The 72089-nt window shown below is 24.2% G+C and overlaps 2 protein-coding genes across 3 annotated transcripts; both read left to right on the forward strand.

Moving 5' to 3' along the window:
• The first annotated feature begins 40212 nt into the window (after window positions 1-40212).
• LOC129606154 (protein shuttle craft) lies at window positions 40213-50543 on the forward strand. Of its 2 annotated transcripts, none has more exons than XM_055516289.1 (9): window positions 40213-40349; window positions 40586-41442; window positions 41496-41647; window positions 41710-43109; window positions 43176-43241; window positions 43296-43674; window positions 49121-49603; window positions 49674-50025; window positions 50089-50543. In XM_055516289.1, exons 2-9 carry the CDS (start codon window positions 41158-41160, stop codon window positions 50188-50190), a joined length of 3219 nt encoding a protein of 1072 aa, XP_055372264.1. In that variant the 5' UTR covers window positions 40213-40349; window positions 40586-41157; the 3' UTR covers window positions 50191-50543. The 2 variants fall into 2 exon arrangements, with proteins under 2 accessions (XP_055372264.1, XP_055372263.1); XM_055516288.1 differs by having other exon boundaries at window positions 40237-40261.
• On the forward strand, window positions 44845-49074 carry LOC129606155 (ionotropic receptor 25a). The gene is made up of 2 exons (XM_055516290.1): window positions 44845-45778; window positions 46675-49074. The coding sequence occupies exons 1-2, from the start codon at window positions 44949-44951 to the stop codon at window positions 48656-48658; spliced, it is 2814 nt and encodes a 937-aa protein (XP_055372265.1). The 5' UTR covers window positions 44845-44948; the 3' UTR covers window positions 48659-49074.
• Window positions 50544-72089: the final 21546 nt, after the last annotated feature.

The following is a 72089-nucleotide window of genomic DNA, read 5'->3' on the forward strand; positions in this document are numbered from 1 at the left end:
GTTATGTATTCTCTTCAAATTTCCAAACCAAAAATCTCCCAATGAAAAAAATTGCCCAAGAAATGTCACTCTCACTCATTTTTTTCAAAATTGTAATAAAACTTTCATATATTTTTGGTCCTGTTAACATATCAATACATTGCACGTGATAATTGAAATTTCTCGTGATAATTCAGGATACATAAAATAATACACGTCATATTTCCAATAAATTTTTACAATTTAAAATTTTTATTTTAACAAACAATAACGTTTTTAAAAATTTTTTCATAGAAATAAAAATTAATTCTTTTTTCAATCACATTCTCATTTGCTTTTGACAATCGCGAAAAGTTATAAATAGAGGTGAAATTTTTAATTATTTAATTTAAAAGAAAATATAGAAGAGAGAAGACCATTTTTATTTTATCTAGAGAAAAGTTGAAGAAATCGAAGGACGAAAAATATAGGGAAAATATTTTATATCTTTAAATACAATTCTTTTTAGATTTCAATTGAATAACATTAAAATATTTTTGAAATTCTTAGGGAATTTAAATAGAAACTAAAAATGGATCAAGCACAATTAATAATTGTATTCGGAATTTTAATTTTCTTGTTTGGATTAGTTATTTTGTATTATTGTTTTTGTAAATACAAAACATATTGGAAAAATCGAAATCAATATTATAAGTTGAGGAATGTTGAAATTGATTTGTGTGATTCTATAAACGAATGTAGTTCACGAACAAATGTTTCGGTTCAAAATTCTTGTAAAACATATTCAATTATTAGCTTGAAATCTCATAACAGTCAGGAGAGTAATAAAAGTCTAGATAGCGATAAAAAAATTGTTTTTTTGTATAAATATGAGAAGGATTTTGTTTCAACTGATTCGGAAAATGAAGGTTTTTATGAAAACAATTTTATTTCTCGAAATTCTAATGAAACATTTGTAGTATCGGGAAAATCAAATGAAACATTTGTAATATCGGGAAAATCAAATGAAACATTTGTAATATCGGGAAAATCAAATGAAACATTTGTTGTGTCGGGAAATTCAAATGAAACTTTTATAATTGATGATTAATTTCCAGAAGTAAATTTTGAAAATTCGGTTAGTTATTTGTGTTATTTTGAAAGAAGAAAAAAATATTTGAATAGTTTCCGTAGTTTACCAGGAAAATTTAATGTTTAAATACAAATGAATTAAATTTTGTAGTAGCAAAGTCAAATTTTGATTGAAATTCATTGTGCAGCAGATATTGATTTTAATTTCTATTTTTTTACTTTTTAAAATATATCAGTGTGTTTATTAAATTTATTATTAGTTGAAATTATATTCTTAAATATCTTTTATTAATTTAGAATAACTATGAAATTTATTAATTTTTTTCTTTTTGGATTATATCGAAAAAATCATACTTTTTAATTAAATTCTAACTTTTATTTGTTGATACTATGTTCGATAATTGTTTTGCAATTTTTTTTGCGTAAACAATGAGAGATATTGCAAGATCGGCAAAAGTTAAACCTCAGGTTTACCTTTTGTTGTCGGTGCAGAATACGAACAAAATTGTTATCACATTTAAAGTTAGAATTTCGATAAAAAGTATGATTTTTTTTTGGTATAGTTTAAAAGAGAAAAATTAAGTAAAATTTTAAGAAAGTTATTTATTAATAAAATTGAGGGTTAAAAGGTATTAAGGAATATAATTTTGGTTGATAATTTTAAAAATCCATTGACATATTTCGAAAAGTGAAAAAGTGGAAGCAAAAATCAATATCTGCTGCGCACACAATTTTATTTGAAGCACGAAACATAGATATAGAAAATTGTTGATCATTTAATCCATTTTTTAAAATATTTCCAGTTTATTAGTAAAAATTTTTTGTATACCTGAGTCTCGTCAATGTTTTTATCCTGGATTTAATCATTCTTAAGATAATTATGAAGAATTTATTTTAATTTTCTTCTTCTTCCACTATTTGATAAAAAAAATTGAGTATTAGAATGATCCTAGTTTAGTACCCAAAAAAGTTTTTAGCATTTTTTTCCTGCATGACTCTTTAAATTTTTGTTTTGAACATTTTGAAATACACGGCACATTTTGTATAGGTTTAAGGATGTTTTAAAATATTGTACATAAATATTTTTGCTGATTTTTCTTGAATTGAGCTGGCTTTTTTTTGTGTTATGTAATTACGATAAAGAATTTGTTCCACAATTCGAGTCAGGATTTGTATTATATTGTTAAAATTCTCAAATTTTTTCCATTATGATGATCTTCATTCTAAAAATAGTAAAAGAAAAGCGATTTTTTATTTGTATAACTTCATCCTAGATCTCAGCTTACTCATCTATTGATGACTATGTGCATGCGTACTAATTTATATTCGGTTTTCTTAAATCATCTTATCATCTTAAAAAATGTCTTACAATTTGGTATGAAAAAAAAATTTAAAAGAAAATTTTGAAAATGAAAAAGAAAATTTTGAAAATTTTGTGAAATGAAAAACAAAAAGCCTATGTTGATTAAAAAAAATATTTTATATTTTTTAAAAAGTCCGTTTAAGTATGATTATTTTGGCAAAACGATTGAAGTAAACGACTGCAATGTCTAGTCAAATATAATACGCCATTTGGTATGAAAAGTTTTTATAAACATATAGTCTGACATAATACTTTTTGAGTGAAAATTATGATGTCATCGTCAAAATTATGTTTAAAGTTTTATCAATTTTTCTAAAGTAAAATTTAGAGTTTTGAAAACTTTTAAACTGTTATGTATGTATGTACTCTTTAGGTTTAATAAATATTTTGAAATTTGACGTTTATTACATATTTGATAAAGTTTTTAAAAGTTTTTTCTTAATTTTCCGTCTGGTTTATTTTTGTTTTCATATCAGAATTTTTTCTTCATTGCGAGTAATGATGTCATTGTTTTCTTTTAAAGTTTTTACAAGTTTTATACAAAACAGATTTTTGTTGTTTTAAAATTACTCAGCACTTGAACGATTCCAAAATTTTGTACTATAAAAGAACTGTTTTTAATCACATTTTTTGACAACGGCAAAGAATTTGTTAAAATTAGTAACTTGTCAAAATATTAAAAGAATAATTTTTTGTGAAAAAAACACGCTCACCTGACGAAGCTTGTATTTTTTAAGTAAGTTAACTGGAACTGAGTTGAAATTTAATTCAGTCTTGTGAAGGCACCTTTTTTGCAAATGATTTTTTTTTTGAGCCAAAAGAAATATTGAAAGAATTTTTTTTCAGATATTTAACTTTGAAAAACTAAATTGAAAATGTTAATTTTGTTAAATTTTAAAATAATTTTAATAAATAGCAAAAAAAATGGAAGCTGAAAATATTTTAATGTAATGTTAACCCGATTTTCTACAAAATGTCGAGTAGGAAAACATGTCATTCTCCTGTAATGTGAACATATTCAGAAAGTGAGGAGTCAAATTTTATTGTGAATTTTCAAAGTTATGTATTCTCTTCAAATTTCCAAACCAAAAATCTCCCAATGAAAAAAATTGCCCAAGAAATGTCACTCTCACTCATTTTTTTCAAAATTGTAATAAAACTTTCATATATTTTTGGTCCTGTTAACATATCAATACATTGCACGTGATAATCCAGGATACATAAAATAATACACGTCATATTTCCAATAAATTTTTACAATTTAAAATTTTTATTTTAACAAACAATAACGTTTTTAAAAATTTTTTCATAGAAATAAAAATTAATTCTTTTTTCAATCACATTCTCATTTGCTTTTGACAATCGCGAAAAGTTATAAATAGAGGTGAAATTTTTAATTATTTAATTTAAAAGAAAATATAGAAGAGAGAAGACCATTTTTATTTTATCTAGAGAAAAGTTGAAGAAATCGAAGGACGAAAAATATAGGGAAAATATTTTATATCTTTAAATACAATTCTTTTTAGATTTCAATTGAATAACATTAAAATATTTTTGAAATTCTTAGGGAATTTAAATAGAAACTAAAAATGGATCAAGAACAATTAATAATTGTATTCGGAATTTTAATTTTCTTGTTTGGATTAGTTATTTTGTATTATTGTTTTTGTAAATACAAAACATATTGGAAAAATCGAAATCAATATTATAAGTTGAGGAATGTTGAAATTGATTTGTGTGATTCTATAAACGAATGTAGTTCACGAACAAATGTTTCGGTTCAAAATTCTTGTAAAACATATTCAATTATTAGCTTGAAATCTCATAACAGTCAGGAGAGTAATAAAAGTCTAGATAGCGATAAAAAAATTGTTTTTTTGTATAAATATGAGAAGGATTTTGTTTCAACTGATTCGGAAAATGAAGGTTTTTATGAAAACAATTTTACTTCTCGAAATTCTAATGAAACATTTGTAGTATCGGGAAAATCAAATGAAACATTTGTAATATCGGGAAAATCAAATGAAACATTTGTAATATCGGGAAAATCAAATGAAACATTTGTTGTGTCGGGAAATTCAAATGAAACTTTTATAATTGATGATTAATTTCCAGAAGTAAATTTTGAAAATTCGGTTAGTTATTTGTGTTATTTTGAAAGAAGAAAAAAATATTTGAATAGTTTCCGTAGTTTACCAGGAAAATTTAATGTTTAAATACAAATGAATTAAATTTTGTAGTAGCAAAGTCAAATTTTGATTGAAATTCATTGTGCAGCAGATATTGATTTTAATTTCTATTTTTTTACTTTTTAAAATATATCAGTGTGTTTATTAAATTTATTATTAGTTGAAATTATATTCTTAAATATCTTTTATTAATTTAGAATAACTATGAAATTTATTAATTTTTTTCTTTTTGGATTATATCGAAAAAATCATACTTTTTAATTAAATTCTAACTTTTATTTGTTGATATTATGTTCGATAATTGTTTTGCAATTTTTTTTGCGTAAACAATGAGAGATATTGCAAGATCGGCAAAAGTTAAACCTCAGGTTTACCTTTTGTTGTCGGTGCAGAATACGAACAAAATTGTTATCACATTTAAAGTTAGAATTTCGATAAAAAGTATGATTTTTTTTTGGTATAGTTTAAAAGAGAAAAATTAAGTAAAATTTTAAGAAAGTTATTTATTAATAAAATTGAGGGTTAAAAGGTATTAAGGAATATAATTTTGGTTGATAATTTTAAAAATCCATTGACATATTTCGAAAAGTGAAAAAGTGGAAGCAAAAATCAATATCTGCTGCGCACACAATTTTATTTGAAGCACGAAACATAGATACAGAAAATTGTTGATCATTTAATCCATTTTTTAAAATATTTCCAGTTTATTAGTAAAAAATTTTGTTAAATTTTAAAATAATTTTAATAAATAGCAAAAAAAATGGAAGCTGAAAATATTTTAATGTAATGTTAACCCGATTTTCTACAAAATGTCGAGTAGGAAAACATGTCATTCTCCTGTAATGTGAACATATTCAGAAAGTGAGGAGTCAAATTTTATTGTGAATTTTCAAAGTTATGTATTCTCTTCAAATTTCCAAACCAAAAATCTCCCAATGAAAAAAATTGCCCAAGAAATGTCACTCTCACTCATTTTTTTCAAAATTGTAATAAAACTTTCATATATTTTTGGTCCTGTTAACATATCAATACATTGCACGTGATAATCCAGGATACATAAAATAATACACGTCATATTTCCAATAAATTTTTACAATTTAAAATTTTTATTTTAACAAACAATAACGTTTTTAAAAATTTTTTCATAGAAATAAAAATTAATTCTTTTTTCAATCACATTCTCATTTGCTTTTGACAATCGCGAAAAGTTATAAATAGAGGTGAAATTTTTAATTATTTAATTTAAAAGAAAATATAGAAGAGAGAAGACCATTTTTATTTTATCTAGAGAAAAGTTGAAGAAATCGAAGGACGAAAAATATAGGGAAAATATTTTATATCTTTAAATACAATTCTTTTTAGATTTCAATTGAATAACATTAAAATATTTTTGAAATTCTTAGGGAATTTAAATAGAAACTAAAAATGGATCAAGAACAATTAATAATTGTATTCGGAATTTTAATTTTCTTGTTTGGATTAGTTATTTTGTATTATTGTTTTTGTAAATACAAAACATATTGGAAAAATCGAAATCAATATTATAAGTTGAGGAATGTTGAAATTGATTTGTGTGATTCTATAAGCGAATGTAGTTTACGAACAAATGTTTCGGTTCAAAATTCTTGTAAAACATATTCAATTAGTAGCTTGAAATCTCATAACAGTCAGGAGAGTAATAAAAGTCTAGATAGCGATAAAAAAATTGTTTTTTTGTATAAATATGAGAAGGATTTTGTTTCAACTGATTCGGAAAATGAAGGTTTTTATGAAAACAATTTTACTTCTCGAAATTCTAATGAAACATTTGTAGTATCGGGAAAATCAAATGAAACATTTGAAATATCGGGAAAATCAAATGAAACATTTGTAATATCGGGAAAATCAAATGAAACATTTGTAATATCGGGAAAATCAAATGAAACATTTGTTGTGTCGGGAAATTCAAATGAAACTTTTATAATTGATGATTAATTTCCAGAAGTAAATTTTGAAAATTCGGTTAGTTATTTGTGTTATTTTGAAAGAAGAAAAAAATATTTGAATAGTTTCCGTAGTTTACCAGGAAAATTTAATGTTTAAATACAAATGAATTAAATTTTGTAGTAGCAAAGTCAAATTTTGATTGAAATTCATTGTGCAGCAGATATTGATTTTAATTTCTATTTTTTTACTTTTTAAAATATATCAGTGTGTTAATAAATTTATTATTAGTTGAAATTATATTCTTAAATATCTTTTATTAATTTAGAATAACTATGAAATTTATTAATTTTTTTCTTTTTGGATTATATCGAAAAAATCATACTTTTTAATTAAATTCTAACTTTTATTTGTTGATACTATGTTCGATAATTGTTTTGCAATTTTTTTTGCGTAAACAATGAGAGATATTGCGAGATCGGCAAAAGTTAAACCTCAGGTTTACCTTTTGTTGTCGGTGCAGAATACGAACAAAATTGTTATCACATTTAAAGTTAGAATTTCGATAAAAAGTATGATTTTTTTTTGGTATAGTTTAAAAGAGAAAAATTAAGTAAAATTTTAAGAAAGTTATTTATTAATAAAATTGAGGGTTAAAAGGTATTAAGGAATATAATTTTGGTTGATAATTTTAAAAATCCATTGACATATTTCGAAAAGTGAAAAAGTGGAAGCAAAAATCAATATCTGCTGCGCACACAATTTTATTTGAAGCACGAAACATAGATATAGAAAATTGTTGATCATTTAATCCATTTTTTAAAATATTTCCAGTTTATTAGTAAAAATTTTTTGTATACCTGAGTCTCGTCAATGTTTTTATCCTGGATTTAATCATTCTTAAGATAATTATGAAGAATTTATTTTAATTTTCTTCTTCTTCCACTATTTGATAAAAAAAATTGAGTATTAGAATGATCCTAGTTTAGTACCCAAAAAAGTTTTTAGCATTTTTTTCCTGCATGACTCTTTAAATTTTTGTTTTGAACATTTTGAAATACACGGCACATTTTGTATAGTTTTAAGGATGTTTTAAAATATTGTACATAAATATTTTTGCTGATTTTTCTTGAATTGAGCTGGTTTTTTTTTGTGTTATGTAATTACGATAAAGAATTTGTTCCACAATTCGAGTCAGGATTTGTATTATATTGTTAAAATTCTCAAATTTTTTCCATTATGATGATCTTCATTCTAAAAATAGTAAAAGAAAAGCGATTTTTTATTTGTATAACTTCATCCTAGATCTCAGCTTACTCATCTATTGATGACTATGTGCATGCGTACTAATTTATATTCGGTTTTCTTAAATCATCTTATCATCTTAAAAAATGTCTTACAATTTGGTATGAAAAAAAAATTTAAAGGAAAATTTTGAAAATGAAAAAGAAAATTTTGAAAATTTTGTGAAATGAAAAACAAAAAGCCTATGTTGATTAAAAAAAATATTTTTATATTTTTTAAAAAGTCCGTTTAAATATGATTATTTTGGCAAAACGATTGAAGTAAACGACTGCAATGTCTAGTCAAATATAATACGCCATCTGGTATGAAAAGTTTTTATAAACATATAGTCTGACATAATAATTTTTGAGTGAAAATTATGATGTCATCGTCAAAATTATGTTTAAAGTTTTATCAATTTTTCTAAAGTAAAATTTAGAGTTTTGAAAACTGTTATGTATGTATGTACTCTTTAGGTTTAATAAATATTTTGAAATTTGACGTTTATTACATATTTGATAAAGTTTTTAAAAGTTTTTTCTTAATTTTCCGTCTGGTTTATTTTTGTTTTCATATCAGAATTTTTTCTTCATTGCGAGTAATGATCTCATTGTTTTCTTTTAAAGTTTTTACAAGTTTTATACAAAACAGATTTTTGTTGTTTTAAAATTACTCAGCACTTAAGTCATTCCGAAATTTTGTACTATAAAAGAACTGTTTTTAATCACATTTTTTGACAACGTCAAAGAATTTGTTAAAATTAGTAACTTGTCAAAATATTATAATAATTTTTTGTAAAAACACGCTCACCTGACAAAGCTTGTAATTTTTAAGTAAGTTAACTGGAACTGAGTTGAAATTTAATTCAGTCTTGTGAAGGCACCTTTTTTGCAAATGATTTTTTTTTTGAGCCAAAAGAAATATTGAAAGAATTTTTTTTTCAGATATTTAACTTTGAAAAACTAAATTGAAAATGTTCATTTTGTTAAATTTTAAAATAATTTTAATAAATAGCAAAAAAAATGGAAGCTGAAAATATTTTAATGTAATGTTAACCCGATTTTCTACAAAATGTCGAGTAGGAAAACATGTCATTCTCCTGTAATGTGAACATATTCAGAAAGTGAGGAGTCAAATTTTATTGTGAATTTTCAAAGTTATGTATTCTCTTCAAATTTCCAAACCAAAAATCTCCCAATGAAAAAAATTGCCCAAGAAATGTCACTCTCACTCATTTTTTTCAAAATTGTAATAAAACTTTCATATATTTTTGGGCCTATTAACATATCAATACATTGCACGTGATAATTGAAATTTCTCGTGATAATTCAGGATACATAAAATAATACACGTCATATTTCCAATAAATTTTTACAATTTAAAATTTTTATTTTAACAAACAATAACGTTTTTAAAAATTTTTTCATAGAAATAAAAATTAATTCTTTTTTCAATCACATTCTCATTTGCTTTTGACAATCGCGAAAAGTTATAAATAGAGGTGAAATTTTTAATTATTTAATTTAAAAGAAAATATAGAAGAGAGAAGACCATTTTTATTTTATCTACAGAAAAGTTGAAGAATTCGAAGGACGAAAAATATAGGGAAAATATTTTATATCTATAAATACAATTCTTTTTAGATTTCAATTGAATAACATTAAAATATTTTTGAAATTCTTAGGGAATTTAAATAGAAACTAAAAATGGATCAAGAACAATTAATAATTGTATTCGGAATTTTAATTTTCTTGTTTGGATTAGTTATTTTGTATTATTGTTTTTGTAAATACAAAACATATTGGAAAAACCGAAATCAATATTATAAGTTGAGGAATGTTGAAATTGATTTGTGTGATTCTATAAGCGAATGTAGTTTACGAACAAATGTTTCGGTTCAAAATTCTTGTAAAACATATTCAATTAGTAGCTTGAAATCTCATAACAGTCAGGAGAGTAATAAAAGTCTAGATAGCGATAAAAAAATTGTTTTTTTGTATAAATATGAGAAGGATTTTGTTTCAACTGATTCGGAAAATGAAGGTTTTTATGAAAACAATTTTACTTCTCGAAATTCTAATGAAACATTTGTAGTATCGGGAAAATCAAATGAAACATTTGTAATATCGGGAAAATCAAATGAAACATTTGTAATATCGGGAAAATCAAATTAAACATTTGTTGTGTCGGGAAATTCAAATGAAACTTTTATAATTGATGATTAATTTCCAGAAGTAAATTTTGAAAATTCGGTTAGTTATTTGTGTTATTTTGAAAGAAGAAAAAAATATTTGAATAGTTTCCGTAGTTTACCAGGAAAATTTAATGTTTAAATACAAATGAATTAAATTTTGTAGTAGCAAAGTCAAATTTTGATTGAAATTCATTGTGCAGCAGATATTGATTTTAATTTCTATTTTTTTACTTTTTAAAATATATCAGTGTGTTTATTAAATTTATTATTAGTTGAAATTATATTCTTAAATATCTTTTATTAATTTAGAATAACTATGAAATTTATTAATTTTTTTCTTTTTGGATTATATCGAAAAAATCATACTTTTTAATTAAATTCTAACTTTTATTTGTTGATATTATGTTCGATAATTGTTTTGCAATTTTTTTTGCGTAAACAATGAGAGATATTGCAAGATCGGCAAAAGTTAAACCTCAGGTTTACCTTTTGTTGTCGGTGCAGAATACGAACAAAATTGTTATCACATTTAAAGTTAGAATTTCGATAAAAAGTATGATTTTTTTTTGGTATAGTTTAAAAGAGAAAAATTAAGTAAAATTTTAAGAAAGTTATTTATTAATAAAATTGAGGGTTAAAAGGTATTAAGGAATATAATTTTGGTTGATAATTTTAAAAATCCATTGACATATTTCGAAAAGTGAAAAAGTGGAAGCAAAAATCAATATCTGCTGCGCACACAATTTTATTTGAAGCACGAAACATATGTAGATATAGAAAATTGTTGATCATTTAATCCATTTTTTAAAATATTTCCAGTTTATTAGTAAAAATTTTTTGTATACCTGAGTCTCGTCAATGTTTTTATCCTGGATTTAATCATTCTTAAGATAATTATGAAGAATTTATTTTAATTTTCTTCTTCTTCCACTATTTGATAAAAAAAATTGAGTATTAGAATGATCCTAGTTTAGTACCCAAAAAAGTTTTTAGCATTTTTTTCCTGCATGACTCTTTAAATTTTTGTTTTGAACATTTTGAAATACACGGCACATTTTGTATAGTTTTAAGGATGTTTCAAAATATTGAAAATATTTTTGCTGATTTTTCTTGAATTGAGCTGGCTTTTTTTTGTGTTATGTAATTACGATAAAGAATTTGTTCCACAATTCGAGTCAGGATTTGTATTATATTGTTAAAATTCTCAAATTTTTTTCCATTATGATGATCTTCATTCTAAAAATAGTAAAAGAAAAGCGATTTTTTATTTGTATAACTTCATCCTAGATCTCAGCTTACTTATCTATTGATGACTATGTGCATGCGTACTAATTTATATTCGGTTTTCTTAAATCATCTTATCATCTTAAAAAATGTCTTACAATTTGGTATGAAAAAAAAATTTAAAGGAAAATTTTGAAAATGAAAAAGAAAATTTTGTGAAATGAAAAACAAAAAGCCTATGTTGATTAAAAAAAATATTTTTATATTTTTTAAAAAGTCCGTTTAAATATGATTATTTTGGCAAAACGATTGAAGTAAACGACTGCAATGTCTAGTCAAATATAATACGCCATCTGGTATGAAAAGTTTTTATAAACATATAGTCTGACATAATACTTTTTGAGTGAAAATTATGATGTCATCGTCAAAATTATGTTTAAAGTTTTATCAATTTTTCTAAAGTAAAATTTAGAGTTTTGAAAACTTTTAAACTGTTATGTATGTATGTACTCTTTAGGTTTAATAAATATTTTGAAATTTGACGTTTATTACATATTTGATAAAGTTTTTAAAAGTTTTTTCTTAATTTTCCGTCTGGTTTATTTTTGTTTTCATATCAGAATTTTTTCTTCATTGCGAGTAATGATGTCATTGTTTTCTTTTAAAGTTTTTTCAAGTTTTATACAAAACAGATTTTTGTTGTTTTAAAATTACTCAGCACTTAAACGATTCCAAAATTTTGTACTATAAAAGAACTGTTTTTAATCACATTTTTTGACAACGTCAAAGAATTTGTTAAAATTAGTAACTTGTCAAAATATTAAAATAATAATTTTTTGTGAAAAAAACACGCTCACCTGATGAAGCTTGTAATTTTTAAGTAAGTTAACTGGAACTGAGTTGAAATTTAATTCAGTATTGTGAAGGCACCTTTTTTGCAAATGATTTTTTTTTTGAGCCAAAAGAAATATTGAAAGAATTTTTTTTTTCAGATATTTAACTTTGAAAAACTAAATTGAAAATGTTCATTTTGTTAAATTTTAAAATAATTTTAATAAATAGCAAAAAAAATGGAAGCTGAAAATATTTTAATGTAATGTTAACCCGATTTTCTACAAAATGTCGAGTAGGAAAACATGTCATTCTCCTGTAATGTGAACATATTCAGAAAGTGAGGAGTCAAATTTTATTGTGAATTTTCAAAGTTATGTATTCTCTTCAAATTTCCAAACCAAAAATCTCCCAATGAAAAAAATTGCCCAAGAAATGTCACTCTCACTCATTTTTTTCAAAATTGTAATAAAACTTTCATATATTTTTGGTCCTGTTAACATATCAATACATTGCACGTGATAATTGAAATTTCTCGTGATAATTCAGGATACATAAAATAATACACGTCATATTTCCAATAAATTTTTACAATTTAAAATTTTTATTTTAACAAACAATAACGTTTTTAAAAATTTTTTCATAGAAATAAAAATTAATTCTTTTTTCAATCACATTCTCATTTGCTTTTGACAATCGCGAAAAGTTATAAATAGAGGTGAAATTTTTAATTATTTAATTTAAAAGAAAATATAGAAGAGAGAAGACCATTTTTATTTTATCTAGAGAAAAGTTGAAGAAATCGAAGGACGAAAAATATAGGGAAAATATTTTATATCTTTAAATACAATTCTTTTTAGATTTCAATTGAATAACATTAAAATATTTTTGAAATTCTTAGGGAATTTAAATAGAAACTAAAAATGGATCAAGAACAATTAATAATTGTATTCGGAATTTTAATTTTCTTGTTTGGATTAGTTATTTTGTATTATTGTTTTTGTAAATACAAAACATATTGGAAAAACCGAAATCAATATTATAAGTTGAGGAATGTTGAAATTGATTTGTGTGATTCTATAAGCGAATGTAGTTTACGAACAAATGTTTCGGTTCAAAATTCTTGTAAAACATATTCAATTAGTAGCTTGAAATCTCATAACAGTCAGGAGAGTAATAAAAGTCTAGATAGCGATAAAAAAATTGTTTTTTTGTATAAATATGAGAAGGATTTTGTTTCAACTGATTCGGAAAATGAAGGTTTTTATGAAAACAATTTTACTTCTCGAAATTCTAATGAAACATTTGTAGTATCGGGAAAATCAAATGAAACATTTGTAATATCGGGAAAATCAAATGAAACATTTGTAATATCGGGAAAATCAAATGAAACATTTGTAATATCGGGAAAATCAAATGAAACATTTGTTGTGTCGGGAAATTCAAATGAAACTTTTATAATTGATGATTAATTTCCAGAAGTAAATTTTGAAAATTCGGTTAGTTATTTGTGTTATTTTGAAAGAAGAAAAAAATATTTGAATAGTTTCCGTAGTTTACCAGGAAAATTTAATGTTTAAATACAAATGAATTAAATTTTGTAGTAGCAAAGTCAAATTTTGATTGAAATTCATTCTGCAGCAGATATTGATTTTAATTTCTATTTTTTTACTTTTTAAAATATATCAGTGTGTTAATAAATTTATTATTAGTTGAAATTATATTCTTAAATATCTTTTATTAATTTAGAATAACTATGAAATTTATTAATTTTTTTCTTTTTGGATTATATCGAAAAAATCATACTTTTTAATTAAATTCTAACTTTTATTTGTTGATATTATGTCCGATAATTGTTTTGCAATTTTTTTTGCGTAAACAATGAGAGATATTGCAAGATCGGCAAAAGTTAAACCTCAGGTTTACCTTTTGTTGTCGGTGCAGAATACGAACAAAATTGTTATCACATTTAAAGTTAGAATTTCGATAAAAAGTATGATTTTTTTTTGGTATAGTTTAAAAGAGAAAAATTAAGTAAAATTTTAAGAAAGTTATTTATTAATAAAATTGAGGGTTAAAAGGTATTAAGGAATATAATTTTGGTTGATAATTTTAAAAATCCATTGACATATTTCGAAAAGTGAAAAAGTGGAAGCAAAAATCAATATCTGCTGCGCACACAATTTTATTTGAAGCACGAAACATAGATATAGAAAATTGTTGATCATTTAATCCATTTTTTAAAATATTTCCAGTTTATTAGTAAAAATTTTTTGTATACCTGAGTCTCGTCAATGTTTTTATCCTGGATTTAATCATTCTTAAGATAATTATGAAGAATTTATTTTAATTTTCTTCTTCTTCCACTATTTGATAAAAAAAATTGAGTATTAGAATGATCCTAGTTTAGTACCCAAAAAAGTTTTTAGCATTTTTTTCCTGCATGACTCTTTAAATTTTTGTTTTGAACATTTTGAAATACACGGCACATTTTGTATAGTTTTCAGGATGTTTCAAAATATTGTAAATATTTTTGCTGATTTTTCTTGAATTGAGCTGGCTTTTTTTTGTGTTATGTAATTACGATAAAGAATTTTTTCCACAATTCGAGTCAGGATTTGTATTATATTGTTAAAATTCTCAAATTTTTTCCATTATGATGATCTTCATTCTAAAAATAGTAAAAGAAAAGCGATTTTTTATTTGTATAACTTCATCCTAGATCTCAGCTTACTTATCTATTGATGACTATGTGCATGCGTACTAATTTATATTCGGTTTTCTTAAATCATCTTATCATCTTAAAAAATGTCTTACAATTTGGTATGAAAAAAAAATTTAAAGGAAAATTTTGAAAATGAAAAAGAAAATTTTGAAAATTTTGTGAAATGAAAAACAAAAAGCCTATGTTGATTAAAAAAAATATTTTTATATTTTTTAAAAAGTCCGTTTAAATATGATTATTTTGGCAAAACGATTGAAGTAAACGACTGCAATGTCTAGTCAAATATAATACGCCATCTGGTATGAAAAGTTTTTATAAACATATAGTCTGACATAATAATTTTTGAGTGAAAATTATGATGTCATCGTCAAAATTATGTTTAAAGTTTTATCAATTTTTCTAAAGTAAAATTTAGAGTTTTGAAAACTTTTAAACTGTTATGTATGTATGTACTCTTTAGGTTTAATAAATATTTTGAAATTTGACGTTTATTACATATTTGATAAAGTTTTTAAAAGTTTTTTCTTAATTTTCCGTCTGGTTTATTTTTGTTTTCATATCAGAATATTTTCTTCATTGCGAGTAATGATGTCATTGTTTTCTTTTAAAGTTTTTACAAGTTTTATACAAAACAGATTTTTGTTGTTTTAAAATTACTCAGCACTTAAGTCATTCCAAAATTTTGTACTATAAAAGAACTGTTTTTAATCACATTTTTTGACAACGGCAAAGAATTTGTTAAAATTAGTAACTTGTCAAAATATTAAAATAATAATTTTTTGTAAAAACACGCTCACCTGACAAAGCTTGTAATTTTTAAGTAAGTTAACTGGAACTGAGTTGAAATTTAATTCAGTCTTGTGAAGGCACCTTTTTTGCAAATGATTTTTTTTTTGAGCCAAAAGAAATATTGAAAGAATTTTTTTTTCAGATATTTAACTTTGAAAAACTAAATTGAAAATGTTCATTTTGTTAAATTTTAAAATAATTTTAATAAATAGCAAAAAAAATGGAAGCTGAAAATATTTTAATGTAATGTTAACCCGATTTTCTACAAAATGTCGAGTAGGAAAACATGTCATTCTCCTGTAATGTGAACATATTCAGAAAGTGAGGAGTCAAATTTTATTGTGAATTTTCAAAGTTATGTATTCTCTTCAAATTTCCAAACCAAAAATCTCCCAATGAAAAAAATTGCCCAAGAAATGTCACTCTCACTCATTTTTTTCAAAATTGTAATAAAACTTTCATATATTTTTGGTCCTGTTAACATATCAATACATTGCACGTGATAATTGAAATTTCTCGTGATAATTCAGGATACATAAAATAATACACGTCATATTTCCAATAAATTTTTACAATTTAAAATTTTTATTTTAACAAACAATAACGTTTTTAAAAATTTTTTCATAGAAATAAAAATTAATTCTTTTTTCAATCACATTCTCATTTGCTTTTGACAATCGCGAAAAGTTATAAATAGAGGTGAAATTTTTAATTATTTAATTTAAAAGAAAATATAGAAGAGAGAAGACCATTTTTATTTTATCTAGAGAAAAGTTGAAGAAATCGAAGGACGAAAAATATAGGGAAAATATTTTATATCTTTAAATACAATTCTTTTTAGATTTCAATTGAATAACATTAAAATATTTTGGAAATTCTTAGGGAATTTAAATAGAAACTAAAAATGGATCAAGAACAATTAATAATTGTATTCGGAATTTTAATTTTCTTGTTTGGATTAGTTATTTTGTATTATTGTTTTTGTAAATACAAAACATATTGGAAAAACCGAAATCAATATTATAAGTTGAGGAATGTTGAAATTGATTTGTGTGATTCTATAAGCGAATGTAGTTTACGAACAAATGTTTCGGTTCAAAATTCTTGTAAAACATATTCAATTAGTAGCTTGAAATCTCATAACAGTCAGGAGAGTAATAAAAGTCTAGATAGCGATAAAAAAATTGTTTTTTTGTATAAATATGAGAAGGATTTTGTTTCAACTGATTCGGAAAATGAAGGTTTTTATGAAAACAATTTTACTTCTCGAAATTCTAATGAAACATTTGTAGTATCGGGAAAATCAAATGAAACATTTGTAATATCGGGAAAATCAAATGAAACATTTGTAATATCGGGAAAATCAAATGAAACATTTGTTGTGTCGGGAAATTCAAATGAAACTTTTATAATTGATGATTAATTTCCAGAAGTAAATTTTGAAAATTCGGTTAGTTATTTGTGTTATTTTGAAAGAAGAAAAAAATATTTGAATAGTTTCCGTAGTTTACCAGGAAAATTTAATGTTTAAATACAAATGAATTAAATTTTGTAGTAGCAAAGTCAAATTTTGATTGAAATTCATTGTGCAGCAGATATTGATTTTAATTTCTATTTTTTTACTTTTTAAAATATATCAGTGTGTTTATTAAATTTATTATTAGTTGAAATTATATTCTTAAATATCTTTTATTAATTTAGAATAACTATGAAATTTATTAATTTTTTTCTTTTTGGATTATATCGAAAAAATCATACTTTTTAATTAAATTCTAACTTTTATTTGTTGATATTATGTTCGATAATTGTTTTGCAATTTTTTTTGCGTAAACAATGAGAGATATTGTGAGATCGGCAAAAGTTAAACCTCAGGTTTACCTTTTGTTGTCGGTGCAGAATACGAACAAAATTGTTATCACATTTAAAGTTAGAATTTCGATAAAAAGTATGATTTTTTTTTGGTATAGTTTAAAAGAGAAAAATTAAGTAAAATTTTAAGAAAGTTATTTATTAATAAAATTGAGGGTTAAAAGGTATTAAGGAATATAATTTTGGTTGATAATTTTAAAAATCCATTGACATATTTCGAAAAGTGAAAAAGTGGAAGCAAAAATCAATATCTGCTGCGCACACAATTTTATTTGAAGCACGAAACATAGATACAGAAAATTGTTGATCATTTAATCCATTTTTTAAAATATTTCCAGTTTATTAGTAAAAATTTTTTGTATACCTGAGTCTCGTCAATGTTTTTATCCTGGATTTAATCATTCTTAAGATAATTATGAAGAATTTATTTTAATTTTCTTCTTCTTCCACTATTTGATAAAAAAAATTGAGTATTAGAATGATCCTAGTTTAGTACTCAAAAAAGTTTTTAGCATTTTTTTCCTGCATGACTCTTTAAATTTTTGTTTTGAACATTTTGAAATACACGGCACATTTTGTATAGTTTTAAGGATGTTTCAAAATATTGTAAATATTTTTGCTGATTTTTCTTGAATTGAGCTGGCTTTTTTTTGTGTTATGTAATTACGATAAAGAATTTGTTCCACAATTCGAGGCAGGATTTGTATTATATTGTTAAAATTCTCAAATTTTTTCCATTATGATGATCTTCATTCTAAAAATAGTAAAAGAAAAGCGATTTTTTATTTGTATAACTTCATCCTAGATCTCAGCTTACTCATCTATTGATGACTATGTGCATGCGTACTAATTTATATTCGGTTTTCTTAAATCATCTTATCATCTTAAAAAATGTCTTACAATTTGGTATGAAAAAAAAATTTAAAGGAAAATTTTGAAAATGAAAAACAAAAAGCCTATGTTGATTAAAAAAAATATTTTTATATTTTTTAAAAAGTCCGTTTAAATATGATTATTTTGGCAAAACGATTGAAGTAAACGACTGCAATGTCTAGTCAAATATAATACGCCATCTGGTATGAAAAGTTTTTATAAACATATAGTCTGACATAATACTTTTTGAGTGAAAATTATGATGTCATCGTCAAAATTATGTTTAAAGTTTTATCAATTTTTCTAAAGTAAAATTTAGAGTTTTGAAAACTTTTAAACTGTTATGTATGTATGTACTCTTTAGGTTTAATAAATATTTTGAAATTTGACGTTTATTACATATTTGATAAAGTTTTTAAAAGTTTTTTCTTAATTTTCCGTCTGGTTTATTTTTGTTTTCATATCAGAATTTTTTCTTCATTGCGAGTAATGATGTCATTGTTTTCTTTTAAAGTTTTTACAAGTTTTATACAAAACAGATTTTTGTTGTTTTAAAATTACTCAGCACTTAAACGATTCCAAAATTTTGTACTATAAAAGAACTGTTTTTAATCACATTTTTTGATAACGGCAAAGAATTTGTTAAAATTAGTAACTTGTCAAAATATTAAAATAATAATTTTTTGTGAAAAAAACACGCTCACCTGACGAAGCTTGTAATTTTTAAGTAAGTTAACTGGAACTGAGTTGAAATTTAATTCAGTCTTGTGAAGGCACCTTTTTTGCAAATGATTTTTTTTTTGAGCCAAAAGAAATATTGAAAGAATTTTTTTTTCAGATATTTAACTTTGAAAAACTAAATTGAAAATGTTCATTTTGTTAAATTTTAAAATAATTTTAATAAATAGCAAAAAAAATGGAAGCTGAAAATATTTTAATGTAATGTTAACCCGATTTTCTACAAAATGTCGAGTAGGGAAACATGTCATTCTCCTGTAATGTGAACATATTCAGAAAGTGAGGAGTCAAATTTTATTGTGAATTTTCAAAGTTATGTATTCTCTTCAAATTTCCAAACCAAAAATCTCCCAATGAAAAAAATTGCCCAAGAAATGTCACTCTCACTAATTTTTTTCAAAATTGTAATAAAACTTTCATATATTTTTGGTCCTGTTAACATATCAATACATTGCACGTGATAATTGAAATTTCTCGTGATAATTCAGGATACATAAAATAATACACGTCATATTTCCAATAAATTTTTACAATTTAAAATTTTTATTTTAACAAACAATAACGTTTTTAAAAATTTTTTCATAGAAATAAAAATTAATTCTTTTTTCAATCACATTCTCATTTGCTTTTGACAATCGCGAAAAGTTATAAATAGAGGTGAAATTTTTAATTATTTAATTTAAAAGAAAATATAGAGGAGAGAAGACCATTTTTATTTTATCTAGAGAAAAGTTGAAGAAATCGAAGGACGAAAAATATAGGGAAAATATTTTATATCTTTAAATACAATTCTTTTTAGATTTCAATTGAATAACATTAAAATATTTTTGAAATTCTTAGGGAATTTAAATAGAAACTAAAAATGGATCAAGAACAATTAATAATTGTATTCGGAATTTTAATTTTCTTGTTTGGATTAGTTATTTTGTATTATTGTTTTTGTAAATACAAAACATATTGGAAAAATCGAAATCAATATTATAAGTTGAGGAATGTTGAAATTGATTTGTGTGATTCTATAAGCGAATGTAGTTTACGAACAAATGTTTCGGTTCAAAATTCTTGTAAAACATATTCAATTAGTAGCTTGAAATCTCATAACAGTCAGGAGAGTAATAAAAGTCTAGATAGCGATAAAAAAATTGTTTTTTTGTATAAATATGAGAAGGATTTTGTTTCAACTGATTCGGAAAATGAAGGTTTTTATGAAAACAATTTTACTTCTCGAAATTCTAATGAAACATTTGTAGTATCGGGAAAATCAAATGAAACATTTGTAATATCGGGAAAATCAAATGAAACATTTGTAATATCGGGAAAATCAAATGAAACATTTGTAATATCGGGAAATTCAAATGAAACTTTTATAATTGATGATTAATTTCCAGAAGTAAATTTTGAAAATTCGGTTAGTTATTTGTGTTATTTTGAAAGAAGAAAAAAATATTTGAATAGTTTCCGTAGTTTACCAGGAAAATTTAATGTTTAAATACAAATGAATTAAATTTTGTAGTAGCAAAGTCAAATTTTGATTGAAATTCATTGTGCAGCAGATATTGATTTTAATTTCTATTTTTTTACTTTTTAAAATATATCAGTGTGTTTATTAAATTTATTATTAGTTGAAATTATATTCTTAAATATCTTTTATTAATTTAGAATAACTATGAAATTTATTAATTTTTTTCTTTTTGGATTATATCGAAAAAATCATACTTTTTAATTAAATTCTAACTTTTATTTGTTGATATTATGTTCGATAATTGTTTTGCAATTTTTTTTGCGTAAACAATGAGAGATATTGCAAGATCGGCAAAAGTTAAACCTCAGGTTTACCTTTTGTTGTCGGTGCAGAATACGAACAAAATTGTTATCACATTTAAAGTTAGAATTTCGATAAAAAGTATGATTTTTTTTTGGTATAGTTTAAAAGAGAAAAATTAAGTAAAATTTTAAGAAAGTTATTTATTAATAAAATTGAGGGTTAAAAGGTATTAAGGAATATAATTTTGGTTGATAATTTTAAAAATCCATTGACATATTTCGAAAAGTGAAAAAGTGGAAGCAAAAATCAATATCTGCTGCGCACACAATTTTATTTGAAGCACGAAACATAGATACAGAAAATTGTTGATCATTTAATCCATTTTTTAAAATATTTCCAGTTTATTAGTAAAAATTTTTTGTATACCTGAGTCTCGTCAATGTTTTTATCCTGGATTTAATCATTCTTAAGATAATTATGAAGAATTTATTTTAATTTTCTTCTTCTTCCACTATTTGATAAAAAAAATTGAGTATTAGAATGATCCTAGTTTAGTACTCAAAAAAGTTTTTAGCATTTTTTTCCTGCATGACTCTTTAAATTTTTGTTTTGAACATTTTGAAATACACGGCACATTTTGTATAGTTTTAAGGATGTTTCAAAATATTGTAAATATTTTTGCTGATTTTTCTTGAATTGAGCTGGCTTTTTTTTGTGTTATGTAATTACGATAAAGAATTTGTTCCACAATTCGAGTCAGGATTTGTATTATATTGTTAAAATTCTCAAATTTTTTCCATTATGATGATCTTCATTCTAAAAATAGTAAAAGAAAAGCGATTTTTTATTTGTATAACTTCATCCTAGATCTCAGCTTACTCATCTATTGATGACTATGTGCATGCGTACTAATTTATATTCAGTTTTCTTAAATCATCTTATCATCTTAAAAAATGTCTTACAATTTGGTATGAAAAAAAAATTTAAAGGAAAATTTTGAAAATGAAAAAGAAAATTTTGAAAATTTTGTGAAATGAAAAACAAAAAGCCTATGTTGATTAAAAAAAATATTTTTATATTTTTTAAAAAGTCCGTTTAAGTATGATTATTTTGGCAAAACGATTGAAGTAAACGACTGCAATGTCTAGTGCTAGTCAAATATAATACGCCATCTGGTATGAAAAGTTTTTATAAACATATAGTCTGACATAATACTTTTTGAGTGAAAATTATGATGTCATCGTCAAAATTATGTTTAAAGTTTTATCAATTTTTCGAAAGTAAAATTTAGAGTTTTGAAAACTTTTAAACTGTTATGTATGTATGTACTCTTTAGGTTTAATAAATATTTTGAAATTTGACGTTTATTACATATTTGATAAAGTTTTTAAAAGTTTTTTCTTAATTTTCCGTCTGGTTTATTTTTGTTTTCATATCAGAATTTTTTCTTCATTGCGAGTAATGATGTCATTGTTTTCTTTTAAAGTTTTTACAAGTTTTATACAAAACAGATTTTTGTTGTTTTAAAATTACTCAGCACTTAAACGATTCAAAATTTTGTACTATAAAAGAACTGTTTTTAATCACATTTTTTGACAACATCAAAGAATTTGTTAAAATTAGTAACTTGTAAAAATATTAAAAAAATTATTTTTTTGTGAAAAAAACACGCTCACCTGACGAAGCTTGTAATTTTTAAGTAAGTTAACTGGAACTGAGTTGAAATTTAATTCAGTCTTGTGAAGGCACCTTTTTTGCAAATGATTTTTTTTTTGAGCCAAAAGAAATATTGAAAGAATTTTTTTTCAGATATTTAACTTTGAAAAACTAAATTGAAAATGTTCATTTTGTTAAATTTTAAAATAATTTTAATAAATAGCAATAAAAATTGAAGCTGAAAATATTTTAATGTAATGTTAACCCGATTTTCTACAAAATGTCGAGTAGGAAAACATGTCATTCTCCTGTAATGTGAACATATTCAGAAAGTGAGGAGTCAAATTTTATTGTGAATTTTCAAAGTTATGTATTCTCTTCAAATTTCCAAACCAAAAATCTCCCAATGAAAAAAATTGCCCAAGAAATGTCACTCTCACTAATTTTTTTCAAAATTGTAATAAAACTTTCATATATTTTTGGTCCTGTTAACATATCAATACATTGCACGTGATAATTGAAATTTCTCGTGATAATTCAGGATACATAAAATAATACACGTCATATTTCCAATAAATTTTTACAATTTAAAATTTTTATTTTAACAAACAATAACGTTTTTAAAAATTTTTTCATAGAAATAAAAATTAATTCTTTTTTCAATCACATTCTCATTTGCTTTTGACAATCGCGAAAAGTTATAAATAGAGGTGAAATTTTTAATTATTTAATTTAAAAGAAAATATAGAAGAGAGAAGACCATTTTTATTTTATCTAGAGAAAAGTTGAAGAAATCGAAGGACGAAAAATATAGGGAAAATATTTTATATCTTTAAATACAATTCTTTTTAGATTTCAATTGAATAACATTAAAATATTTTTGAAATTCTTAGGGAATTTAAATAGAAACTAAAAATGGATCAAGAACAATTAATAATTGTATTCGGAATTTTAATTTTCTTGTTTGGATTAGTTATTTTGTATTATTGTTTTTGTAAATACAAAACATATTGGAAAAATCGAAATCAATATTATAAGTTGAGGAATGTTGAAATTGATTTGTGTGATTCTATAAGCGAATGTAGTTTACGAACAAATGTTTCGGTTCAAAATTCTTGTAAAACATATTCAATTAGTAGCTTGAAATCTCATAACAGTCAGGAGAGTAATAAAAGTCTAGATAGCGATAAAAAAATTGTTTTTTTGTATAAATATGAGAAGGATTTTGTTTCAACTGATTCGGAAAATGAAGGTTTTTATGAAAACAATTTTACTTCTCGAAATTCTAATGAAACATTTGTAGTATCGGGAAAATCAAATGAAACATTTGTAATATCGGGAAAATCAAATGAAACATTTGTAATATCGGGAAAATCAAATGAAACATTTGTAATATCGGGAAAATCAAATGAAACATTTGTTGTGTCGGGAAATTCAAATGAAACTTTTATAATTGATGATTAATTTCCAGAAGTAAATTTTGAAAATTCGGTTAGTTATTTGTGTTATTTTGAAAGAAGAAAAAAATATTTGAATAGTTTCCGTAGTTTACCAGGAAAATTTAATGTTTAAATACAAATGAATTAAATTTTGTAGTAGCAAAGTCAAATTTTGATTGAAATTCATTGTGCAGCAGATATTGATTTTAATTTCTATTTTTTTACTTTTTAAAATATATCAGTGTGTTTATTAAATTTATTATTAGTTGAAATTATATTCTTAAATATCTTTTATTAATTTAGAATAACTATGAAATTTATTAATTTTTTTCTTTTTGGATTATATCGAAAAAATCATACTTTTTAATTAAATTCTAACTTTTATTTGTTGATATTATGTTCGATAATTGTTTTGCAATTTTTTTTGCGTAAACAATGAGAGATATTGCGAGATCGGCAAAAGTTAAACCTCAGGTTTACCTTTTGTTGTCGGTGCAGAATACGAACAAAATTGTTATCACATTTAAAGTTAGAATTTCGATAAAAAGTATGATTTTTTTTTGGTATAGTTTAAAAGAGAAAAATTAAGTAAAATTTTAAGAAAGTTATTTATTAATAAAATTGAGGGTTAAAAGGTATTAAGGAATATAATTTTGGTTGATAATTTTAAAAATCCATTGACATATTTCGAAAAGTGAAAAAGTGGAAGCAAAAATCAATATCTGCTGCGCACACAATTTTATTTGAAGCACGAAACATAGATATAGAAAATTGTTGATCATTTAATCCATTTTTTAAAATATTTCCAGTTTATTAGTAAAAATTTTTTGTATACCTGAGTCTCGTCAATGTTTTTATCCTGGATTTAATCATTCTTAAGATAATTATGAAGAATTTATTTTAATTTTCTTCTTCTTCCAATATTTGATAAAAAAAATTGAGTATTAGAATGATCCTAGTTTAGTACCCAAAAAAGTTTTTAGCATTTTTTTCCTGCATGACTCTTTAAATTTTTGTTTTGAACATTTTGAAATACACGGCACATTTTGTATAGTTTTAAGGATGTTTTAAAATATTGTACATAAATATTTTTGCTGATTTTTCTTGAATTGAGCTGGTTTTTTTTTGTGTTATGTAATTACGATAAAGAATTTGTTCCACAATTCGAGTCAGGATTTGTATTATATTGTTAAAATTCTCAAATTTTTTCCATTATGATGATCTTCATTCTAAAAATAGTAAAAGAAAAGCGATTTTTTATTTGTATAACTTCATCCTAGATCTCAGCTTACTCATCTATTGATGACTATGTGCATGCGTACTAATTTATATTCGGTTTTCTTAAATCATCTTATCATCTTAAAAAATGTCTTACAATTTGGTATGAAAAAAAAATTTAAAGGAAAATTTTGAAAATGAAAAAGAAAATTTTGAAAATTTTGTGAAATGAAAAACAAAAAGCCTATGTTGATTAAAAAAAATATTTTTATATTTTTTAAAAAGTCCGTTTAAATATGATTATTTTGGCAAAACGATTGAAGTAAACGACTGCAATGTCTAGTCAAATATAATACGCCATCTGGTATGAAAAGTTTTTATAAACATATAGTCTGACATAATAATTTTTGAGTGAAAATTATGATGTCATCGTCAAAATTATGTTTAAAGTTTTATCAATTTTTCTAAAGTAAAATTTAGAGTTTTGAAAACTGTTATGTATGTATGTACTCTTTAGGTTTAATAAATATTTTGAAATTTGACGTTTATTACATATTTGATAAAGTTTTTAAAAGTTTTTTCTTAATTTTCCGTCTGGTTTATTTTTGTTTTCATATCAGAATTTTTTCTTCATTGCGAGTAATGATGTCATTGTTTTCTTTTAAAGTTTTTACAAGTTTTATACAAAACAGATTTTTGTTGTTTTAAAATTACTCAGCACTTAAGTCATTCCAAAATTTTGTACTATAAAAGAACTGTTTTTAATCACATTTTTTGACAACGTCAAAGAATTTGTTAAAATTAGTAACTTGTCAAAATATTATAATAATTTTTTGTAAAAACACGCTCACCTGACAAAGCTTGTAATTTTTAAGTAAGTTAACTGGAACTGAGTTGAAATTTAATTCAGTCTTGTGAAGGCACCTTTTTTGCAAATGATTTTTTTTTTGAGCCAAAAGAAATATTGAAAGAATTTTTTTTTCAGATATTTAACTTTGAAAAACTAAATTGAAAATGTTCATTTTGTTAAATTTTAAAATAATTTTAATAAATAGCAAAAAAAATGGAAGCTGAAAATATTTTAATGTAATGTTAACCCGATTTTCTACAAAATGTCGAGTAGAAAAACATGTCATTCTCCTGTAATGTGAACATATTCAGAAAGTGAGGAGTCAAATTTTATTGTGAATTTTCAAAGTTATGTATTCTCTTCAAATTTCCAAACCAAAAATCTCCCAATGAAAAAAATTGCCCAAGAAATGTCACTCTCACTCATTTTTTTCAAAATTGTAATAAAACTTTCATATATTTTTGGTCCTGTTAACATATCAATACATTGCACGTGATAATTGAAATTTCTCGTGATAATTCAGGATACATAAAATAATACACGTCATATTTCCAATAAATTTTTACAATTTAAAATTTTTATTTTAACAAACAATAACGTTTTTAAAAATTTTTTCATAGAAATAAAAATTAATTCTTTTTTCAATCACATTCTCATTTGCTTTTGACAATCGCGAAAAGTTATAAATAGAGGTGAAATTTTTAATTATTTAATTTAAAAGAAAATATAGAAGAGAGAAGACCATTTTTATTTTATCTAGAGAAAAGTTGAAGAAATCGAAGGACGAAAAATATAGGGAAAATATTTTATATCTTTAAATACAATTCTTTTTAGATTTCAATTGAATAACATTAAAATATTTTTGAAATTCTTAGGGAATTTAAATAGAAACTAAAAATGCATCAAGAACAATTAATAATTGTATTCGGAATTTTAATTTTCTTGTTTGGATTAGTTATTTTGTATTATTGTTTTTGTAAATACAAAACATATTGGAAAAACCGAAATCAATATTATAAGTTGAGGAATGTTGAAATTGATTTGTGTGATTCTATAAGCGAATGTAGTTTACGAACAAATGTTTCGGTTCAAAATTCTTGTAAAACATATTCAATTAGTAGCTTGAAATCTCATAACAGTCAGGAGAGTAATAAAAGTCTAGATAGCGATAAAAAAATTGTTTTTTTGTATAAATATGAGAAGGATTTTGTTTCAACTGATTCGGAAAATGAAGGTTTTTATGAAAACAATTTTACTTCTCGAAATTCTAATGAAACATTTGTAGTATCGGGAAAATCAAATGAAACATTTGTAATATCGGGAAAATCAAATGAAACATTTGTAATATCGGGAAAATCAAATGAAACATTTGTTGTGTCGGGAAATTCAAATGAAACTTTTATAATTGATGATTAATTTCCAGAAGTAAATTTTGAAAATTCGGTTAGTTATTTGTGTTATTTTGAAAGAAGAAAAAAATATTTGAATAGTTTCCGTAGTTTACCAGGAAAATTTAATGTTTAAATACAAATGAATTAAATTTTGTAGTAGCAAAGTCAAATTTTGATTGAAATTCATTGTGCAGCAGATATTGATTTTAATTTCTATTTTTTTACTTTTTAAAATATATCAGTGTGTTTATTAAATTTATTATTAGTTGAAATTATATTCTTAAATATCTTTTATTAATTTAGAATAACTATGAAATTTATTAATTTTTTTCTTTTTGGATTATATCGAAAAAATCATACTTTTTAATTAAATTCTAACTTTTATTTGTTGATATTATGTTCGATAATTGTTTTGCAATTTTTTTTGCGTAAACAATGAGAGATATTGCAAGATCGGCAAAAGTTAAACCTCAGGTTTACCTTTTGTTGTCGGTGCAGAATACGAACAAAATTGTTATCACATTTAAAGTTAGAATTTCGATAAAAAGTATGATTTTTTTTTGGTATAGTTTAAAAGAGAAAAATTAAGTAAAATTTTAAGAAAGTTATTTATTAATAAAATTGAGGGTTAAAAGGTATTAAGGAATATAATTTTGGTTGATACTTTTAAAAATCCATTGACATATTTCGAAAAGTGAAAAAGTGGAAGCAAAAATCAATATCTGCTGCGCACACAATTTTATTTGAAGCACGAAAGATATGTAGATATAGAAAATTGTTGATCATTTAATCCATTTTTTAAAATATTTCCAGTTTATTAGTAAAAATTTTTTGTATACCTGAGTCTCGTCAATGTTTTTATCCTGGATTTAATCATTCTTAAGATAATTATGAAGAATTTATTTTAATTTTCTTCTTCTTCCACTATTTGATAAAAAAAATTGAGTATTAGAATGATCCTAGTTTAGTACCCAAAAAAGTTTTTAGCATTTTTTTCCTGCATGACTCTTTAAATTTTTGTTTTGAACATTTTGAAATACACGGCACATTTTGTATAGTTTTAAGGATGTTTCAAAATATTGAAAATATTTTTGCTGATTTTTCTTGAATTGAGCTGGCTTTTTTTTGTGTTATGTAATTACGATAAAGAATTTGTTCCACAATTCGAGTCAGGATTTGTATTATATTGTTAAAATTCTCAAATTTTTTTCCATTATGATGATCTTCATTCTAAAAATAGTAAAAGAAAAGCGATTTTTTATTTGTATAACTTCATCCTAGATCTCAGCTTACTTATCTATTGATGACTATGTGCATGCGTACTAATTTATATTCGGTTTTCTTAAATCATTTTATCATCTTAAAAAATGTCTTACAATTTGGTATGAAAAAAAAATTTAAAGGAAAATTTTGAAAATGAAAAAGAAAATTTTGTGAAATGAAAAACAAAAAGCCTATGTTGATTAAAAAAAATATTTTTATATTTTTTAAAAAGTCCGTTTAAATATGATTATTTTGGCAAAACGATTGAAGTAAACGACTGCAATGTCTAGTCAAATATAATACGCCATCTGGTATGAAAAGTTTTTATAAACATATAGTCTGACATAATACTTTTTGAGTGAAAATTATGATGTCATCGTCAAAATTATGTTTAAAGTTTTATCAATTTTTCTAAAGTAAAATTTAGAGTTTTGAAAACTTTTAAACTGTTATGTATGTATGTACTCTTTAGGTTTAATAAATATTTTGAAATTTGACGTTTATTACATATTTGATAAAGTTTTTAAAAGTTTTTTCTTAATTTTCCGTCTGGTTTATTTTTGTTTTCATATCAGAATTTTTTCTTCATTGCGAGTAATGATGTCATTGTTTTCTTTTAAAGTTTTTACAAGTTTTATACAAAACAGATTTTTGTTGTTTTAAAATTACTCAGCACTTAAACGATTCCAAAATTTTGTACTATAAAAGAACTGTTTTTAATCACATTTTTTGACAACGTCAAAGAATTTGTTAAAATTAGTAACTTGTCAAAATATTAAAATAATAATTTTTTGTGAAAAAAACACGCTCACCTGATGAAGCTTGTAATTTTTAAGTAAGTTAACTGGAACTGAGTTGAAATTTAATTCAGTATTGTGAAGGCACCTTTTTTGCAAATGATTTTTTTTTTGAGCCAAAAGAAATATTGAAAGAATTTTTTTTTTCAGATATTTAACTTTGAAAAACTAAATTGAAAATGTTCATTTTGTTAAATTTTAAAATAATTTTAATAAATAGCAAAAAAAATGGAAGCTGAAAATATTTTAATGTAATGTTAACCCGATTTTCTACAAAATGTCGAGTAGGAAAACATGTCATTCTCCTGTAATGTGAACATATTCAGAAAGTGAGGAGTCAAATTTTATTGTGAATTTTCAAAGTTATGTATTCTCTTCAAATTTCCAAACCAAAAATCTCCCAATGAAAAAAATTGCCCAAGAAATGTCACTCTCACTCATTTTTTTCAAAATTGTAATAAAACTTTCATATATTTTTGGTCCTGTTAACATATCAATACATTGCACGTGATAATTGAAATTTCTCGTGATAATTCAGGATACATAAAATAATACACGTCATATTTCCAATAAATTTTTACAATTTAAAATTTTTATTTTAACAAACAATAACGTTTTTAAAAATTTTTTCATAGAAATAAAAATTAATTCTTTTTTCAATCACATTCTCATTTGCTTTTGACAATCGCGAAAAGTTATAAATAGAGGTGAAATTTTTAATTATTTAATTTAAAAGAAAATATAGAAGAGAGAAGACCATTTTTATTTTATCTAGAGAAAAGTTGAAGAAATCGAAGGACGAAAAATATAGGGAAAATATTTTATATCTTTAAATACAATTCTTTTTAGATTTCAATTGAATAACATTAAAATATTTTTGAAATTCTTAGGGAATTTAAATAGAAACTAAAAATGGATCAAGAACAATTAATAATTGTATTCGGAATTTTAATTTTCTTGTTTGGATTAGTTATTTTGTATTATTGTTTTTGTAAATACAAAACATATTGGAAAAATCGAAATCAATATTATAAGTTGAGGAATGTTGAAATTGATTTGTGTGATTCTATAAGCGAATGTAGTTTACGAACAAATGTTTCGGTTCAAAATTCTTGTAAAACATATTCAATTAGTAGCTTGAAATCTCATAACAGTCAGGAGAGTAATAAAAGTCTAGATAGCGATAAAAAAATTGTTTTTTTGTATAAATATGAGAAGGATTTTGTTTCAACTGATTCGGAAAATGAAGGTTTTTATGAAAACAATTTTACTTCTCGAAATTCTAATGAAACATTTGTAGTATCGGGAAAATCAAATGAAACATTTGTAATATCGGGAAAATCAAATGAAACATTTGTAATATCGGGAAAATCAAATGAAACATTTGTTGTGTCGGGAAATTCAAATGAAACTTTTATAATTGATGATTAATTTCCAGAAGTAAATTTTGAAAATTCGGTTAGTTATTTGTGTTATTTTGAAAGAAGAAAAAAATATTTGAATAGTTTCCGTAGTTTACCAGGAAAATTTAATGTTTAAATACAAATGAATTAAATTTTGTAGTAGCAAAGTCAAATTTTGATTGAAATTCATTGTGCAGCAGATATTGATTTTAATTTCTATTTTTTTACTTTTTAAAATATATCAGTGTGTTTATTAAATTTATTATTAGTTGAAATTATATTCTTAAATATCTTTTATTAATTTAGAATAACTATGAAATTTATTAATTTTTTTCTTTTTGGATTATATCGAAAAAATCATACTTTTTAATTAAATTCTAACTTTTATTTGTTGATATTATGTTCGATAATTGTTTTGCAATTTTTTTTGCGTAAACAATGAGAGATATTGCAAGATCGGCAAAAGTTAAACCTCAGGTTTACCTTTTGTTGTCGGTGCAGAATACGAACAAAATTGTTATCACATTTAAAGTTAGAATTTCGATAAAAAGTATGATTTTTTTTTGGTATAGTTTAAAAGAGAAAAATTAAGTAAAATTTTAAGAAAGTTATTTATTAATAAAATTGAGGGTTAAAAGGTATTAAGGAATATAATTTTGGTTGATAATTTTAAAAATCCATTGACATATTTCGAAAAGTGAAAAAGTGGAAGCAAAAATCAATATCTGCTGCGCACACAATTTTATTTGAAGCACGAAACATAGATATAGAAAATTGTTGATCATTTAATCCATTTTTTAAAATATTTCCAGTTTATTAGTAAAAATTTTTTGTATACCTGAGTCTCGTCAATGTTTTTATCCTGGATTTAATCATTCTTAAGATAATTATGAAGAATTTATTTTAATTTTCTTCTTCTTCCACTATTTGATAAAAAAAATTGAGTATTAGAATGATCCTAGTTTAGTACCCAAAAAAGTTTTTAGCATTTTTTTCCTGCATGACTCTTTAAATTTTTGTTTTGAACATTTTGAAATACACGGCACATTTTGTATAGTTTTCAGGATGTTTCAAAATAATGTAAATATTTTTGCTGATTTTTCTTGAATTGAGCTGGCTTTTTTTTGTGTTATGTAATTACGATAAAGAATTTTTTCCACAATTCGAGTCAGGATTTGTATTATATTGTTAAAATTCTCAAATTTTTTCCATTATGATGATCTTCATTCTAAAAATAGTAAAAGAAAAGCGATTTTTTATTTGTATAACTTCATCCTAGATCTCAGCTTACTTATCTATTGATGACTATGTGCATGCGTACTAATTTATATTCGGTTTTCTTAAATCATCTTATCATCTTAAAAAATGTCTTACAATTTGGTATGAAAAAAAAATTTAAAGGAAAATTTTGAAAATGAAAAAGAAAATTTTGAAAATTTTGTGAAATGAAAAACAAAAAGCCTATGTTGATTAAAAAAAATATTTTTATATTTTTTAAAAAGTCCGTTTAAATATGATTATTTTGGCAAAACGATTGAAGTAAACGACTGCAATGTCTAGTCAAATATAATACGCCATCTGGTATGAAAAGTTTTTATAAACATATAGTCTGACATAATAATTTTTGAGTGAAAATTATGATGTCATCGTCAAAATTATGTTTAAAGTTTTATCAATTTTTCTAAAGTAAAATTTAGAGTTTTGAAAACTTTTAAACTGTTATGTATGTATGTACTCTTTAGGTTTAATAAATATTTTGAAATTTGACGTTTATTACATATTTGATAAAGTTTTTAAAAGTTTTTTCTTAATTTTCCGTCTGGTTTATTTTTGTTTTCATATCAGAATATTTTCTTCATTGCGAGTAATGATGTCATTGTTTTCTTTTAAAGTTTTTACAAGTTTTATACAAAACAGATTTTTGTTGTTTTAAAATTACTCAGCACTTAAGTCATTCCAAAATTTTGTACTATAAAAGAACTGTTTTTAATCACATTTTTTGACAACGTCAAAGAATTTGTTAAAATTAGTAACTTGTCAAAATATTAAAATAATAATTTTTTGTAAAAACACGCTCACCTGACAAAGCTTGTAATTTTTAAGTAAGTTAACTGGAACTGAGTTGAAATTTAATTCAGTCTTGTGAAGGCACCTTTTTTGCAAATGATTTTTTTTTTGAGCCAAAAGAAATATTGAAAGAATTTTTTTTTCAGATATTTAACTTTGAAAAACTAAATTGAAAATGTTCATTTTGTTAAATTTTAAAATAATTTTAATAAATAGCAAAAAAAATGGAAGCTGAAAATATTTTAATGTAATGTTAACCCGATTTTCTACAAAATGTCGAGTAGGAAAACATGTCATTCTCCTGTAATGTGAACATATTCAGAAAGTGAGGAGTCAAATTTTATTGTGAATTTTCAAAGTTATGTATTCTCTTCAAATTTCCAAACCAAAAATCTCCCAATGAAAAAAATTGCCCAAGAAATGTCACTCTCACTCATTTTTTTCAAAATTGTAATAAAACTTTCATATATTTTTGGTCCTGTTAACATATCAATGCATTGCACGTGATAATTGAAATTTCTCGTGATAATTCAGGATACATAAAATAATACACGTCATATTTCCAATAAATTTTTACAATTTAAAATTTTTATTTTAACAAACAATAACGTTTTTAAAAATTTTTTCATAGAAATAAAAATTAATTCTTTTTTCAATCACATTCTCATTTGCTTTTGACAATCGCGAAAAGTTATAAATAGAGGTGAAATTTTTAATTATTTAATTTAAAAGAAAATATAGAAGAGAGAAGACCATTTTTATTTTATCTAGAGAAAAGTTGAAGAAATCGAAGGACGAAAAATATAGGGAAAATATTTTATATCTTTAAATACAATTCTTTTTAGATTTCAATTGAATAACATTAAAATATTTTTGAAATTCTTAGGGAATTTAAATAGAAACTAAAAATGGATCAAGAACAATTAATAATTGTATTCGGAATTTTAATTTTCTTGTTTGGATTAGTTATTTTGTATTATTGTTTTTGTAAATACAAAACATATTGGAAAAACCGAAATCAATATTATAAGTTGAGGAATGTTGAAATTGATTTGTGTGATTCTATATAAGCGAATGTAGTTTACGAACAAATGTTTCGGTTCAAAATTCTTGTAAAACATATTCAATTAGTAGCTTGAAATCTCATAACAGTCAGGAGAGTAATAAAAGTCTAGATAGCGATAAAAAAATTGTTTTTTTGTATAAATATGAGAAGGATTTTGTTTCAACTGATTCGGAAAATGAAGGTTTTTATGAAAACAATTTTACTTCTCGAAATTCTAATGAAACATTTGTAGTATCGGGAAAATCAAATGAAACATTTGTAATATCGGGAAAATCAAATGAAACATTTGTAATATCGGGAAAATCAAATGAAACATTTGTTGTGTCGGGAAATTCAAATGAAACTTTTATAATTGATGATTAATTTCCAGAAGTAAATTTTGAAAATTCGGTTAGTTATTTGTGTTATTTTGAAAGAAGAAAAAAATATTTGAATAGTTTCCGTAGTTTACCAGGAAAATTTAATGTTTAAATACAAATGAATTAAATTTTGTAGTAGCAAAGTCAAATTTTGATTGAAATTCATTGTGCAGCAGATATTGATTTTAATTTCTATTTTTTTACTTTTTAAAATATATCAGTGTGTTTATTAAATTTATTATTAGTTGAAATTATATTCTTAAATATCTTTTATTAATTTAGAATAACTATGAAATTTATTAATTTTTTTCTTTTTGGATTATATCGAAAAAATCATACTTTTTAATTAAATTCTAACTTTTATTTGTTGATATTATGTTCGATAATTGTTTTGCAATTTTTTTTGCGTAAACAATGAGAGATATTGCAAGATCGGCAAAAGTTAAACCTCAGGTTTACCTTTTGTTGTCGGTGCAGAATACGAACAAAATTGTTATCACATTTAAAGTTAGAATTTCGATAAAAAGTATGATTTTTTTTTGGTATAGTTTAAAAGAGAAAAATTAAGTAAAATTTTAAGAAAGTTATTTATTAATAAAATTGAGGGTTAAAAGGTATTAAGGAATATAATTTTGGTTGATAATTTTAAAAATCCATTGACATATTTCGAAAAGTGAAAAAGTGGAAGCAAAAATCAATATCTGCTGCGCACACAATTTTATTTGAAGCACGAAACATAGATACAGAAAATTGTTGATCATTTAATCCATTTTTTAAAATATTTCCAGTTTATTAGTAAAAATTTTTTGTATACCTGAGTCTCGTCAATGTTTTTATCCTGGATTTAATCATTCTTAAGATAATTATGAAGAATTTATTTTAATTTTCTTCTTCTTCCACTATTTGATAAAAAAAATTGAGTATTAGAATGATCCTAGTTTAGTACTCAAAAAAGTTTTTAGCATTTTTTTCCTGCATGACTCTTTAAATTTTTGTTTTGAACATTTTGAAATACACGGCACATTTTGTATAGTTTTAAGGATGTTTCAAAATATTGTAAATATTTTTGCTGATTTTTCTTGAATTGAGCTGGCTTTTTTTTGTGTTATGTAATTACGATAAAGAATTTGTTCCACAATTCGAGGCAGGATTTGTATTATATTGTTAAAATTCTCAAATTTTTTCCATTATGATGATCTTCATTCTAAAAATAGTAAAAGAAAAGCGATTTTTTATTTGTATAACTTCATCCTAGATCTCAGCTTACTCATCTATTGATGACTATGTGCATGCGTACTAATTTATATTCGGTTTTCTTAAATCATCTTATCATCTTAAAAAATGTCTTACAATTTGGTATGAAAAAAAAATTTAAAGGAAAATTTTGAAAATGAAAAAGAAAATTTTGTGAAATGAAAAACAAAAAGCCTATGTTGATTAAAAAAAATATTTTTATATTTTTTAAAAAGTCCGTTTAAATATGATTATTTTGGCAAAACGATTGAAGTAAACGACTGCAATGTCTAGTCAAATATAATACGCCATCTGGTATGAAAAGTTTTTATAAACATATAGTCTGACATAATACTTTTTGAGTGAAAATTATGATGTCATCGTCAAAATTATGTTTAAAGTTTTATCAATTTTTCTAAAGTAAAATTTAGAGTTTTGAAAACTTTTAAACTGTTATGTATGTATGTACTCTTTAGGTTTAATAAATATTTTGAAATTTGACGTTTATTACTTATTTGATAAAGTTTTTAAAAGTTTTTTCTTAATTTTCCGTCTGGTTTATTTTTGTTTTCATATCAGAATATTTTCTTCATTGCGAGTAATGATGTCATTGTTTTCTTTTAAAGTTTTTACAAGTTTTATACAAAACAGATTTTTGTTGTTTTAAAATTACTCAGCACTTAAACGATTCCAAAATTTTGTACTATAAAAGAACTGTTTTTAATCACATTTTTTGACAACGGCAAAGAATTTGTTAAAATTAGTAACTTGTCAAAATATTAAAATAATAATTTTTTGTGAAAAAAACACGCTCACCTGACGAAGCTTGTAATTTTTAAGTAAGTTAACTGGAACTGAGTTGAAATTTAATTCAGTCTTGTGAAGGCACCTTTTTTGCAAATGATTTTTTTTTTGAGCCAAAAGAAATATTGAAAGAATTTTTTTTTCAGATATTTAACTTTGAAAAACTAAATTGAAAATGTTCATTTTGTTAAATTTTAAAATAATTTTAATAAATAGCAAAAAAAATGGAAGCTGAAAATATTTTAATGTAATGTTAACCCGATTTTCTACAAAATGTCGAGTAGGGAAACATGTCATTCTCCTGTAATGTGAACATATTCAGAAAGTGAGGAGTCAAATTTTATTGTGAATTTTCAAAGTTATGTATTCTCTTCAAATTTCCAAACCAAAAATCTCCCAATGAAAAAAATTGCCCAAGAAATGTCACTCTCACTAATTTTTTTCAAAATTGTAATAAAACTTTCATATATTTTTGGTCCTGTTAACATATCAATACATTGCACGTGATAATTGAAATTTCTCGTGATAATTCAGGATACATAAAATAATACACGTCATATTTCCAATAAATTTTTACAATTTAAAATTTTTATTTTAACAAACAATAACGTTTTTAAAAATTTTTTCATAGAAATAAAAATTAATTCTTTTTTCAATCACATTCTCATTTGCTTTTGACAATCGCGAAAAGTTATAAATAGAGGTGAAATTTTTAATTATTTAATTTAAAAGAAAATATAGAGGAGAGAAGACCATTTTTATTTTATCTAGAGAAAAGTTGAAGAAATCGAAGGACGAAAAATATAGGGAAAATATTTTATATCTTTAAATACAATTCTTTTTAGATTTCAATTGAATAACATTAAAATATTTTTGAAATTCTTAGGGAATTTAAATAGAAACTAAAAATGGATCAAGAACAATTAATAATTGTATTCGGAATTTTAATTTTCTTGTTTGGATTAGTTATTTTGTATTATTGTTTTTGTAAATACAAAACATATTGGAAAAATCGAAATCAATATTATAAGTTGAGGAATGTTGAAATTGATTTGTGTGATTCTATAAGCGAATGTAGTTTACGAACAAATGTTTCGGTTCAAAATTCTTGTAAAACATATTCAATTAGTAGCTTGAAATCTCATAACAGTCAGGAGAGTAATAAAAGTCTAGATAGCGATAAAAAAATTGTTTTTTTGTATAAATATGAGAAGGATTTTGTTTCAACTGATTCGGAAAATGAAGGTTTTTATGAAAACAATTTTACTTCTCGAAATTCTAATGAAACATTTGTAGTATCGGGAAAATCAAATGAAACATTTGTAATATCGGGAAAATCAAATGAAACATTTGTAATATCGGGAAAATCAAATGAAACATTTGTTGTGTCGGGAAATTCAAATGAAACTTTTATAATTGATGATTAATTTCCAGAAGTAAATTTTGAAAATTCGGTTAGTTATTTGTGTTATTTTGAAAGAAGAAAAAAATATTTGAATAGTTTCCGTAGTTTACCAGGAAAATTTAATGTTTAAATACAAATGAATTAAATTTTGTAGTAGCAAAGTCAAATTTTGATTGAAATTCATTGTGCAGCAGATATTGATTTTAATTTCTATTTTTTTACTTTTTAAAATATATCAGTGTGTTTATTAAATTTATTATTAGTTGAAATTATATTCTTAAATATCTTTTATTAATTTAGAATAACTATGAAATTTATTAATTTTTTTCTTTTTGGATTATATCGAAAAAATCATACTTTTTAATTAAATTCTAACTTTTATTTGTTGATATTATGTTCGATAATTGTTTTGCAATTTTTTTTGCGTAAACAATGAGAGATATTGCGAGATCGGCAAAAGTTAAACCTCAGGTTTACCTTTTGTTGTCGGTGCAGAATACGAACAAAATTGTTATCACATTTAAAGTTAGAATTTCGATAAAAAGTATGATTTTTTTTTGGTATAGTTTAAAAGAGAAAAATTAAGTAAAATTTTAAGAAAGTTATTTATTAATAAAATTGAGGGTTAAAAGGTATTAAGGAATATAATTTTGGTTGATAATTTTAAAAATCCATTGACATATTTCGAAAAGTGAAAAAGTGGAAGCAAAAATCAATATCTGCTGCGCACACAATTTTATTTGAAGCACGAAACATAGATATAGAAAATTGTTGATCATTTAATCCATTTTTTAAAATATTTCCAGTTTATTAGTAAAAATTTTTTGTATACCTGAGTCTCGTCAATGTTTTTATCCTGGATTTAATCATTCTTAAGATAATTATGAAGAATTTATTTTAATTTTCTTCTTCTTCCACTATTTGATAAAAAAAATTGAGTATTAGAATGATCCTAGTTTAGTACTCAAAAAAGTTTTTAGCATTTTTTTCCTGCATGACTCTTTAAATTTTTGTTTTGAACATTTTGAAATACACGGCACATTTTGTATAGTTTTAAGGATGTTTCAAAATATTGCAAATATTTTCGCTGATTTTTCTTGACACAATTCGAGTCAGGATTTGTATTATATTGTTAAAATTCTCAAATTTTTTCCATTATGATGATCTTCATTCTAAAAATAGTAAAAGAAAAGCGATTTTTCATAAGTATAACTTCATCCTAGATCTCAGCTTACTCATCTATTGATTATGTGCATGCGTACTAATTTATATTCGGTTTTCTTAAATCATCTTATCATCTTAAAAAATGTCTTACAATTTGGTATGAAAAAAAAATTTAAAGGAAAATTTTGAAAATGAAAAAGAAAATTTTGAAAATTTTGTGAAATGAAAAACAAAAAGCCTATGTTGATTAAAAAAAATATTTTTATATTTTTTAAAAAGTCCGTTTAAGTATGATTATTTTGGCAAAACGATTGAAGTAAACGACTGCAATGTCTAGTGCTAGTCAAATATAATACGCCATATGGTATGAAAAGTTTTTATAAACATATAGTCTGACATAATACTTTTTGAGTGAAAATTATGATGTCATCGTCAAAATTATGTTTAAAGTTTTATTAATTTTTCGAAAGTAAAATTTAGAGTTTTGAAAACTTTTAAACTGTTATGTATGTATGTACTCTTTAGGTTTAATAAATATTTTGAAATTTGACGTTTATTACTTATTTGATAAAGTTTTTATAAGTTTTTTCTTAATTTTCCGTCTGGTTTATTTTTGTTTTCATATCAGAATTTTTTCTTCATTGCGAGTAATGATGTCATTATTTTCTTTTAAAGTTTTTACAAGTTTTATACAAAACAGATTTTTGTTGTTTTAAAATTACTCAGCACTTCAACGATTCCAAAATTTTGTACTATAAAAGAACTGTTTTTTAATCACATTTTTTGACAACGTCAAAGTATTTGTTAAAATTAGTAACTTGTCAAAATATTAAAATAAAAAGTTAACTGGAACTGAGTTGAAATTTAATTCAGTTTTGTGAAGGCACCTCTTTTGCAAATGATTTTTTTTTTTTGAGTTTTTTTCATGTAGCCAAAAGAAATATTGAAAGAATTTTTTTTCAGATATTTTACTTTGAAAAACTAAATTGAAAATGTTCATTTTGTTAAATTTTAAAATAATTTTAATAAATAACAAAAAAAAAATGGAAGCTGGAAATATTTTAATGTAATGTTAACCCGATTTTCTACAAAATGTCGAGTAGGAAAACATGTCATTCTCCTATAGTGTGAACATATTCAGAATGTGAGGAATCAAATTTTATTGTGAATTTTCAAAACTATGTATTATTCTCTTCAAATTTCCAAACTAAAAATCTCCCAATGAAAAAAATTGCCCAAGAAATGTCACTCTCACTCATTTTTTTTTGATTGAAAGTTCATAAAACTTCAAACCAAACTGAAACGAACTTTCTATTCTGCTATTATTTCGTGAGTATTTTGAATATAAAAAAGGCTGTGTGTTAATCACTTTCCAAATTAAATTTCATATTTTTTATAAAAATAATATTTTCATTAGGTGAGTATACTTTAGTTAAAAATAAATGAAAGGTTTCGCAAATAAATTGAAATGATTTTCCAAAGAAATAATAAATGATTTTGGAACGTGAAAATCTTATCAGAACTCTAACCTCACTTGCCGCGTCATAGAAATATTTTCTCATGAAATAACTTCATAAATTTGCAAGCTTGCGAAATTTTTTTTACTAACTAGTGCTCTTTCTTTAATCAGCTAATGATTTTTTTTTATTTTAGATATAGTATTAAATCTTAATAAGGGCAAGACAAATAAAAAACACCTTGGTACCTGAAGGCCTTTAAAGGTTTTTTGAAAAAAGGCCATTGGCCTTGCCATTTTTGGCTAAAACAAAAATTTTTTGTTCTATTAAAAATTTTTGCAAATTGTATATTATAAAGCAACACCTAGTATATATAAATTTAGTGGATATTAAATTATAATAATAGATGTATTATATAATATAAAACAAAATATTTGCCAATTTATTTTCCTGGTAGAGAATTTAACATATTCGTATACAGATATATACATAGGTACATAGTAAATAACATATTTATAGCAAAAAGAAGAGAAAAATAAAAATTATCATTACATTTAATATAATATATAAAAGAAAATTTAAACTTGTGATATAATTTAAAATAAATATATAAAAATAATATTCCCATATCAAAGAATTTAAAATATCCTACCTAATAAAGCAAAAAATACCTAATAATACACAATATAAATTAAACAGTAAATATATAAACTTGGTTAAACATTAAAAAGCATAAGATAATTAAAAGTTATTTGATAAAATATCAAAATGTCACAATATTCGCAAAGTAACGAACAAAATCAAGCAGGTCCTTCGGGGATCCCAAATTCGTATCAATATACAACCGCAACATCAACAAATTCTTTATCTGGAAATTTAACTTCAACATCGTCTTCTTCAAGTAACAACAATCCAATACTAGAAAGTTCAGTGCATAGGTTCTTTAAAGATTCCTATTATAATAGCAGAATTAGAGGAAATACTGGATTATATGATTACAACAATATGGGCACATGTTTTCCAAATTATGATCAAAATAATTACCTTCCTTCTGTGAGTATATTTGAGATATTTATTATGTCACTAAATTATTTTGAAATTTTTAGGTTCCTAGTACCAGCAATCAAAACTATTCATTTAATAATCCACTGTATTATAATGGAATATCAAGTTTTAATGATACGGCGAACCCATTCTTTTACAATTCAAATTACAATAATCAAGGGTTCTTTGACAACACTTTTTATCCCTCTACAAGGTGAGAAATAATATATAAATTGAAAATTTCAAATATACAATTAAATGTGCTTTTAATTTTAGTGGAATGCTACAAGCAACTGCGTCAGAATTCATACCAAGATTCAATAATTTAAATCTAGAAGATTCAACTAACAACTTTACTTTAAACTCTAGTACAAATTCTAATGCTCAAACTATATCAGAAGAGGCAAAATCAATTGACACAAAAAATTCGACTTCAACTCATAAAAGTTCAAATAATCAGAATCATAATTGGCCAAAAAATGACAAATACCAACGTAATAATACTGAATCTTATAATAATAATCGTTCTGAACGTTCGGAAATAAATAGTTCAGAAAATTTCAATAATTATAATAATCGACGCTCTCAAAATAATCAAGCACGAAATCAATATCAGAAGTATGATAATCATAGGCATAGTAAGCGCCGAGATAATTGGAATCGTAATCGGGTAACGGAATTGAACGAATCATCACATTCGGGGAATAACAATTCAAACTCTCATACTCAAAATTCGCCACGTAAATCGAACTCAGAGCATTCATCTCCAAGATCAACAAAAGATAGTCCGAAACGGCCTCAGCTTATTATAAATCCTCAAAGTCCAGAAAATGAAAAACTATCGCAGAGAGAAAAATTAATAAGAGAAATAGAAGCCCGCCGTCTTGAATGCCTTGTGTGTGTTGAAAGTATTAAAACACATCAACATGTTTGGAGCTGTTTAAATTGCTATCATATTTTTCATTTAAACTGCATAATTAAATGGGCATCAAGCTCAAAATCGGAAGATGGATGGCGTTGTCCTGCTTGCCAGAATATCTTAAAACAAATCCCGAGGGAATACTATTGTTTTTGTGGTAAAGTAAAAAATCCTGAATATAACCGTAATGATTTAGCTCACAGTTGTGGAGAGCTATGTGGCCGTAAAGACAATTGCTCTCATCCTTGTACATTATTATGTCACCCAGGACCTTGTCCACCCTGTCAAGCACTTATTACTCGGCAATGTGGTTGTGGTAAGACTGTAAAATCGATGCAGTGTTATTTGAAAGGAGATATTGAATGCGACTTGAAATGTGAGAAAATATTAAATTGTGAACTACATACGTGCGAAGAAAAATGTCATCAAGGGAAATGTCCCGCTTGTACACACAAAGTTGATCAGATTTGTTTTTGTGGCAAAAATGAGAGACAAGTTGCATGTACACGTGATACAATCGAAAAGAAAACATACAGTTGCGGTAAATTGTGTGGAAAAGACTTGACATGCGGAAATCATAAATGCAAAGATATTTGTCACAAAGGTGATTGTAGACCATGTAAAATGATTCCCGAATTAATCACATCTTGTCCATGTGGGAAAATGGCCATAGCAAAAGATGAAAGGAAATCGTGTTTAGATCCAATACCTGTCTGTACCGGTATTTGCGGGAAAACTTTAAAATGTGGATCACCTTGTAAGTTTTATTTTAATAAATAAATCAATATTCTATTCTGAATTAAATGTGTGAAACTATTTTCAGCAAAACCTCATCTTTGCGTAAGTAAATGTCACGTTGGGAATTGTCCACCTTGTAATAAGCAGACTGGTAATTTTTGGAATAGTTGATATATTATATAGAAATAATTAATTTATGTTTTAGCTGTAAAATGTCGATGCGGTCATATGGATCAAATGATTAAATGCCGCCAATTGTCGACTAGAGCTGATGATGCTCGTTGTAAAAAGCGTTGTACGAAAAAACGAAGTTGCGGAAAACATAAATGCAATCAAGAATGCTGTATTGATATAGATCATATTTGCCCTTTGCCTTGTAACTATACTTTAACTTGTGGCAAGCATAAATGTGATCAACCCTGCCATCGGGGGAATTGTCCACCATGCTATCGTAGCTCATTTGATGAATTGTACTGTGAATGTGGTAAAAATGTTATTTATCCGCCGGTACCGTGCGGGACGAAACGACCAGCTTGCGATCAACCATGTACAAGACAACATCCTTGTGATCATCCTGTTCAACAGTAAGGGAAACTTATTCAGTTTATTTTAAGTTAATGTTTTTTCCCCATGGTTTATTGCAAGTTATATAATTGTTTCTATTATAATTATATTACTTTTATAAACTGTACCAATTTTTAAATGAGTTGTTATACTAAACTTTGGTACACATAATTTTCTTCTTAGCTGATGAAATCATGAATATTCAATTTAATTTATAAATTATGGGTTTATTTCTCGACTCATGCGCTTTTATTTTCATAAATTGACAACTTCGTTGCTTTCTCTTTTTTTGACACTATTAAATTGGAATTTCCCGTTGTTGCCTAGGAAACGTAATAGAATGCAATACAAAAGGTATAAATTGCAATCCAATTCAGGGCTGTCGTTTAAGCTCTGAACAAGGTTTTTGCTCCCTTTTGTTAACATGTGCTCCGGTGTTCTATTACTTGATAAAATCTTCCGATTTTTAAGTTATAGAAAAGCTCCTTTTTAATAATGAGTATATATACCGCGATTATTTTTAAATTTATAATTTAATTATTTTTTTTAGTTTTATAGATATAATTTTTTTTTATTTTCAATTTTATTAAACATCAAAATAAACAAAAATAATTCTCTGCGCTATTCAATAAGGGTTCTATGCATTATTCTCCATATTGAAAGTTAATCCCAAAACACAAAAATGACAAACCCATTGAAAAATGCACTATTTCCCGTCTGTATTAATTTTTCTGTGCTAAAATTTTTCAGATTTGTAAAAAGAAATCAAAATATTTTTTTTTACAAATAAAGATTTTTGAAATATGCTTGTAGTGAAATGTCTGAGAGTCAACTTTGAATAACAATTTTGTTTCTATATTTGTAATTTTTTAGAACAATCACTCAGCCTCAAATTTCTTTTACAAATTTCGCTAATGGTGGCTCAGTTCGTATAGCCAAAATTGGATCGTGTTTTGGTACATGTAAAATATCTTGATAATCGAAGGTTAAATGTATGTTAGCATAGACTGGCATAGTATTTTATAGTATTACAATATCGGGCTTTTAAACTTGAAAGCGCCGTTTTTTTTTTTTTTTTTTTGTAAAGTCAACTATTCTATGGAATTGTAAAACGGCAGCCCTCGTTCAATTCTTTTATAATGAAATTTAAAACTAGTAAATTAAGAAAATTATTTTAGTTGCTTTTTGGATTTTGTTGCGTTGATTTAAAAAGAAAAAATAATATACGGATAACGTTTTTTTTGCTTGTCTTATTCCGTCTTAATTTAATTGAGATTTTTCAAAAAGCATTAAAATGTTTTTGAAACTAAATTTCGCTTTAAAACTTTTTATCATAATTAGTTTTCGTTTTAAAAATTTTATTTATGCTCAAACTACACAAAATATTAATGTTTTATTTGTAAATGAAGTAGATAATGACGTGGCCTCAAAGGCTCTTGAAGTTGCTTTAACTTATGTTAAAAAAAATCCAAGATTTGGTGTATCAGTTCAAGTATTTTACGTTGAGGGGAATCGAACTGATTCAAAAAATCTATTAGAAGCAATATGTAGTAAATATAATGAGGCAATTAAATCTAATGCACCACCACATGTTGTTTTGGATACAACTAAAACTGGAACTGCTTCAGAAACAGTTAAATCATTTACATCTGCTGTTGGATTACCAACTATAAGTGCATCATATGGTCAAGAGGGAGATTTAAGAAATTGGCGTGATTTAAGTGAAAGTAAGCAAAAATATTTATTACAAATTATGCCACCAGTTGATATAATGCCGGAAGTTGTAAGAACAATTGTTAGCTACATGAATATAACAAATGCTGCAATACTTTATGATGAAAACTTTGTAATGGATCATAAATATAAATCATTAATACAGAATATACCGTGCCGTCATGTTATAACACAAATAGCCAAAGGAGCTGACAAATCGATACAAATTGATAAACTGAGAAATTTGGATATTAATAATTTCTTCATATTAGGACAATTACAATCAATTAAGGAAGTTTTAGAAGCAGCACGTTCAGAATACTTTAAAAGAAATTTTGCATGGCATGCGATAACTCAATACAATGGGGATTTATCGTGTAGTTGTGAAAATGCAACGGTAATGTTTTTGAAGTAAGTAATAAAAAACAATTACAACAATTATGATTTTAATTCTCAATATATTAATATATTTTCTCAATAATATTAATTAGTAGGTATTTCTTTTGAATTGCAACATTTTTCATTATATATTTACCGATATATTTTTCGTATTAGAAAATGGAAAATCGGCAAAATAAATAACTAATTCGAATTTAAATTCCTAAGTATTTTAGTTTTTAAAAAACGTTAAAATAGTAAAATCTTTAAATTTAGGTACATTGTCTTATAAAACAGGCAATAAAACAAAGGGCAGGACAGACTGTATAAAAATCATTCCTGCTTGAAAAATTTTCTACTTTTATTGAAATTGGTGGACTTTAATATTTAATAATAAATGCGGTGAATAATCTAAAAATCTATTAAAAACTGGAAAAATTCTTTGATATTTTTATCAATAATACTGAAATAAATTGAAAAAAAAATTTCAATCAACACCCAAATTGTTAAGGATAGTTACCTTTTTCCTTGATTCTAATATTAAATTGTATTTTATTATTCATGTTTCATAATAATAACAAATAAGAATAGTATTTAATTGGTCACGAGATTTATATTATATATTACATTCACACATTTGTACTAACATAATATATTTGATAGTAATTCTTGACCTCTAAATAGCTTTCCATATGAAAGTATTTTAAAAAAATTAGGTTGCATTAAAAATTTAAAAAAAAGAATAATATTAATGTTAATAGTATTTTTTTTCCTTTTGCTTTCCAATTTATTGTTTAAAATATTAGTTCGTATTGTTCAAATAGAATTGATTTTATTTTTTAATATGTATTAGTAAAAAAACTCCTTGTTATTTAAAAAACAATGTTTGCAAATAATTTAAATTTTTTATTCATTTAAAAATATTTTAGACCGATTGGAAATGTAACGAGTCGTGATCAACTTGGAATGTTAAAAACAACATACAACTTGAAAGAACCACCAGAAATTTCATCCGCTTTCTATTTTGACTTGACGCTTCGAACATTTTTAGCTATACGTGAACTTTTACAAGCTGGTGCTTGGCCTAAAAATATGAAATACTTAACATGTGACGAATATGAGGGTAATAATACCCCGGAGCGAAATATAGATTTAATCACTTACTTTAAAAATATAAAAGAGCCAACAACATATGGTGAATTTTATTTAGAATCAACACCTGGAACACCATTTAATGGTCATAGTTATATGAAATATGAAATGGATATAAGTGTTGTATCAATACGTTCGGGTGCTTCAGTAAATACAAAGTCTATTGGGTCATGGAAAGCTGGTTTAGATGCACCATTAGATGTTAAAGATCTTGAACAAATGCATAATTTAACAGCAGATACTGTTTACAGAGTTTATACTGTAGTACAAGCACCATTCATAATGAAAGACAAAAATTCACCTAAAGGATATAAAGGTTATTGTATAGATTTGATCGATGAAATTGCAAAAATTGTTAAATTTGATTATGAAATTTATGAAGTTGAAGACGGAAAATTTGGTAATATGGATGAGAACGGTGATTGGAATGGTATTGTAAGAAAGTTAATAGACAAACAAGCTGATATTGGATTAGGTTCAATGTCTGTTATGGCTGAAAGAGAAATTGTAATAGATTTCACAGTACCATATTACGATTTAGTCGGTATAACAATTATGATGCAAAGGCCCACAGCACCAAGTTCTTTATTCAAATTTTTAACGGTATTAGAAACAAATGTTTGGTTATGTATTTTGGCTGCTTATTTTTTTACCAGTTTTTTAATGTGGGTATTTGATAGATGGTCGCCTTACAGTTATCAAAACAATCGAGAAAAATATAAAGATGATGATGAAAAACGTGAATTTAATTTAAAAGAATGTTTATGGTTTTGTATGACTTCATTAACACCCCAAGGTGGTGGTGAAGCTCCAAAAAATTTATCTGGACGTTTAGTTGCAGCCACTTGGTGGTTATTTGGTTTTATTATTATAGCTTCATATACGGCTAATTTAGCGGCTTTCTTAACTGTTTCTAGATTAGATACTCCAGTAGAAAGCTTAGATGATTTAGCAAAACAATATAAAATTTTGTATGCTCCGCTGAACGGCTCGTCAGCTATGACTTATTTTCAACGAATGGCTGACATAGAACAAAGGTTTTATGAAATTTGGAAAGATTTATCTCTGAACGATTCTTTAACACCGCTAGAACGTTCAAAATTAGCTGTGTGGGATTATCCAGTTAGTGATAAGTATACAAAAATGTGGCAAGCAATGCAAGAAGCCGGTTTACCCGCTAATTTACAAGAAGCTATAGCTAGAGTACGAAATTCAACAACAGCAACTGGTTTTGCATTTTTAGGTGATGCTACAGACATACGATATTTAGTAATGACAAATTGTGATCTACAAGTGGTAGGTGAAGAATTTTCAAGAAAACCTTATGCTATTGCAGTGCAACAAGGATCACATTTAAAAGATCAATTTAATAATGCAATTTTAATGTTGCTAAATAAAAGACAGCTGGAAAAATTAAAAGAAAAATGGTGGAAAGATGATGAAGCTCAATCAAAATGTGATAAACCGGAAGATCAATCTGATGGTATTTCTATACAAAACATTGGAGGTGTGTTTATTGTTATATTCGTTGGTATTGGAATGGCTTGTATCACACTTGTATTTGAGTATTGGTGGTATAAATATAGAAAAAACTCGCGCGTTATTGACGTTGCTGAAATGAATGCACAAATGAAAGAAGATCTACGAAATGAAGGTGTTATTTTAGGTGCACAATCTGACAAAGATAGTAAAAGCAATGCGGGAGCCGGTGCTTTACGCCCTAGATTTAATCAATTGCCTCAAACTAAATCAAGATTCTAAAAATAAAAAAAATAATAATGCCTTCTATTTTTAAATGATTTGATATATTAAAAGTTATGTGGAAAAAGCGCACAATAAAATGTAGTTTAAAAATAAGACGCACAATATGTGGTTGTGATGTTTTCGAAAGTTTGATTTAATACTTTTCCATTTCAAAAAATTTTTATAAACAATTTAATCATAACTTTATTAAAAATGACTTGTTGAAATGTGTTGTTGTTGATGTTTTTGAAAATTTATAATTGTTTCTATAATTACTCTTTGAGATAAATTATGGTTAATGTAGTATTTATATTATTATATAATTAAAAACATAGAGATTTTGAAGATATATTAGAATTTTAATATTATTGGTAAGGAAATTTGCTGGCAGTTTCTTATTAAATCAAAAAATATTTTAAATTGATTTTATGTCATTAAATGCAATATAAAAATAATTTTGGTTTTAATGTAAAATTACAGTACTTGTCACTCAGCATTACAATGTCCACCATGTTTTGTTTTAACCACAAAATGGTGTTTTGGTCATCATGAACAACGAAAAACAATACCATGTAATCAAGAAAGTTTCACTTGTGGTATGCCATGTGGTAAAGATTTACGTTGTGGCCGTCATAAATGCATTAAACTATGTCATGATGGTCCCTGTGAAGCAGAATCCGACATTTGCAAACAGTCATGTAAAACTAAAAGATATGATTGTGGTCATGCATGTATGGCACCATGCCATGACGGTGAATGTCCTGATACGCCATGCAAAGAATTAATTGAAGTACAGTGTGAATGTGGAAACCGTAAACAACAACGAACATGTCAAGAGGTTGTTAGAGAATATCGTAGAATCGCAACGGCAGCATTAGCATCGTCTGTAGCTGAAATGCAACGAGGCAACACCATTGAACTAAGTGATATTATGGGACCAATGAAGCCAACTAACAATAAAACGTAATATTTTATATACATTTATGTTTTGTTTTACCGTTATACAATTTAACATTTAATTAAATAATATTAGGCTTGAATGTAACGATGAATGTAAAGTACTAGAACGCAATCGTCGTTTGGCCATTGGGTTACAAATACGAAATCCAGATACTTCACAAAAACTTTTAACCCGTTATTCCGATTTCGTAAAAAGTTGGGCAAAAAAAGATCCGCATTTGGTTAAAACAATACATGATGCATTAACTGATTTAGTTCAATTAGCCAAACAAAGTCAACAAAAATCAAGGCGCCATTCATTCCCCGTTATGAATCGTGAAAAACGTCAGTTAGTGCATGAAATGTGTGGTATGTTTGGTGTTGATTCTGAGGCTTATGATGCTGAGCCAAATCGTAATGTTGTCGCTACAGCATATAGAGAAAGGGTAAGCGTAGCTTTTATCGCCTTCTAGTATATAAAAAAAATTAATATTTTATTACGTTTTTAGTCCTGGCTTCCAGCAATGAGTATAATGGAGGTTATGAAACGTGAAGCAGGTCAGCGTAGAGTTCCAGTTCCAAATAATAATGCATGGGGCGTTAAAAAATGAGTTAAAAATTTACAAAATTTTGTTTTCTTTTACATTATTTTTAACTATATGCCTAACTTTTGTTAAGTTTTCAAATGATTAAGTAGTAAACGAATCATTTCATTTTGTTTTTCTTTTATACATATTATATAATTTTCGCTAATACAAAATTGTAAAGTAATGCAAAATTTAATTGTTCATATTTAATTGGAATATCACAAGGAAAAGTGGTTATGTAATCCATTTCAAAGAAAAAGATTTTTTTTTTTCATATAAAAACTTTAAAAGTTTTAATCTTAAAAACAAAATGTAATTAAGAATTGAACATTAAAATTTTGTAATAAGTGAATTTATTTGAGAAAAATTTTTTTTCTTTTCTTGTTGAATTAAAATAAATTAAGAAAATCTTTGAAAACTAGTTTTAGAATTTTCAATGTGAACTTCTTAAAACAGGTTCCAACTCTTCAATTCTTTAGCGGAGATAGTTTTTTATTGAAAAGACTTGAATTTCAGAACTCTACGATTTAATTTAAATATTAGGAATATCAATTTAATTGAAGTTCAAACTGATTTTTTGTCTATATTCTTTTAAAATAATTGTGAGCAATATATTCAAAGGTTAGAGATTAGAACTTTTGAATATAACAACAAAGAGTTGTCTAAGCATGTAACAAGCATCTAAAGTTGAAATTAAAATTATAACGTTAAAAAAACATTTTGAAAAAAACGATATAATTTTTTGACAATATTTTACAGGTATAGAAAATTGTCAAAATATGACAATTTTAATTCCAATTGTTTCTTTTTCAACGTCAATGAAATGTCATCCCGCTTGAAATTCATATTAAATTGAAAGTGTTTGTGTGTGTATTATTCTTGCGATTGTATAAATTTTTCTCTCTTTTTCAAATAATATGATAAAAAAATACACAAAATATAAATTATACAGGCGGAGACGAAGCAAAAGCAAAATAAAGTTTTCTTGTTTTAGTTTCCTGTGAGATTTAGAACGTAACGAACGGAAAAATATATAATGTTGAACGTCGGTTTGATTTTGGTTAATTTTTTTTTTTTTCTGTAATTCTGTTGCATTGTGAATGATAATAAAGAAATGAAATTTCATTTAAACAAAATTTTGATAATATTGTAAAAATTAAAATTAGACTTTGAGATAATTAAAATCACAATACTATTTAAGTGTTCAACATTTGAAAAAAAGGTTTGAAAATACAATTAAAACAAATTTTAAGAATGAAATAAATTGTGAGATGAAATAAATTATAAAAAGGAAAAATTTTTGTGTTCAACAAGAACTTTTTTTATTTGTTGTAAATAAGAATTAATAAAAATTAAAAATGTGCAATTTATTTATTTTAAATTATCAATAGAAAAATAAATATTCATATGCCAATGTTCATTTAATTTTGTTTAAATTAAAATTTTCGGTAATTATTAATTTTTGCTATTCATCTAAAAATCTTGACTTTTTTTTGTATTAGTCCATAAATTTAATATTTGAGAAAAAAATCATCATCTCATCTTTTGTCGTCGTCGTCTTTTTGAGGAGCGCCAATTACATACTCTTTTTTTTTTTTCATTTTTTATACTTTCACTGGTGTGACTGGTCCCCGTTAAAAAATGTTTTTATGAATCATAAATATTTTGTATATTTTTTTAAAATTCTTATTAAATTTGACTTTTTTTTTTAGTAAAAGATATTCTAATTTAATTTCACTTATTCATTAAAATACAATCTGAAAAATATATATGTATATTTTTTTAATATTAACATTCATTATCATCTCTCAACAAGGAAAACGAAAATAATAATAAAACTAAAAAAAGGAAAACAAAAAATAAATGAAAGTAATAAAAATTTATTAAAATGGATTCTTATATTGTGAATACGCAAACTCAATTTCGAGACTCGTTTACCTTTTCAAAGAATATTCTCTGAGTTGTCAAAATGATGATGATGATGTTGTCATTTTTTATAATATAAACAAAAAATATAAGGAACTTGTTTTTTTTTTGCAAAGTGAAAAAAAACTTAAAAATTTTGTATTTTATGAATTAAAAATTGGAAAAACATTATTTAAATATAAATTAATTTTAAAAATAGTTAATTTTTATTTTATTAAAGAGTAATGAAATTAAATTTTAAGTGAGATATAAATTAAAATTATCAATCGGAAAAGATAACCTTTAAGAAGAAATATAATAACAGATTTAAATTAATTATACAGAAAAGAAAAGAAAGAGTACCTATATGAATAAAATAATTTTATAAAAAATTGAGAAATTGAGAGAATTTAATTTACAGTGTGTGGGCTTTTTTCATTTTAGATAGTGAGATTAATAGAGTTCTTGTACTATAGAATTTCGGTAAAGTGCGAATTGTGAATTTATGAAAAATATAACAACATGATTTATGAAAAAGGATATTTGTAAATGTGTTTGTGTAATTTATAAATATATATGTATACATGCATATATTTAATATAGGAGACATAATATTTTATTTAGTGGTATCTACTTAATAATAATTTCATTCAAGAAAAACTTTCTGCACATACACATCAAAACAGAAGTAAATAAAAATTTTTTGTTGTCAAAATTTTATTACATATTATAATTTTGTGTTCCTAAAAAAACAAAAATACAAGAACGAAAGATATGAAAATTGCAAAACGAAATAAAAATTGATAAATTTAAGAAGGAATCTGTGTTATTTTGTATGTGCAAGTACATATGTACATTATATTCATGTAACACGAATTATCGTCAAGTTCTCCAATTTGAATATTGCAATATTTCAAAAAAATATAAAGTGCAAGGTGTTGCTGTACCTTAGAACTGATGAAATTTAGACCAATTGGAAATATAAGAAAAGGCAATCAGATAATAAAATTGGATACTAATTATAAGTAGTGTTTCAATTGCATAAAATTTGGAGGAAGAAAGTAAAAAAGTGTTGTCTCTTTGTTCAATTATTTTTTTTTTAATACAATTAAAATTTTTTATTCTATTCTTACGAGTATTTTTTATTTAAATATAAAAATAAAAGAAAATTAAACTTAGTATGCTTACTTGTACAAATAAAATTATTTGTTCGTATTTTCAATGATTTTTAAATCAGTTGAAAAATTTTTTTAAAAGAATTAAAAGCAAAAAAAAAAAATTAAAGAAAAGTTCTAAAAAATAAGAAAATTATGTGTTTGAAAATTTTTTAATGTAATGTGAAAAAAATAATTTAAAAAGGGATTTTAATATCGGAATAATTTTAATATGAACTTATTTCTATATACCTATCTTTAATTATAAATAAAATAATTAATTATAATACAAATGTGTTTTATAACATTTAAAATAAATTAATGGCTACCTAATGTATTTGATGTGTTTTTTGCTTAAAATTCAATTTTGTTTTGTATTTAAATAAGTATAATTAATTAAATTGAAAAATGTGCTAAATTTTAAATTAATATCTATAACTAATTATCTATCAATAATACTAAATAAAAAAATTTTTTCATTAAATTAAATATTTTTTCATAAAAAATATAAAAAATATATTCTACATCTGCTACAATTAATACCTTCCTACATTCATATACATATATAAATTTAATTAAATTATACATATACATACATATATATAGTTAAAATATAAAATTTTACAACTTTATACCTAATAACAAATTATAAAATTTAATTAAGTATTAATTCGTGTCTAATTTACCATAAAAATTATAATATTTCAATAAGTAATATAAAAAAATTTGGTTGTTTTAATTTTACTAAATTATGGGATAATTATTATTAAATTAATTTTATATTAAAAAATAAAAAATTATATTTAAAAATTTTCATAATAATTAAAAAAAAAATTTATTTTAAAATATTGTTTTGTAGTGTACCTAGTTTTTTTTTTTTAAATTGAAGTGAAATATTTTATGTTATGATCAAAATTTTTGTTTTTAAATTAAATTGAAAATATTTAATAATTGATTAATAATTACTCTTAAAAGGTTGATTACATACCTTTTAAAGAGTTTGAATGCATATTATAACAATTCTCAATAAAATATTCAATTTATAAGTAAATTTTTCTATAATTTTAAGATTTAATTAAGAGAATTTTTGCAAGTAAAAGAAAAAAAAAAGAGAAAATTTGCATTTAAATAAATTAATTAAATTATAATAATAAAAAAATTGAGCATAATATAAGTATTGAAAATTCTTGACTCTTTCATAGTGAGAAGAAAATGACATCAAAATGTGGATTACTCATAATATCGGTTTCGATTATTTTATACATCGTAAATGGTAAGTTTCTTTAATTTCAAGTTTTTAAATTTATTTTTTTAATATTTTTTGTATTCAAATTTATCTTATAGTATACATATTTAGATTAGAAATCAAATTAAATTGGATTTTCCAGAATTTTATAATAATTTGGAGTTCGTGTTAGAAAAGGAAAAAACAAAACAAGTTCTCTGTTTATGTGCTTTTCTATTTAAGCTTTTATTATACTTATTGTAGTCAAATGAGTTATGGGTATTTTTACTTATTGTATACATATCTATGCAAATATTTGTGAAATTAACTGTAAGTAGTAAGAGAGAATATGTGTGTTTAATTTTTAATCGAGATAAGAAACTCGGAAGTGAGATTAAATGAATTATATTGGAGAAATTCTGTTTCTTATGAAAAAAAACAATTTTAAATGCACAAGAAAACTCAAATAATTTTTTATTCATAAGTAAATAGTACAAATTTAATAGTGCAAATTTTCAAATTTAATCGCAGGATTTTCAAATAAGTACTTAATATAAAAAGACGTATTGCGGTTGGTGTTCGACAAAAATAAATTTGTAAATTCTTGCACGATTTGTTTGATCTGTCTTAAATTTAATTAACTCTTAATTTCTAATAATAATTAAATAAATTTTAAATTTACTTATTTTTTAATAATTAATTTCTGGTGCAAAAGAATGTTTTTTGCTAGGAATTGATTCCTATTGTGTTTGGCTATTTTCTAATACTTAATTGAAATAGTTTGTCATTGTACAGCTACTACTTACTGTGAAAAGAAGCAAAGGCGGCCAAGAAAAAAGGAAAAAAAAGTCTTTTATTTTAAAATTTCTTAACCCTTTGCACTATAATTGTTTTTCTAATTTGTTCTCGGCCAACTCTGATTTAATTTTTCTGGTTTTGATATCATATGTTAGGTATAAAGTAATTACTTGGAGTTACTACCAAATGTGCGTAACCTTACAGACGAGAATACACTCAATACTTACAATAATTAAATTGCGCATGCATTAATAACTGTTTTGTCACGCCAGAGGTGACTTCAGAGTTTTAGAGAAAAATATTTTTGTCACGCCAGAGGTGACTTCATAGTGCAAAGGGTTAATATTTCTTATAACATTTCATATTCAATAAAAAACAAATTATTTACGTCTGTGATGAAATTTTTGAAATTAAAAATTTTTGAAATAAAAAACAAATTTATAAAATTTTTTTTTAAACTTCATAGGTTTCTATAATGTCAAATTTTTTTTTATAAATTTAAGAATCTAGTAGTTAAACGCACTCTTAAGGTTTTATTGCATTTACTTAATGGTGATTTATTTAAATGGATTTTATATTTTAGACTAGATTAAATTTTAATTAAAAAAATATAACATGAATATAACACTGAATATACTTTTCTATTTTTAAATTATAACAATATAACATTTACTATTAATTTCTGATTTAATATTTGTATTAAGTAATAAAGTAGGTAAAACATAAACTAAAATTATTCAAGTAATTAAAAATAAACAATTTCGATGAAAGAAAACTGATCTTAAATAAGAACCTATTTAAATATTTATACTATTATGGGTAATTATTTAAAGTGGCAAATTATTTGCCTTAATTTTTTTGTTTATAGTATGTTATTAATTGTATACTAGTATGTATTATTTACTTATAATATAATTTGAATGCTTATTGTAAGTGGGTACAATCATGCTTTTGTTTAAAATATTTGCATGTAAATTTCTGATAATAATTTGCCTGTTGCATTAATCTAATTATACATAAGTACCACAGTATTGTAGACTAGGGTAATAATTTTTTTTATTCGTTTCATATCAATTTCCAGGAATAATTTATATAAAATTTATTAACCCAAATAATCAAAAAAAAAGAACGGTTGATTAAGGATTTGCATTTTCCTTATTTTAAAATTATTGAGCAATTATTGCACCAAAAAAGATTTAATACTATTGTAAGGTACTAGGAATAGGCACACTCATTAATAAGCTTGAATCCATGACAGAATATCCATTAATAAGCTTGAAGTTATATAACTTTTACCGGCTTTTAACAATTAGGAAATATACTCATTTTTTTTTTGAAGAGGGATTTAAGTATAACTTTCATTTTAATAACATTTTTGAGTAATTTTTTTTAAGTGTAATTTTTGTAAGACATCTATAGAACCTATTTCAGAAGTAAATGAGTTTTGCTAGTCATAAGTACGTGAGTGTATGTATGTTGGCTTCGATATGTTAGAATTCTATAAATTAAGCAATAATTTGACATGCCATTTTACTTAATATATGGGAATTTACTGGGTTTTCCACATTTAATATTGATTTTTTGTTTACATAAAAAAATTTAAGAGAAAGGGTTTTTTTCTTGTTTTATCCTTAAAATAAATATTTGGAATTGTGTATAAAAAATGAATATTTGATTAAGCAGGAAATTTACTTAACTGCTTTGAATTATTTTAATGGTCAGAAAAATAAGAATTCAAATTCTTTAACACATTTTTGTGTAAGTATATTTAAAATTTGAAAAAACCGGAGTGCAAAGTACGTTTCAGTTATGTATTTTTTGCATTTATATAAAATTTATTTTGGTGCCATAATTAAATATCAATGGCAATGTATATACAGAGATCGAAAATTTAAAAATACTTAATAGTTATTACTCTTATATTTACTCAATATGTTCAGGATTTCTAAAACAAAATTATGAAGAAAATTCATAAAATATCGGTATCTTTAGAAATAACTGTTGCCTGAAGAATTTTAGAAAAAATTCATGTAGAACGGACAAAAATATTTTTAATAGGTTTTCATTATTCACCAGGTAGTTGCAACAATTTGGTAATGACTAATACGCGTTGCTTATTGAAAAAAAGATTGGTTATGTTTAGATTAGATAATATTTTTATTAATCAAAAAAATAACTGTGCAATTTTATTTAAGCTGTTACCGAAAATTTATAATGTCATTGGCGTAATAATTAATTGCGTTATAGGTCAAAGAGTTCATTTTAAATTGCTGCAATACTTAATTAATCATTTAGTTATATACTTGTATGATAAGTAATTTAATTATGATTAATGTAAGTAATTTTGTGGGAAAGGTCGTATTCATTAATTTTTTATGAAATGAAATTTATCTAAGTAATGTTGAAATTTAAACGGGTTAAGTAGAGTTTAATGAACTTATGGGTCATTAAAATATTTAACCGCAATAATGCTTAAAATCGTCGAGATAATTGTTATCTTTTGGCTTTGTTCATAAAAAAATAATTTCAAATTTACACCTAATTTAAAATAAATTTTCAAATTCGATCGAAAATTTTTTAGCGTTAGAGAAAAACATTAATCAGTCCGAGTTACACAAGTAAGTAATTCTTCATTAAAAAATTAATTAATTTATTTAAATTCCAAAGTTAATAAGTACTTATAAGAAATTTTCCAAATTTTAAGAAAATTTCTTTTGTCTCTTTTTCATTTACAATCACTTGAACCTCATTTCTGAGAAATAAGTATTTTTAGATTCGTCTTTTTGGCTTTATTTATTAAATTTTAAGGATTTTTTAAATATTCCCAATACCAATAAAACGATATTTTTCAATAGCCATACTGCGTTATGTTCAATGAAAGAAAAATGTTGCAATAACAAGTGTTTCAACTCTTTAACTTTTCAACAGTAGATAGAATTACAGGCTGACAGGTAATTATGCTTAGATCTTAAACTTACAATTCACTTCTTAGCAAAAAAGTGTTTTTAGAAATGCAAGAAAATTTTTAAAAATGTTTTTTAAAAAACATTTGGGTATAAAAAGTAGTTTTTGCAATAAAATTTAAATTGTTAATTTTCGCGTACCTATGCATAATTGAGCCCAATGAATAAGTAAACAAGTATGACTGTTAGCAAGAAAATAATTTCATAAGATACGGAAAAACAAATTCATTTACACACATACATAGTTACTCAAATAATATGAAAAGAATTTCAACAGCAATTCAACTTTTACTCTAACTGTAGGGGAAAACAAAAAATGTAAAAAATGGTCAAATATAATTTCGCTGTTAAAATAGAAAAGAAAATTTAACAACAAAGTATAAAGCATTGCCATATTTTTTGTTTTTTTTTTCTATTTTCATTATCGTGGGAAATCAAATTCATTTTATAGTGAAAATGAAAAAGAAGCATAAGTTTACCATGCTAAGTACTTACTGTTTTTTTTTCTATTTTACCCATATTTTCAAGTTATTAATAATTCAGGTATTGTAGTAAGTATGTACAAGTAAAATCGGTATTTTAAACAAGATTTAAACAACTTTATTTTAACTTTTTCCTTTTGGAAAAATAACAAGATTTACAACTTTTCCTCTTTCTAATCAAAATAGAAGTAGCAATCAAGTTATTGAAAATATTTTTGTAAAGAGGAAAACTAATAAACTAGTAAATACTAAAAAGCAGTTCTTGTACGCATGCAAAAATTTAAATGAATACATGAAAATTGTGAAAAATTATTTGAATATATAACAAGTTATAATTGTAGAGAATTTAAGGCTAAAATTTAATTAAAAAATCTGAAAGTAAATCTTATATTTTCTTTATGTCATTCATGATGATCATGCATTCAAGTATCTGCAATCTAAGTTAATAAGTTATTCAGGTGTAACAAGTTTCATTTCTCTTTTTTGATATGAACATAACTGGTTATAAATTGTGTATACCTAGTTATATTTAGTTGTGCTCATATGCATATATAACGGAAATTGATTCGTTACTTAGCTAGATATTTAAAAAAAAAACATTATTAAGTACAATTATTTAAATAATAATTGCTATTTGTCAAATACAATTTTAAAAAGGGAGAGCTTATTATATTAAATGATTGCTTACTTAAATAAGTAGTAAAAAATTTTCAAAACAAAAAGAAAAATGTGACATTACCACATTTTGTTTGCATCAATGATATTAGATCTAAAATAATAATTTTGTAGAGAATAAATGCTATTTGTTGAAATCGATTATAGGCTTATGATGTATTGCGAATGGGTTCAGTTCAATATTATGTGAATTCAACATCCCAAGGGAATTCGCAAAGGAGGCGACTTCAACACATATTTAATAAGTCAATATGTCTTATAACCTAATTTCTAATTTGAATGCATTTTCAACGGAGAGAAGAAGCAATAATGTGGTGTTGGATTTTTATTTAATAAATAAAATGTTAAACGTAATTTTTAGAGACAAAGCATTGTTAATTGGCAAAAGGTTTTGATTTTGTAATAATGTAACAAGTAACTACACCTTTTTTTAATTTATTAAATACTTTTAATGCAATATAATAAACAATTAGATATGTACTTATATATTATAGTGAAATTTTTCTAAGTCCGACCCTGTGAGAGGCAAAAACAAGCCTTAACTGTAAAAGATACCATATTAAAGTTGCTGCTAAAGAAACAAAACTTTCAAAACTTGTCTAAACTGTAAAATATTTTGAATTGAAGGGGCTTCTTTATATTTTTGATTTTCAAGCGGCTTAATTACAAGGCTGTCATCTAGTTGTCTGAACTTTTTGGTCAGTTCTTTCCAAAATGTATAGATTTACATACTTAGAGCAACACATTTAATGCAAATTTAAGTACACGTACATAATATTTTAAAAACGGCAGAATTTTATTCAATGATAGTTTTCGCAACAATTAAGATTCTTGTATTTAAGTCATACACCGGATCAAGCAAAAATTATTTACAAAATGACGAAGATTTTTTCTTAGTATAAAAATTATTTACTTATATGGAATATGTGTGCAATGACTGTTATGATGACCATGTTAATAATTATTAAATTATCTATATGTAAGAATACTTTTATACATATTTTTGAACAATGTAATACAAAAACAATGTACAACTTAAATGCATACAATAAGACTAAAATCCATAGGGTAATATTCATATCGTGTTAATTTACGATGTTATGTGTTCTTCATGCTTTAAAGAAGACCATTAAATTACATGTGTACATTTTGATATGAGAATAAATAATTTATGAATCATAAATTTGTAAATCAAGAAGATTTTTGTATTTTATTCGTTCATGAGGTCTACAAATACTTGCTTTTTAATCGATAGTTATGCTTGAATTAGAAATGAAAAGGTTAAATAAATTTTTTATTGTTAAAAACTCTTGCACTTAAATGTGGAAAATAATATTCTTGTAAAATAATCAACTACTAATTCAAGTTTTAACTAACTGTAGTTATACCGATACAAAAACGTATAGATCATCATCAGTTTTTAATCAGTTAAGTTCAAAGACTCTCAACTATAATTTTATTTATTTTAAAAGCTTAAATTTGAATAAGAATCACTGAACCTTCGAATACAAAGAAAATTTTTAAATCAGTGTGGGTGAATAAGATTTATTTGATGGATTAATTCCAGTTATAATAATGATATGGTCAGTAAACTTTTTCATTTTTATATATTAAAGCTTAAAAATTATTACAGGATAGCGTAAAATTTGATAGCATAGAATTTTTAAATTTTGAAATAAATTAATTTTAGATTTATTTTTTTTTAATAAATTTAATGATTCCCATAAAAGAATAAGGGGTTAAAGTTATTTGTTACTTAACGTTCTTGAAAAATCTTGGATTTTGTCTTTATCTTGAGTGCCTAGATCGTTTCAATTTTAAATTCAAAAGTTATAACTAAGTAGTTAGTCCACAATTTTTCTTAAGTTCAACATTATATTATAGTAATAAATATGAAATATAAAAATAAATCTGGCAACTGAGAGTGTAAAAGATAACAAAATTAAGAAGTTAAATTTAAATATCATTTAAGGCAGAGAGTAATAGACACATAGAACTAAATTGAGACAAAGGTGTCCTAAAAACTAACTACCTATAATATATTAAATAAATTTTACAGTATTTTATAAATTATTGCCTGACAACTGTTATGATTGATAATTAAAATTATGTTTAGCTTATTAAATGAGAAAGAAAGTTGCCAACAACAAAGTCTAATTGCGCCAGACACTTTTACTTTTATTATTTAGTTATTAAAAAACTAAAGGACCCAACAATCTCTACTTACCTTTAACAATTATATTGGATATTTTTTAAGGCAAATTTTTTCAATCTCTGTTTCTTTTCATCCCCTAAAACTATGCTTAGTCGTCCGAATTCGGTCCCCGTCCCTCCACCCCGAATTAAATGTTTTTACTTTTCTTACAATTTCTTACTACACAATTGGAGACAATACTTTAAACATGCTCTTCATGAAACACACAAATTTGAATTTTCGGTTCGATTATAAGTTTAATAAATGAGCATAAATATTTGACCCATACTTCGATACAAGGCTTGAGATACTGTTATACCTTAACTTTATTCTTCAATATCAATTATTGTCTTCAAAAAACTTTTTTCCAAATAAAAAATATTTGTATTGAATACTTGTATACTCAGAATTAATTTATTCAGTATGTAATTCACAAATTTAATAACAAACTACATTGTGATTGTTCAAAAACTATACATTGTACAGTTAGTTATTTTATGATAGAAATTATGTACATAAAATGCATAAACGTATTTGTGTATACAGAAAACTTCTACGTACATATACATGTATACATTTATACATATATATGTATATACATAAAGGTATACTTTAATATTAATATGTTTGCTTACATTCTTCATGCTTTTTTTTTTTCATTTTCGTACAGTTTGTAGATTTTATCAAAAACGATTTGTATAATAGTATGTGCTTAAGTATGTATACATACCTGTATACATTAATAGGTAAATATGTTTACTTTTATGTACATACAAGTTCATTTTATTACGGGGGAGCAATTGTAAGAAGATTAAATGGTTTCTATTAAAAATTTCAATATATAATTTGCATGTTATACAAGAAAAATAGAAAAAAAAAATAAAAAATAGAAAAAATTAAGAAGAAATCGAAAAACAAACAAACAAAATTGAATTCATATTTCCGTTATTGTGTACATATTTATTCAGTTGAGTACTTTGTATAAATGTTGCAATGTACTCGATATTTGTACAATATTTGTCTATCTTCTTAAACGTAAAAAGGTTACCATTCTTTATAAAACATTTATAAATTTATTTATTTCGTTTAGTATTTAAATCTACACTAAATATTCTAATTTTTTCTACTATAGTAGGTCTGTGTGTAAAAGCTGCAAGTTTAGCAATGTAGAACTTTCTAATTTCATAATAAAAGTGCCTAACAATATGCAATATTTTATTAATTTTACTTGAAAACAATTGCAAACCCAATTTGTAAGTTTTTAGAATATATAAAATTTTTGTTTGTTGAGCACAACATATAGGTACATACGAGTACTTATAGTAGATCATAGAATTAAGTAAGTAATTAAATGCTATTGTATTGAAAGTATGTAAACTGAATAATATTAAATTTAAGTTTTTGGCGTTACTAACCTTAAAATTCAAACTTACTTAGTTTGAATTTGATGATTACAAATTTTAGCTGTTGTTGATTAATTTTTTGTAGATCAATTACTTGGTGAGTTCGTTCAAGATCAAAGTTCTTACACGTCTGAGCAAGACTAGTCTTATATTTTGTCTACTTACTTATAGAGTTTGAAAGTGCATCTTCGTCAGACATATTTACATTACAGATATAAACGTTTTAGAATAAAGTAGTACTAGATGACCACCCTATTTTGTAAAATAATTTAGAAATAATCAAACATTTAATAAGAATTTTTTTTTATTTGTAAGTATGTACTTGTAGTTTGTCTGTTCACCCTAAATACCTTAAATCAGATTTGGGTTGTTTTTCATGAGAAATAGAAAATCAAAAAAAAAATGAAGAAACTACAATTTTTTATACGTCATATTTTCTTTCTCCTTCTATAAAATCGTCTTTCTTTATACCTATCTTTCTTGTTTTTATCCGAGTCCCATTATGACTATTAGTGTTTCATCATAGGCTGCTTTTTTTGTATTCTTTTTTTTTTATCTTTCATTTTTGTTTTTTTTTATCTGTTTTACCTTGTCTTCATTTCCAATAATACGGATTTACCCTAGTAAAGTACTGAAATTATTTCGTATATAACTCGTATGTAACGTTGTTTTCTTATTGCTTGGTAGTAATATTCTTCTGGTCAGTGACTATGTAGCAATGAGTGATGCTTATTTATTTTGAATGGTATGTTATTTTTGTTTAAAAAAAAAATATTTAAAGATATTTTAAACTCTAAAGCATTTTTATTATATTCTTTCTTTTTTTTTTATTAGAAAAGTAAAAAAAAAAGAAAGATATGCTTAGGTAATTCTTTCACCTGAATTAAGTAAGTAATTTGAATTCTAATTTGACCTGTTCTTAATCTAGTTTTATCTTTGTTTTCTTTTATTTTTTCGTTATAGTGCAGTCATTATTCTAAAAACAAAATGAATTAAAAAGATTTATTGTAAAAAGCAACGTTTTAATTTTTTACTTAGATTGTCCTACTAGAAGATTTGATAAGAATAATAGCTGACAAAGGTCATAGTCTAAAAAAAAGGAGGAAAATAATAAATACTTAATTGAAATGTTTTAAGATTTCTATAAAAAAAAATCTAATTCTTAATTAACTAATTAGCTTTTTGATGTTTGGGTCATAGTTTTTATTGATACGGTAGGCAAAAAAAAAAAAAAATAAGGAAAAAAAGAAAAATGAAATACGATATTTTTAGTTGAAATTTTTGAGCGTTGCCAAATTTTCTATTATTTTGTCTAATGGCACGAGGATTTTTAATTTAAAAAATGAACTAAATTTTTAAAATTTCAAGGTGATTAAGTGTTATTTGTGTTGAAGAACATTTTAACTTCATAGTCTTAGATGATAGCTTTCTTAAAAAATAATCCTAAGGTTTTTTTTTCAGTGCTCAGATATGAAAAGATTTAAATCGGTTATGTGCTATAAATTATGACAGTATTGGAAATATCAAAATTGAAATCAAATTCGAATTGTAATTTTTTTTTTTGTTCATATACTTACTTACTGAGCAAGTACATTAGAAAACTATAGGTACTTAAGCAAATATCCTTATTTAAGTACTGTTCAGAAATTATTACGATCAAGTGCAATAGGATTTAAAAACCGCCATAGAGACCTTTTTAACGAGGTCTCGTCGACCTTGAAAGTCGACTACATTGCATAGAACATCTATGTATATTGAAAGCGAGTCGATCTAATTCCCGTAGATTTGTATAATTAAGCCCTAAGTTAACATCAGATCTCAACAACCGAATCTTTACTGGCCGATTCTTGATAAGTTTTTGAAAAAAAAAAATAAATAACAGATTTGCCTGAAATTTTATGTAAGTATGCGCTCTACCTCTACTACTCTACCTGAATTATAACTATAACTCTATTCTTCTGGCAACTTTTTTCTTTTAAAAAGTTTTCATATACTCAATTTAAAAACAATTACTAGATTCTTGAACTTTTTTTAAAAAATCACGTAAAACACTTAAGATATGACGAATAAATTTCAAATAGCGTAAATGTAAAAATAATTTTTGTGATAAATTAATATAGTTAAACAAAATAAATGCATATACATATAAGTATAACAAATAAGATCACAGTTACACACAAAATGAGTACACATTGTATACGTACATATATATACAAGTATTTATTTAGTTTAATGTATAAAAATATTTCAATTTCGTATACTTATATTTTTATTCAACTAGAGAGAGAGCTATTAAAATATTATATGAGTATAGCTAGAAGCGAAAAATGAATTATTAAATTTTAGATAATTATGATTACAAGTTACATACATACTTACTTAGATCAAGTAAATGAATATAACTAACACTTGAAAAAATGAATGTCAAAAAAAAAAAAAATGTAAACATATTATATGTACGAGTACATATACTTACATACGTATAAGTAAAAGTATTGTATAATAGTTTTTTAACAGTTATAGTGTTCATGAAACGTTTATTTAATTGTTAAAAAGAAAGTTTCGCTGTAATTCTTGAAATAAAGAAAAAAATTTACTATTAATAAGTACTTACATTAATAGTTAAAATATTCAGAGTATTTTAAGATAAAAATCTTATGCAAAATGTAAGCAAGTACAATAGAGCGCATCGATAAAAATAACACAGATAAATGAAACTCCGCAGGGTAAACAATTCTTGAATTTCTAACGAATTCATGAGAACCATTCTTTTATAGTTTTAATTTCAGAGTCAAAAATTTTCTTTAAATCAAAAAAATTTTGAGGATTGCATTAAAATTTGCTCGTTCTTATCAGGAGGTTTTGGCTCCGGTGAATATTCTGAATGGGCCATTCAGAATATTATTATGACACTTCATGTGTCATCAATATAAGTGCCATAGATTATCTAGATTAATTGATAATTTCAGGACATTGTATAAATTGTGCACAAAAATTGAAATGAGACTATTTATACATATTAAAACTACGACAAAATTATGAAAACTCAATTTTTGACAAATAACTGTGTTGAGAAAATCAAGTTTTAAAATTGAGTTTTTATACAACAAATTCATTTTTCCATAGTCTACATTTATACAAAATTGTTCTTAACCAGGATTAGGTTTTCTAATCATGGAATACCAAAAAAAATTTTTTTTATTTTTTGAAGCTCGTTTTTCTCATTCTATATTTCGCATGTCTTACAATATTGCTCGAATTGAAGCAAATTTCCATTTTAAATTCAATTTGTTCAACAAAATTATTGTGTATTTTCCCTAACTGCTAAAAATATCATCTTAGCTGCAAGAAAAATTACTAAACATTATTTTGTACTCTAATTACCGAAAAATATACTCAAATATTCATTCATTTAGAAATTTTAAAATAACAAGTACTTAGCTAGCATACATTTAATACATAATATGCAAACTATATGCAATAAGAAGTTTAAAAGTAATTAACTTACGCCTAATGTATACGTTTTACTTAATTGAATTAACAATATGATTAATCATTTCCGTATTTGAAACTATATGCCATGGGGGATTAAATTAAAACAGAAAATTGTGCATTTTATTAATCATTAAACAAAATTAGAGCTCTTAATTCTTAAGCATAAATAATATTATAAGTAATTACTTACCCAAGTTCTTTTTAGTTCACTGCGTAAATTTTAATACTTAATTGTAATTTATTCTAAGTTTATTGATTTTAATTTATAAAATTGAATAAGTGTAAGTAAGTGTAAATGGTGCAGGATTTACTCAAATTTCATAGTACTACAACTGAAGAATATTTATTAATCCCCGTGTTTTTTGTTTTACTTTAAAAACAATATAATAAAATTACGTGTTTCTTTTTAATTATAAATTTTATTTATTATAAGTAATTAATGTTAAACTTTCTTAAAAATGTCACCTGCACGAAAAAGAGAGAAAGAATCAAATATTTTTGTTTATACTTACTTAGTTTTTATATTGTTAATTTTCATTTTCTTCTTCCTAAATTTAATAAAGTTGGGTCAAACCAATGGTTTGTATTGTAGCACTTTTCCCTTCAACAAGTGAAAATTCTGCTTTTAAATACAGTCTATGTATACCTGTCACAATATTAAAATTATTTTCATTCATTTACAAAACTATTTCTAGGATTGCATATATTTAGGATGATGCATATAATAATTAATATAAAGTGGGGTTAACATAATGCTCGATTTTAAGGTTTAATTGTGCGAGTTAAGAAAAATAATTATATTTTTTAATGTCATGGAATTTACCGTTAGCTTTTGGCGTTTATAGAAATTTGGAAAGGCTTGTGGTTTCGGAAATATAAGGTGTCAAAAATTCAAATTTTACAAATTTCAAGAGGCGATAACTTGTTTAAAAAAAAATTTTCTTCTAACGAAATGAACTATTTGATAATGTCTAAAAGCCCCTAAAATTTCAAGCTTCTGCAGGCTGGGGTCTAGAAGAAAAACGACATCAAAAATTTCGAAAAAAAGGACTTTAGATAACGGTAAATTTGAACGGCCATTTTGTTTTTTTAAAGTTTAACTATAGTATACCGCGCTAGGGGAAGCAAGCCACTGCCTTTCTGCGTTTGCAAAATTTCAAAAATGCTTATGGATTCATTGCAACAAATAGTTAAAAAGGGCCATTTTTAAGGTTTTGGGGAGGTATAACTTGTAGAGTGGGGAGATAGGTAAAAATTTTGTTCTACAGAAATAAGTTTCTAGTAAAGATCTATGTACGTATTAAATTTCAGCTTTCTATCTTCAAGGGTGTAGAAGTTTTGTAAACAAAAAAAATGTCCACGGACGGACGGACGGACAGAGTGAAACTAATAAGCACTTTTTTCAAAAAATTTTTGGAAAAGTGCTAAAAAGTAATTCGTGTGCCTTATTTATAAAATCTTACATAATTACATTTATTTAAATATCTATATTGTTATGTATTTATTTGCCGGATTAAAGTTAAAATAAATATGGAAGTATGTATACGTAAATATCTACTATTAATTTTGTTATATAAACTCACACAATTGTACTTTTGTAATAAAAATGCACAAAAATGATAAAATTAAAAACTTTGTTTTTTTTTTTTTTATTTCTATTTTATTACTAACATAAAAGAGTTGTGAACACCGAAAACACTTATTAAACCCAAAATAAAAAAAGAAGATAAATAATACTATAAAAACGTGTGACAAGAACAAAGATAACTCCTCAAGTCAAAATTGAAATTTTCAAGTAAATTAAATCTAGTGCAATTCACATTTAGTGTTAGCTCCAAAAATAATTTAAATAATATTAATCTTCCACTATTTATATTAACTGATTTTGGTTACAATGAATAAGGTAGTTGTAAGCAGTCTTTACTTAGTAAGACAAATGGAAGGATAAACTGTATAGGGAGGTAATCGACTTTTAAGAAAACTTTACAAAATCTAATAAAGTTCAAATTCAATTGAATAATTAGTATCTGTGAATACGAGTACTAAGATTTATGTTAGATCTGAAGTTTTGCTTTGGGTTGCTCGGATTTTTGAGGCATAGGTGTGTAAAGTAACCGAATTGAGTAATTCAGAATTAGTTGAATGAACTAAATTGATCGAAAATAACTAAATTAATTTTCGCTTAAATGTGGAAGTGAAACAGTACGATAAGCGATAATTGGAACATTGGGCTGTTTTGAGTACTAATCAGTTTAATCTTGGAATACTTGCTTAATCATGACTTAATATCTAGCATTTTGACCGCTTCCATTAACGTCCTTTTTTAAATAGAAAACTGAAATATTATTGTACAAATTACAATGTTTAATTTAGTGTGCTTTGAGAGTTAGTGAAAAATTAGAGCAAATTAAGTTGAAAATCAAAAGGAGAGAGAAATAGAGAGAGAAAAAAAGAGAAAATCTTTGTTTTTGTGTTAGTCGAGCTAACTAATATTTTCAAATGTTTTAATATCTCAATTTTTTTATCAATTTGACTTAGACACTTTTCAATTTATGTGACATTATAAATAAGCAAAGTTTTAAATTTGTAAATAATTTTTGCAACTTTTTTATATCGTGAAATTTTTTTTGTGATTCTTATACAAAGTTCATATACCCACTTACTTACATTCTTAGTTAAATTTTTTAAATGCAAAAATAAAACTTTTTAATCTTTATTGAAAACGAAATAGGGTCACATAAAGTATTAAATAGAAAACATTTTGTACCATTGTTCTTTTTATATATATGTAAGTATGTAAGTAAGTATTTCAAATTTTTATATTCTTAATCTTTTATACGTATGTGTTGCACACACTTTACATTATTTGGAAGTTATAATGTACGACGAACCTACTTTAGAAAAAAAATTGCCATTTTGTAAAATTATAAGGCAATTTTCACATTTATATATGCACACTTATGCTTACATACATACATACTTATGTATATATTTTGCAATTTGTATTTTAAACTTTTCTTTAGATAAATATTCGTATTTTAGAATTAGAACAAAAAAAAAAGATTATTAGGTGGTTAATTCTATTGTTTCCTCTTGAAAACTTTTTAAACTTAAGTTAAATATGAGTTGACAGAGTCAATTTACAATTATTCGAACGATTTGCAAATCTACTTATTTTTTGTTTTTTTGAGTGCAAATTAAGTTGATGCCAATTGATTTAAAAATAATTTAAAAAATTGCTATATATGCAGGGGCATATCCGATGTTTTCGCTTCGTGAACTTGTTATTTATTTAGTACTCAATTCTTTGACGTAAAGTTGTTCATGAAAAACGTTTTAAAGCAAAGTTGCTGAATTTTTTTTTTAATTTTGACTTTGCATATATTAATAAATATTTTGCAAATGAAATATGTATGTAAGCCTTAATACCGACGGTTCCGCTAGAACAAGAATGTTAAAAGATGTTCAAATTGAGCTGACTAAATTAAATCCACTTGCCATTATTCTGGAGTTACTATAAGAGAAAATGAGATAATTAGAAATTGGTAAATTTCAGGAATCTTGAAGAGAAGAAAATTCGAGACGTTGCAGGGAAGAAAAACGTTTTTTATGATATGTTGTTCGTCTGTCGAACTTTGACCAACCTTAATATGTATAACAACTTTAATAAACTAAATAGAATTATACGGCTTATACTCCTCTATAATGGAATTGGGAAATAAAATTTTATTTATTAAGTTACATAGTAAGGCATTTACTTAGATTTGTCCTCAAATAGATTTAAGCATTGAAACTCTCTTAAACAATCTCAAACATTAAATATGAATTTACCCAAAAAATTGAATGAAATTAACTGATAACAGTGTCTTACGCATGCTTAAACTTTGTGAAATGAATGAATAAATTGTTAACAAACGAACGGAGAAGGTTCTGTATAGAATATTTCAAAAATATGTAATGCATTTGCACTGATTAATTAAGTTTTATATTTTATTAATTTCAATTTGATTTTTGAATCTATAATAAAGAATTACAAAGAATCCCGATCATAATGGTTGATCAAACAAAAATTGAAGAAAATAATTTAAAGTACTTAATTGATTAAATTACAATTTACAGTAGAATTGATCAAAAAGTTAGTGATAGTCAAAATTTAACTGAACATTCACGTTTTTGGGCATGGTTCTGAAAGAGTTAATTTGAATTTTATTGGTTTTAAAAGTGCTATTCAGCAAATAACATCGTTACTAATTACTTACTTAATTATTAAATTAAATTTATAATTTAAATCTTTATCATTTTATTTTACACAAAGTGCTAGGTTTGTGTCATCATACATGGTTCGTTCAATCAAAATTTTGAAGAACAGCTTTACAACTTTATAGAATGATAACCTGTTTTATTTATACTGGTTTTAGTAATAAAGACGATGAGTAACAATGATTAACTATTGATGGTTCTCCTAACAATGATTAACTATTGAATTTCTCCACCTAACATCGAATTTCAAGCGTTTTCAGTTTCTTTATACGTTTAGTATTTCATTTTCGAGTTTTTTCTTATATTATTTTTATTCTTATGTCTTCTTGGAATATAAAATTATTCAATAAAGAAAAAACAAAAGAAACAAAAAGAAAATAAAAATCTTTCTTTCCACTTAAAATCTACTTAAAAAATTTATATTTCTAATTTAGAATTTCGAATCATCGTGTATGCACTTAAATTGTTCCAGTTTTTTTGGATTAAATCCAACACATTAGTAAGAAAAATACTCAAAATAATAAAAAAAAAACTCAAAAAGAAATTAGCATAAAAATTTTAATAAATTTTATTTTCATTCTTTTGTCTTTACGGATTTAGAAAAATAAAAAAAAAAATCTGTTTTTTTAAAGTTTTGGTATTTTTAGAGTTTTTTAACAATAAAATCTAAAAAACATGAAACGACTGGAAAAAAACGTATGTTTGTGTGTATTTACTCAAATAACAAGCAAAAATCACAATCTTTATCGATATGAGTCGGAATAAAAGAATACTTACAATAAGAATCACATTTTTTTCTTTTTGTTATTGTTGGTTGATTTTTCTATTTCTGGTTTTTTAAGGTTGCTAGATTTTAAATTTCAAAATACTCTTTAAGACGAGTGCTTGTCGAGTGCTTGTGTTCTTGTAAACTTAACATCTTGTTATGAGTATATATGAACATTTTGTGAACGAATTCTAACAAGCAGTACTTAAGTAATTGAATTAAAAAAGTATTCTAATTCTGCAAACTATACTAGATTAGAAATAAGTTAGTAATATGAGTTAGGACTCCCCTTAATCTGAGGTCATTATAGTTCTGTTGAAAAAGTCCTATACACATTTTCTTTGATTACTTAATCGTTCATTTCCTAACAGATTTTAAATATTAAAAAGGTTTAAAAAGTTGTTTCAAGAATTTGTCAATACTTATTTAATTCTGATTTATTTGAAACGTTGAAATACGCTATTTAGTTGAGCATAGCGCTAAAAAGTTATTCAAACACTTCTGAAGCTTTTTTAATTCCAATTTTTGCTTTGAAATTCTCAAATGATAAGTTTCCTAAACATTGTAACAGTTTTGTTTTGATATTTTGCTTTGACATTTGTT

Source organism: Condylostylus longicornis, unplaced genomic scaffold, assembly GCF_029603195.1.
Source record: "Condylostylus longicornis isolate FDR11 unplaced genomic scaffold, ASM2960319v2 ptg000017l, whole genome shotgun sequence".
NCBI classification, from domain to species: Eukaryota; Metazoa; Arthropoda; class Insecta; order Diptera; family Dolichopodidae; genus Condylostylus; species Condylostylus longicornis.

Bases quoted from the DNA above. Each gene is read 5' to 3' on its own strand.
- LOC129606155 (XM_055516290.1), top strand. From the start codon at position 44,949: ATGTTTTTGAAACTAAATTTCGCTTTAAAACTTTTTATCATAATTAGT. The intron at 45,779-46,674 runs GTAAGTAATAAA...AAAATATTTTAG, and splicing joins GCAACGGTAATGTTTTTGAA to ACCGATTGGAAATGTAACGA.
- LOC129606154 (XM_055516289.1), top strand. From the start codon at position 41,158: ATGTCACAATATTCGCAAAGTAACGAACAAAATCAAGCAGGTCCTTCG. The intron at 43,242-43,295 runs GTAATTTTTGGA...TTTATGTTTTAG, and splicing joins ACCTTGTAATAAGCAGACTG to CTGTAAAATGTCGATGCGGT. The intron at 49,604-49,673 runs GTAATATTTTAT...AAATAATATTAG, and splicing joins AAGCCAACTAACAATAAAAC to GCTTGAATGTAACGATGAAT.